At 49.1% G+C, this 72089-nt stretch overlaps 1 protein-coding gene across 1 annotated transcript; it reads right to left on the bottom strand.

Annotated features, from left to right (window-relative positions):
* Positions 1-26613: 26613 nt before the first annotated feature.
* DDX25 (DEAD-box helicase 25) lies at positions 26614-68115 on the bottom strand. The gene is made up of 8 exons (XM_065417031.1): positions 68054-68115; positions 64249-64351; positions 48033-48147; positions 47525-47702; positions 46324-46561; positions 43039-43201; positions 34193-34381; positions 26614-26675 (listed from the first exon to the last, which is right to left on the bottom strand). Exons 1-8 carry the CDS (start codon positions 68113-68115, stop codon positions 26614-26616), a joined length of 1110 nt encoding a protein of 369 aa, XP_065273103.1.
* Between the last annotated feature and the right edge of the window lie 3974 nt (positions 68116-72089).

Genomic DNA, 72089 nt, shown 5'->3' with positions numbered 1-72089 from the left:
ATTGCACTGATACTCACTGAATGCTTTGGAGCTGCAAGGACCATCCGATACAAGTGCCAAGTTTCATTGCTACTGAGCCAAACCCCGAGTTCCATCCTCAGGCAAAACGCGATTCAGCCCGGTTAAAACTTCTGTCCAGCTCTGGGTCATTTCTAGAGTGTCATTGACTCGGGGCACAAACGCAGTCGGGGAGCAGGAGCTGAGCCACGGCAGGCAGTGGCTAGGACATCTCTCTGCACGTTCACGAAGGTCCCTTCTGACCTTAAAGTTAATGAATGAGTCTCTCAGACCAGCCAAGCCTGCTCCATGGGCAAGTACCAGGCTTGTGTATTACTTTTCTCCTGCCTATTGTTTTAGCAGACTCCCAGACCGGCGAATTCGAGAGTCAAGAGGGAGATTGAAGCCCTTGATGGATTCAAGGCTGCTGTCTGGTTTTGTTGCAGAGGCTTTGTATTGCTTGGCAGGACTGCACCTTACAGCGGGGGGAAGGATGCCTTGCTTACAGTTCAGACGCAAGTCAGCCGTGGTTCCCTGTATCTTGCTGGACAGCAAGGCTGATCTATGTCCATGCTCCACTCTGATTGCCTTCCTTGATTACTGGTTGAGGAAACACAGGGATGGCCCGGAGCACTCCAGCCTGTATTTCCTGGAATATTTTCTCAGAGCCTTGCCTGTGACCTTGTCTTGCGGTATGTATTTGACTTGGCGCGATTGAAATAATAACGTTCTCCAGCCCTGAAACTCTCCATGTGTTACATTCCACACTAGGTATTTCTTCTGCCTTTCTTGCTTGTCTCCCTAATGTCCTATTTGCACTAGAGATGGGCCTGAGCTGTAACATTCGGCTCTGCTTTCAACCCCACCAGAGTTCAGGGTTGTTTGAGTCCAGGGATAGGAGCGTTTTTAGCTGGATACGCAGTGTCTGGATTCACTGTGATCCCCAGCTCCATGGTTCTCATTTATTTCTTGTCAGGATGTTAATCTCATGGGGCCACGGAATACACACCCCATTCTGGATCCTCTCCTGGCCCATTGCTGCCCTCCAGGCTGTCTGGATCATAGAATATCAGGGTGGAAGGGACCTCAGGAGGTCATCTAGTCCAACCCCCTGATCAAAGTAGGACCAATCCCCAGACAGATTTTTACCCCAGTTCCCTAAATGGTCCCCTCAAGGATTGAATTCACACCCCTGGTTTAGCAGGCCAATGCTCAAACCACTGAGCTATTCCTCCCCCCAGATATTCAGTTTGAATCGCCCTCTCCCTTACCTCAGAGTGAACTAGGGGCAGGCTCACTGCAGGTAATGGAGTGATGCTGGTGCGAAGCCTGGGCTGGTTAGAGGAGAATGAGGCCCATCGCTTTCCTGCATTGCCCACAGCGATGGATGTTCGTTAGTGCAGTGTCTGCTGGCGTGGTGGGCTCCCATGAAGCACATGGCATTCAAACTCATGGGGAGTCATCTCCAAAGCCTGTCTGATCTCCTCCACCCACTCTGCCAAGCCATTGTCCAGGCCCTGGTTGTACAACCCTCGGTTGCTGTAACCTCCTGTTCTCTGGCATTCGTGACTCATCTCACCCAACTCCAGTGTGCCCAGGACACATCTGCCTCACTGGGCCCTGAGATCCCACCTATCCCTGCTCCAAACCTTCCCACCAGAGCCCAAATCCTTGTTGCTGCCCAGCTCAACTCCCTTCTTCCTCTCCGAGCTGGTCTCTTCTCACTCCCCATCTTGCCCCATCCATCCCCTTCCCCCACTCTCCCTCTATCCTCTTCCCCAATGCTCCATGCCCAGCGAGCCTCACCCACCACCCTTCCAATCTCCCCACCTCCAACCTCTCCTGAAAACACACTTCTTCCAGGAGGTGACCACAGGCAACTCTCTAGAGGTGTATTGCTAACCAAAGCACCCACCTGCTTGTATTCTGTCACCTGTGCCCCCTTCCTCTCTTCCCCTGTGTGTCTTCCCACCCCTGCTCCTTACTGTCTGAACCCAGGCCCTTGGCATTTCAGGGAAAGACTGGAAACCACAGGCTCCCAGCTCAGGTTCACTAAGGTTCAAGGACATTCCTTCCTTATTCAGACGGGTTGTGACAAATTACCCGGGGTTATTGTAACTCTCCAGAGTGCTCGGGAAGAGTCACCAGTCGAGACGGGACAGTTTGTTGCAATTGGTCACAGGCCTCACATGGTATTCTTTCTGTCCTCTGATTGGCTAAGTACACTACTATTTATGATTATTACTTGTACTCCAGTAGCATCCAGTCCCCCACCGCAGCGATCGCGCTCCCATGGTGCTCGAAGGTGCTGTACAGACACAGCAGGAGACAGCCCCTGCCCTGGAGAGCTTGCAGTCCAAACAGACATCAAAAGGGCTAAAGGAAGGAAGCGTTATCATAGTCGTCTCCATTTCTACAGCGTCCCGGAGAGATAAAGTGACATGCCTGGGGTCATACAGTGGGTCTGGGGCAGAGCTGGGAATTGAATCCCAATCTCCTGAGTCCCCACGCAGTGTGATCATGCCTGTGTGAGCACAGCCAAAGGGGATCCTTGCAGCGAGTAGCATGGATGCTTGTGGGAAACGCTTGGTGGGATCCCACCAGTTCCTGGACCAAAAGATTATCACAGGCCCCTGAGCCATCAGAACATGTTGCCCCATCACATGGGACAGAGTGTTTTGAGCACATGTGAAGTCACTTGGTTAAAGCCAGCCAGGCCTCCCTGACATGCTAAGCACCAGAACAATGGGGCTGAAGCTATGGAAGAAAGTTCTTATCTAGCCCCGTTGATGAGTACGTGCATGCCTCACAAACACGAATCAGGTTAGCCTCAGAACACTTCTGGGCAGCACGGAAGTATTATCCCTATTTTACAGACAGACTGAGGGATCTCCCAGGGGCCACAGTAGGAGTCTGTGTCCGAGCTGGGAACTGAATGCAAAATAATTGAGCCCCAGCCTGTTTCATGGGGCTGGAAGATTTAGGCTACAAGCCCCAAGCCTTATACACATATCAATGTCTATCAGGGATGGTCTAGACAGTATTTGGTCCTGCCATGCGGGCAGGGGACTGGACTCGATGACCTCTCGAGGTCCCTTCCAGTCCTAGAATCTATGAATCTATGAATCATCCCCACTGATTGCAATGGGGGATTTACATGAGTGAGGGCTGCAGGAAGGGGCCCTAAACTGGAGCCCCAGAGGCGTGCTGGCTGGAAATCCAGCACCAGGAAGGCGTGCATGGAAGGTAGGTGTGGGGACTAGGAAATACGGACAATGTTACAACCCAGATGTTTTTTAATATACAGTGAATAAAAAATCTTAATTGGTACTAAACAAGCAGGCTCCAATTATAATCCTCCAGGGTTCTTTTCCATGTCTAGTGGCATTTTAACGAATGTCGTCATTTTTTCCTTTGGCTCTTTGGTGAGTCACTTTCAAGGTCCGCGTGCAGCCTTTGTGAGTTCTTTGGGGTGTAGGGTGCTTATCCCCTGTGCCACCATTCGGCCAGGGCTGAGGATCAGAGGCAGTCGATTACGTCCGTTTTCTGTTTCTGGTTGTTCTTTAGAAGCTGAATTTTTCCCCCTTGCAGGGAAGCGCTAACAGCCTCCAGCATTCGATTTCCTTTTATAACACGCTCCCCTCTCCTGAGCGCAATGTGCAATGGCAGCTTCATGGCAGCAGGGGAGGAATTCAGGTTAGAAACGGGCTTGAGGCGCAGCAAGATCTGGATCCAGGTTTGGGTTCCAAACACTCCAGCCTTTGGGGGTGCCTGGGTAATGATCATCATCCCGGGCGCTTCTATAGCGTTGTCCTCTGTGTACCTCAAAGGACTCACTCAGGTCAGTCTCCGAGCCCCATGTTACAGATGTGGAGCCTAAAGTCCTGTGAGGTTCAGGCCAACACTTTCCAGTGATTTAGGGTGCCTGACTTGAGCTACCTAATGAGTCTCCAGTGGGGCACCCAAAATTCGCTTTGCTTAAGGGATTTATCTAAGGTCCCAGAGAAGGCCCACAACCCATAGCTCTGCTACCACATTTGAGTCCCACTCACTGCCCCAGACATACTCCTAGGGCCTCTTTCTTTTGGCTGTCACTAGTTCTGGTGCATTAATTCATGCACACAAGAGGGAGCAACAAATAGCCCATGGAACACCTCCCCACCTGCGCCTATCTCGTAGGCAGGGGCCAGCAAGGCAGCTACAAAGAAGAGTCGTGGTTCTAGGCTTGCTAAAAGGGTGCTGGAAATGCCACTAGGGTGCATGCCCAGGTGCAACTCCCCTTGCAGCACAGCCACATGAATGCTTGACCCTTATTTCCTGTCTTTTTCACTGTCTCCAGCAACGCCCCTCCAGCCACAACCTCCCCAGGCCCAAGGGGAATTTCCAGAGGGTTTGTTCTTTTAAAAAAATTGTTGCATGGGGCTTTTTGCAGCCAGAGACATAGGTTTCTTTCCACCTCTTTAAGCTCCACCATGTCACACCCACTGGGTTTATAATGGGCATCATTCAACTACAGAGACAGTCAGCTAACACCCAGCCTTCACCGCCATGTGGGAATGTTCTGCAGTTGTTGCATTGAATGCAGAGGTGAAAGTAAGCCGGTACAGTACGGTACGGCGTACCGGCAAGAGCTTCTTCTGGACTGGCTTCTCCGAGGGCGCTTTAAAGGGCCCGGGGATCCCTGCAGCGGCCGGAGCCTCTGGCCCTTTAAATCGCTGCCGGAGCCCTGCTGCCGCTACCCCAGTGGCAGCTGGGCTCCGGCGGTGATTTAAAGGGTCCGGGGCTCCCCACAGCGGCTGGAGCCCTGGGCCCTTTAAATCGCCTCTGGAGCCCTGCCGCTGCTACCCCAGCCCTAGCCCGAGCCCTGCCGCCCTGAGGTAGCGGCGGCAGGGCTCCCGTAGTGATTTAAAGGGCCTGGAGTTCCACAGCGGCTGGAGCCCCGGGCCCTTTAATTTGCCCCTGAGCCCCAGGGCTCCCAGCCACCTCTGCAGCTGGTAGCTCTGGGGTGATTTAAAGGCCCTGGGGCTCCCAGCCACAGCCGGAGCCCCAGGGCCTTTAAATCTTGAAAGGCCCCGCCTCTTCTGATTGAGGCCATGCCCCGCTCAGGACTCCTGCATACCGGTAAATCCTTTAAGTTACTTTCACCCCCGATTCAATGGTACATTAAGGTCTCCTTTCTATGCAGGGAGCCAAATGCAGCCCTGGTGTGGGCAGGTGCAGCACCTTTGACTGCAACTTGCACCTGCTTACACCAGGGCTGGCTTTCGCTCCTATGTCCAGGTTCCAGATCCAGGCCCATATTCCCATAGGGGTAGCATTTGCATAGCTACCGCATGACCCCGCCCCCCCTCCAGTTGTATAGATTGGACCCAGATGTAGGGCCTTGTTCTCAGTTACACAAAGACCTTTGGCAGCAAATATGGGGCCTCAAAGTGAGCAGAAGCCATCCCCCATGAATTCCCCATGCTTAGGGGGTCCTCCCTGGCTAGTTCAGGGCTGGCAGGAGGGTCCTGTGCTGGCCCTGCTCCCAGCCCCTGGCACATGTCAGGGTTGTGGCTGGCGTGCACTACACTACAGTTATTCCTGCCTGCCACAGGGGGCGCCGGGAAGCAAAGTGTAAGTCAGAGCAGCCCCGGCTATGGGAGTGCAGCCCGCCCCAATGCAGGCCCACGGAGACACACTGGTGCACGTGATGAGACTCCCGTTGGCATGCGGCCAGGGTTTCAGAATGAGAGTGTAGCTATCATTGGACCCCAAGGGGGATGCTGGCCTCCTAGTGGACGGGGGGCTCAGCAGGCTGCCCCCGCCTCATGGCTCTGACTGCTCGGGACATGGGGATAGCAGTGGAAGACGTTCTTCTCATGGGAGGTAGATGCAGCGCTGCTGGGGAAGGCTGGGGAAATGGTTCCATGGCTGAAGACAGATCTCCCCCATACACAGCCAGGGGGTTGTGTCCGTGGGCTCGGCTGGGTTAGATGGTGAGCCCCAGAGTTGCTGTTGGAGGCCACCCATCCCCCTAAGGCTGATGGGAGCCTTGGCAGGTTTGCGTTTATGATGGGAGCAGCAGCTCAGAGGATGAAAATGGCCTGGAAAAGAGACTTTGAGCCAGATGGAGAACTCACATGAGCCAGGCCCACTCTGCGGACATCGGCATCACTTACACACGCAGCAGATTTGCCTCGAGATGTACAGAAATCCATGTCTAACACCTCACTCTCATATGGGATGGACTCCCAGCCATTCCAAGGGCCCCAGCCACGCCAAGGGCTTGTCTTGCCATGGCAGACAAAAGCTGGCAGGGCAGAACAGCCCCTTGATGCAACGTGCATGGGCCTGGATGGTGAGAATCAGGTCAGCCCCCTGGTCCAATATACAGAATATAGGCCTGGGCAGTGAGAACCAGGTCAGCCCCCAGTCCGATATACAATGTATTGGCCTGGACAGTGAGAATCAGGTCAGCCCTCTGGTCCAATATGGAGTGTATAGGCCTGGGCAGTGAGAACCAGGTCAGCCCCCTGGTCCAATATACAATGTATAGGCCTGGGCAGTGAGAATCAGGTCAGCCCTCTGGTCCAATATGGAGTGTATAGGCCTGGGCAGTGAGAACCAGGTCAGCCCCCAGTCCAATATACAATGTGTAGGCCTGGGCAGTGAGAACCAGGTCAGCCCCCAGTCCAATATACAATGTATAGGCCTGGGCAGTGAGAATCAGGTCAGCCCCCTGGCCCAGTATACAGTGTATCAGTGTGGACAGTAAAACCCGGACCAATGCATTAGTGCAATGTACAGTGTACAGGTCTGGACAGCTTGAGGCTTTCAAGAGATCACCGTTCTCCAGCAACCTGACGAACCCAGCTCTGTTGGCGACAGGTTATCGGCACACCAGGAGGCATACCCCATGAGCCCCATTCCCAGGGATTCCGTGTTCCTTCAGACACTGCATCATGATCCACGCATGCCGCATTCATCCCCCGGTGCCCACATCCCCACCATAAAGCGGCAAACAAAATGCCAAAGCGCGCTGGCCGGCACCTGCACGCCACCATGGCCGGCTCAGTGAGCTGCTTCACACTGGGGACCAGAGGTTGGCGCTTTCACGCACGACTCGGGTTTGAGGGTAGGTGAGTTCATCCCCGGGAAGGGCAGCGTGGTCATTTGCAGTCAGCGGAGAACCGCGGATTCCCTTGGCAGGGCGAGGGGGAAGTAGACAAGCTTTTACAAAGGGCCTTGTCTGAGCTTGTACTGGGAGACTTGGCAACTGGAAAGGCTCTGCAATAACCATGGCAACAAACGACTAAATAATGACAATCGGTTGGAATAGCACTGGGAGCCGGGCCAAGGCAAACAGCATAAAATTACCTGCAATTTCTCATCGCCAGCATCAGCTCTCTCCAAACAGCCCATTTTTTAATTAGAATTAATTGCTCATTACCAAAAAATTACACCATTAATACTAAACATGAGACTACCTGCGAGGAACCCCTTCCAGAGGGAGCCAGAGCCAAGCTAAACATCCCTCTCTCCTGTGTCTTCAGACTTGGCCCAATTTGCCTCACAACCTGCAGGCCCCGAGGGGCTTGCGTGTGCTGAGAGCTGCTGTCATCACTCCCTGGGGGCCTTGCAGCAGGTGGGAGTGTGGGGAGAGCTGCTTCCTGGCATGAAATGAAGCCCCCATGGTGCCGGGTTTGCTCAGCAGAGCGCTCTTAGCTCACAGGGTCTCCTGGGGGCAGAATGGTTGCAGACGGGGGGGATTGTAGGGGGGCAGACTGGGGGTGGGTGGGTGGGTGTCTGAGGCCAAAGAATGCTTGCTCCATGGTGGGGTGAAGAATTCCTCCGCCCTGTGCAAGATGGGTGCTGGCATGAGGACTGGCTGTTGTTTCACTGTAACGGGAGGACCTGTCTGGTCCCAGGTCCCCTCCTCTCCGCAGGGGGTGCTAGCAGCTGCGGATTTCCCAGGGGGATCCCAGGCCTTTTAACCAACATGTCATCCAGGCCAGCCCTGAGCAGAGTTAGATGATGCAGTGGGTACAGCACTGGTACCTTGTCTACACTAGGGCTCCCACCGCTGCCACCAGGGCTGGTGCAGGGATAGGCCAGTGGGAAATGGTCATGAGCAAAAGGCTAGGTTAGACACAGCCTGAAAGAAGAGTGAGGGAGTCACTTTCCCTTACCCCTCCCTCCGCAGAGGGGTGGAACTTCCCCCGTCCTTCTCCACTCAGCAAGATCAGAAGAGGAGGGTGTGATGATAGCTGAGCATGGCCGCAGTGCCAGGGGATTAGTGCAGCAGAACCCAACTGCACTAATTAGGGAAATTAACGTCCTTGTGGGATGAGCTCCTTACTTGTCCAGGCAGTTTCGGGCAGAGCTGACCCTGTTGGTCACAGTGTGTCCACAGGACAGGGTGCAATGTGGGCCGTGTTCTCCAGCAGCGATGGATTGTGATACCACTGAATGGAACCGGCTTGAGCCCCCACACAGTAACCTGGAGAGACTGAACCCAACTCAGGGCTCCTCTAAGAGTCAATGCTTCTCCTCTCACAAGCACGGAGTCTGTGTGCAACGGAATAAACCGCTTATTAAACAGGAGAGGGAAGCCAGCATTAATCTGGGAAACACAATCACGATTCACAAGCAAACCCCCAGTGCACTGGGCAGTGACCTTTGCCTCAGTTTCCCAGCTTGCGGTGTGAAAGTTCGACCGACAAATGTCCCTTTAACACACCACTGCCCTCTCCCCCCACTGCTCTTGGAGAGGCACCAGCAGAGGCATTGCCTGATACCCTCCTTCAGGGGTGGGAGGTGATCCCCTGTGAATGCTGGGTCTTTGCTGATGAAGGACAGCAGCTGTGAGGGGTGGTTGCCTATGGTCACATGAATCGTGGTTGCAGTGTTTCCCCAAATTAACACTGGGTTCCCACTCCCTTTCTAATTTCATAGAATATCAGGGTTGGAACAGACTTCAGGAGGTCATCTAGTCCAACACCCAACACCCTGCTCAAAGCAGGACCAATCCCCAGACAGTTTTTTACCCCAGTTCCCTAAATGCCCCCCTCAAGGATTGAACTCACAACCCTGGGTTTAGCAGGCTAATGCTCAAACCACTGAGCTATCCCTCTCCCTACAGTTCACTTTCATTATCCACAGATGTGGTGCTTGTGAGATGGGCAGGGTTGCCTCTTAGAGGTCCCCAAGGATGGTGGTTCTTTCCCCCAGGTTACTGGGTGGGGGCTCGAGCCAGTTCTGGGGCATATTGTTAAGAGGAACCCCTGGCTACTGAACCCGGCCCTGGTTGTTGTCAATTCCACCTGGCAGAAGGGCTATCCCCCGGCTGCACCCCACTCACAGCCAGTTGTCCTTTGTCAGCAAAGACCCAGAGTTCAGAGGTGTGTTCACATGGGTCCACCTCCCACCCCAGCTCTACAGGTAACAGTACTTTCCACGTACATGGAGCCTGTAGAGCACCAGCGAAATGCAGCCACATCTGGGGTGGAGAGCAACAGAAAACTGACACACAGAACAACAGTGGGGAAGGGCAAACGCTGGTGCTCATGAAGTGTTGCAGGTTTTTTAATCCCCAAACAGAGTAGGCAGCACCTTGGTTTATAAGGTCTCCCTTAAGACCAGCACCCAGCAAGCTGATCTGAACTGGATGTATCTACCTCCAAATGACAAAGGCCAGTTGAGTTACTGGTTTAAATGAGGGGAAACACTTGACTCGGGGCTGTAAATGGGATAATTCAGGGCTTCCTGCTATGTACACAGACAGAGGAAAGCCTAGAGCAGTGACATTAATTCCCTGCTTCCTTCGCTCTGCAGCAGACACATGCTTGGGGAAGATGAATAACTAGTCTATTGTGTGGAAAGATTTTGGCTTCTGGTGAGACAACTGGGGGGGAAAAAACACTTTAGCTGCTCCCCTCCCAATTCTGGGGTCCCTCAAAAGAGCAAGGGAGCACCAGCAGCAAGGTGCCAGCAGTCACTTGAAACCTGCAAGCAGGACAGCCCAGATCCTCAAATTGTTGTTTGCAGGGTTGTTGTAGCCGTGCTGGTCCCAGGATACGAGCCAGACAAGGTGGGAGAGGTAAGATCTTTTATTGGACCGGCTTCTGTTGGTGGAAGGAACAAGCTTTTGAGCTTTCGAGCAGACCTGAGGAAGAGCTCTGGGAAGCTTGTCCTGTTCACCAACAGAAGTTGGTCCAGTATAAGGTATGACCTCACCCACCTTGTCTCTCATGAGGCTTTGTCTTCACTACCCGCCGATCTGGCGGGTAGCAATCGGTCTATCGGGGATTGACTTACCGCGTCTAGTGAAGACGCGATAAAATCGATCCCTGATCGCTCTGCCGTCGACTCCGGAAATCCACCACGGCAAGAGGCGGCAGCGCGGCAGCGGTCGACTTTCCCCCGTCCTCACAGCCAGGTAAGCCGACCTAAAATACGCAACTTCAGCTACGGTATTCACGTAGCTGAAGTTGCGTATCTTAGGTCAGACCCCCGCTGTAGTGTAGACCTAGCCGCCTCACAGGTATTCAGGCGCCCCTTGATCTGGGCCTAAGTAACCAGTGGCAGGATGGTTCTTTGTATCCTTTCAGTGCATTTCTCTGAATTCAGCCTCAATAAACGCGGCGCACTTACAGACTGACTCACCTCGCCCCAACAGGTTGTGCGGCAGGGCTGTGTAGTACTGCGATTAGCGACGAAGGGCAATTTGCAGCTCAGGCTGGGCTGTAACTGGCTGAATCGGTACAGCGTGTGCCTTACCCACATTCAGACTTGGCTCCCCAAGCTGCAGGGTGCTGGGTTATTAATGTTGTTATTGTTACTATTCATTAAGCAATGAAAATAGGCACAAGCTTGTGCAAGATCTAGTGAAGCAAGCCGCTGACCCAAGAGCTAATAAAGCGCAAATATTCAACAGTGAGGGTGATTAAGCATTAGAACATCTTGCCAAGGGTTAGCGTGGAGTCTTCCTCGCTGGCAAGATCACGAGAGGATTTTTTTTCTAGACGCTCTGCTTTAGTTCAAACAGGAATTAATTCAGAGACGTTCTCTGACCTGTGTTATGCAAGTCAGACCAGAGGATCACAGCAGTTCCTTCTGGCCTTGGAATCTAGCTAGGAAGGATAAAATGGTTCTGGCCATTGTAAAGCGATGACATTCTGGATCCGAGGTTGTGGTTCTGACGCCGCTCTACCCCTTAAACTGAATAGCTCTGTCTATGGTACGGGGTTATACCATGCACAGAGAGGCCTAGTGGGACTAGCTGCTTTAGAAGAACTGGAAAGATCGTCCGTTGTATTTTTCTGTCTCCAGCCCCGACTCAGATTTGTCCAGACACAATCATGGTCTCGTTCGCATTTCGAAATTCAATCTGGGTAGATCAACACCCGTGGAATTAATTAAGCAGTACAGAAACAAGCCGTCTGTTTGCCCCGCTGAGGTGTGTCTGCTTCCCTCAAGGCGCCTCTGTCAGTGTTTGGAGACTGCTCTCTATTTTGTCTGCAATCAATATGGGAGTGAGATCGCACAGATAGGATCATGTCATAAAGGCCAGTGCCAAGGCAATTTGATAATTATGAAAATCCTTTCTGTCCTCACTGTGAGCTTTAGCAACACCTAGGAACTTGAAACGGAAAGCTTTCCGTCCCCTCACTCTTCTCTTTTCCTGTGCAAACTGGCTTGCTGTTCTTGGTCTGCTCACGAGGCTGGGCACTGGTTTGTTATTGTAGGGTCACTGACGAGTGCTGGACTGTGCCGGCTGCCTTGTTATGGTAGGGATGCTCACTAGGGCCTGGAGTACAAGTGTGCTCCCAGCCCCTGCTCTGAACATGAGACTATGCAGCTCCCACACCGTGTTCCAATGGAAAGCAGATTTATTTCCTGAGGCAGTCAAGCCAGCAAGTTAAGAGAATCCCCCCCCCCACGACAAACTTGGGGAGCACAGAAAACGTTACAAGCAGAGTTAACTGCTTGAATGGTGTCCCTAGCCTCTGTCTGTCAGAGGCTGGTGATGGACGGCAGGAGAGAGATCACTTGATCATTACCTGTTAGGTTCACTCCCTCTGGGGCATCTGGCATTGGCCACTGTTGGTAGACAGGATACTGGGCTGGATGGACCTTTGGTCTGACCCAGTACGGCTGTTCTTACGTTTCTCGCCCTCGCCTGCACTGGTACGGGGGTGGACACAACAATCATTTCTATCGTCTATGACTCTGAGGGAGGCAGTGTGGTTTGGTGCCCTGAGCAGCTGGCTGGCCTGAGTTCTAACCCTGGCTTTGCTGTGTCACTTCATTTCTCCCCGTTCTAATTGCTCCTTCTGCAGAGAAGGACTAGCACCACTTTATTATTTGTAGTCCTAGGAGTCCCAGTCGCGGGCCAGGAACCAGTGTTCCTTCTAATTTTCCCACCCATGTGCGCACTGAATTTTATGTGCACCAATATGGAGGTGATGTGTGACACACCACCTTCATATTGGTGCACATAACAAAATTCATGTGGTGGGGGTGGGGCTGAGGGGTTCGGAGTGTGGGAGGGAGCTCAGGGCTGAGACAGAGGGTTGAGGTGCAGGGGAGTGAGGGCTCCGGCTGGGGATGCGGGCTCTGGGGTGGGGCCAGGGATGATGGGCTCAGGGCTGTGACAGTGGGGGTAGATGCGGGGCGGGGGATGAAGGCTCCAGATGGGGGTGCAGGCTCTGGGGTAGGGGCAGGGATGAGGGGTTTAGGGTGCAGGCTGCCCCAGGGCTATGGCAGGGAGAGAGGACTCCCCCCAGCCCTCTCTTCCTGCAGCAGCACCTGGGCTGGGAGGGAGAAGCGCCTCTCCCCACGTCGGCAGCTCTGGGGCTAGGGCCACAGGATAGGTGCCTCTCCCCCGGCCACAGCAGGTCCAGGTAGGGGTTGGTCTGGGGAAGGGGGAGGGGCACCTCTTCCCTGGCCGCAGCAGGTCCAGGGCTGGGCTGGGTGGGGGCTGCGAGGGGGTGCCTCTCCCCCGGCTGCGGCAGGTCTGGGGCCAGCGAGGAGAGGCGCCTCTCCCCCGGCTGCGGCAGGTCTGGGGCCAGCGAGGAGAGGCGCCTCTCCCCCGGCTGCGGCAGGTCTGGGGCCAGCGAGGAGAGGCGCCTCTCCCCCGGCTGCGGCAGGTCTGGGGCCAGCGAGGAGAGGCGCCTCTCCCCGCTGTAGCAGGGCTGGGGCTGGGGGAGAGACCTCTCTCCCCGCCACAGCCCTAAGTGCCTGTGCGGTTCTTAATAGGCTACTGCACTGCCGCACGGCCACGCAGCTTAGAGGGAACTTAGACCAGGACCCCCTGTGCTAGGCACTGTACAAAGACAGAACAAAGAGATGGTCCCTGCCGCCTACAGTTTACAACCTAACTAGATGCTTACCTATTCCCCACTTGCAAAGGGCCGGATTCTCCTCTGACACACTGCAAATCCATTGACTTGAGTGGAGTTCGTCTCTTAGTATCCCGAGCTAAGAGACGAACCAAGCTTAGTGCCTGATGGTGATGCTGAGAAGCAGCAGTTGTGTCTGTGCTCTCCAAATTTTGCTTTTTTTTTAAATGATAGAATTGTAGAACACTAGGGCTGGATGGGACCTGAGTCATCATCAAGTCCAGCCCCCTGCACTGAGGCAGGACCAAAGTATCATTAGACCATCCCTGACAGGTGTTTGTGCAACCTGTTCTTAAAAGCCTCCAATGGTGGGGATTCCATAACCTCCCTTGGAAGCCTGCTCCAGATCTTTTCTACCCTTATAGGTGGAAAGTTTTTCCTAATATCTAACTGAAATCTCCCTTGCTGCAGACTGAGCCCGTTGCTTCTTGTCCTACCTTCAGTGGACATGGAGAACAATTGATAACTGTCCTCTTTAGAACAGCCTTAACCGATCTGAAGATTGTTATCCAGGTCCCCTTCGGTCTTCTTTTCTCAAGACTAAACATGCCCAGTTTTTTTAACCTTTCCTCTTAGGTCAGGTTTTTTAAACCTTTTATCAGGACTCTCTCCAATTTGTCCACATCTTTCCTAAAGTGCGGTGCCCAGAACTGTACACACTATTCCAGCTGAGGCCTCACCAGTGCTGAGTAAAGTGGGACAGTTACCTCCTGTGTTTTACATACAATACTCCTGTTAATACACCCCACAAAATTAGCCTTTTTCACAGCTGCATTGCATTGTTGACTCATATTTAGGGCCCTACCAAATTCACGGCCATGAAAAACACGTCACGGAGCGTGAAATCTGGTCTCCCTCCCCCCCCCCCCCGGAATCTGGTCTTTTGTGTGCTTTTACCCTAAATTATACAGATTTCACAGGGGAGACCAGCGTTTCTCAAATTGAGGGTTCAGACCCAAACAGGAGTTACGGGGGGCGGGGGGGAGGGTCACAAGGTTATTTTAGGGGGGTCATCGTATTGCCACCCTTACTTCTCCACTGTCTTCAGAGCTGGGGGGTGGCCAGAGAGCAGCCGCTGCTCTCCAGCTGCCCAGCTCTGAAGGCAGTGGTGCCACCACCAGCAGCACAGAAGTAAGGGTAGCAATACCACAACCCCTCCCCTACAATAACCTTGCATGCCTCCCACAACTCCTTTTTTTTTGGGTCAGGACCCCTACAATTACAACGCTGCGAAATTTCAGATTTAAATAGCCGAAATCATGAAATTTACTATTTTAAAAATCCTATGACCGTGAAATTGACCAAAATGCACCATGAATTTGGTAGGGCCCTACTCATAGTCATTCTGTGATCACTATAACCCTCCGATCCTTTCTGGCAGTATTACCACCTAGCCAGTCATTCCCCATTATGTACCTGTGCATTTGACTTTTCCATCCTAAGTGAAGTACTTTGCACTTCTCTTTATTGAATTTCATCCTATTCAATTCAGACCAATTCTCCAATTGGCCAAGGTCATTTTGAATTCTAATCCTGTCCTCCAAGTGCTTGTAACCCCTCCCAGCCTGGTGTCATCTGCAAATTTTACAAGCACACACTCCACTCCATTATCCAAGTCATTAGTGAAAATATTGAATAATACTGGACCCAGGACTGACCCCTGTGGGACCCCACTAGATCCACCCTCCCCGTTTGACAGCAAACCATTGATGACTACTCTTCGAGTACAGACTTTCACCCAGTTGTGCACCCACCTTAACGTAATTTTATCTGTGCATCAGTGTGTCTTACTAGATACAGGGCCTGATGCTGCTCTCGTTTATACTGGGTTAACTCTGGGGTGAGTAACTCATTTATGTCAATGGAACAAGAGACAAGGTAATCAGGGCCATGACATGTAACAGTTTATATGTGACACAGACACTACAAAATGTCCCTATGATCTCAAGGGAGCCGTGGGCTCATAAAGCACTTAGCCAGTGGTGCAGAGGACAGGGCTCAAGAGTCTTAGCATCAACCTTGGTTCTTTCCCAGTAAAGCCTCCTTTTACATGTTATTAACCTGCACGTTATTTTGTGCAGCCTCTGTCTATGGCCCGTGACTATTCGATACCTTAGTTATTAATCACTTTGAGCAGGCTCAGGTCTGTACAAGACACAGTCCCTGCCCTAACATGCCAACTCTAACTACACTGCGCTGGCTGCAGAGGGATACATGCTGTGACACCACGACTGCCTACCACTGTTTTCAAGAAGCCTCTGGAGCATTTGACAGCAGTGAGGCCCAGAGGTTTGTGCTAGCACTAGAGAGCAATGCCTGGGCTGCGACAGCCGAAGAAGAAAAGAATCCGCATCCTTCCCGTTTGGACCTGGCCAGGTTACTAGTGAGCTGCTGCTCTCTAACCTGGGCAAGGCAGCAAGGAAGCGGATGGGCCTACCTCCAACCAAAGTCTAGAACAGGCTTGGGGTGGTCACTGAGGTTGTAGAGATTGGAGGTGACCTGCCGTCACCACTCGCCTTGCTGGGGTAAGAACCACTGACATCAGAGAGGAACCACTGACATCTCTTGTCTAGACCATCACCGCCAAACGAGCCCAGATCGCTCCCTCCCATCCACGTCCTAGTGTTTTACCCAATCTAGCTTTAATTGTCTCAAGCAATGGAACTTCCAGCACTTCCTGGACGCAGATTATCCCATGGTTCTGCAGCTCTCACTGCCAGGAAATGGATCCATGTGGTCAGTTTAAATTAACCTTGCCCTCAGTTCATCCCATGGGCAGAGGACAGTTCCTGCCAGAGATGGACAACTCCCAAGGAAAGAGCAAGATACCTGTGCCAATCACACCGGTTTTACTTCCATCCGCAAGCGTGAGTGGAGCTGCACTGAGCCTCAGTCACTCTACGCAGACTCCTGTTGTGGTTCCAGAACTGATATGATCAAATAAACTGCCATGGACACCCCCTGCAGAGAGGCTTTCCAAGGTCCCTGCAGCTCAGAGGTGTCTCCTTGGTGTGTAACTAGCTATCCTGGGGCTGACAGCAATTCGTTAATACAATTGACCATAACTATATCAAGTGTATTTTTTATGGCGGTGGGTTTATTAAGCCAAGCCACTGAGGCGTCGACTTACTTAAGTGGCTTGTGGCTTAGTAGTTTTGACACCGCTACAGTACAAGGCTACTGTTCACTGGCTTGTTGGACGTGCCAATTCTACGTTATTTTAATAGAGTCGACCACAGTAGCTGGAGCAGTGCTCAAACAGCAGGTCATTAGCAGGGCTGTTATTGTTCAAGTGAATCAGTAAGGAGTCAATTATCTGTGGTGAGCAGCAGCTTTGCTACATTATCCCCAGGTTTGTTTTATAGACCCATGGCCAAATTCTCAGTGCAGCTCTACTGCTGGTGTTAATCTGGAGTGACTCCACCAGTCAGACATCCTCACTCTTTCCATAGGGAAGTCCCTCTTGAAGGCCCAGTTCTGCTGTGACGCCTGTTGGCTGTTTGAACACGTAAGAAATGCAGATCAGATTGTAGATGTTACATGGACCAAGGGGGCATATCCTCAGCTAGCATAAATTTGTAATGCTCCGTTGACTTCCATGGGCTCTACTGATTCACACCAGCTCTAGATGTTTAAGATCAGGGCCCACGCCAGCCACTAACTGGCTGGTGTTCAAGCTATTCCATAACTGCAGGTTTTCATGCATATGCGTCTTGAACAGCTGGCACTGGCCACTGTCAGAGACGAGGTTAGAGGGCCCTCAGTCTGCTGCCACCTTAAGGGACTGTTGTAACAAGTGCCAGAAAAATTGCTTAAAGGAGCCATCTCAAGCAGTACAGAACATGACCCCTGGAAAGGCATAAATGACATGAAGGCTTTGTGTGCACACACGCATATATACACCCACTCACCCCCAACTGATTAAACTAAAGGGCTGTTTTAAGACAGATTTAGGCCATGTCTACACTAGCACTTATGTCAACAAAACTTTTGTCGCTCAGGGTGTGTGAAAAAACACCTTCCTGAGTAACATACGCTCTCCCACCAACAGAGCTATCACCACTTGTTGAACTGGTTTTATTATGTCGACAGCAGAGCTCCCTCCCGACGGGATAACGCACCTACACAAGTGCTCTTACAGGGGCACGGCTGTATCGGTACAGCTTTGCCATTGTGAGCTTGTAAGTGTAGACATGGCCTTAGTTAAAATGCTGCAAGCCCAGTGTAGACGCTCTTCTTTGGGATTAAAAGCAGTTTACATTGTATTGGTTTCTTACTGGCTTAAGCTAAACTGAAGCAAACCATCCTTAAACCTGAATAACAGTGTCTATACAGGGCTTTGCACCAGTTTAACTAAATTGATTTTTAAACAGGTTTAATTTTCCCATGTAGACAAGCCCTAATAAGTCAATACAGAAACTGCAGGGAAAACCTTACAGAACTGGCTAGCCCAACTAACCCTTCTCATGCACCCAGCCCAGAGGAGATGATGAGGATACTCAAACAATCTGTTAACTCTCCACCACCACCAACCCCCCGCCCAAACTCTTGGTCCTTCTCCCCAGCCTAGCAAAGCTTCTCCTGCTTTCCCAGTCCTCCTGCAGAGCTCCAGCTGGACAGCCCCTCCCTCCAGGCCAGCTCCAGAACACTTCTTCCCATGATCTCATCCAGCCTGCAGCGGTTACAATTAGCAAGGGAAGGGGTCTATGGCAAATGCATGCGGGGAGCTCCTGCAGCCAGGTCTCATTCTACAGCTGAGTCGACTAGGAGCACATGAACTGTAGCATAGAGCAGGTACAGGGTTAGATGACACAGGGCTGGTGCTCAGCTTACTCCATAGTTCTCAAGTTACACTAGCCCTTACACATTCGTTGACCTTATACAGTATTTTGCAGGTCCCAGTGGAGCTGGGCAGGGGTAGAGTAATGGGAAAATTTCCAGAAGGCCACATTGCAGACAGGATGCCACTGAGGGCAGAGTTCCAGCTTTCACTGCAGCTTCTTTGTGCCTGGGGTTTAAGATTAAGTTATATTATGGAAATGGGGCATATGGATATGGGGAAGCAGAGCAGCAGATCCAGGGCCAGGCAAGCCAGGGGATGCTGGTTTTATTCCTGGTTCTGGCTCCCCGTTCTAGCCAGTTCCTGCCTCTGGGCCTCAATTTCCCCCGCTCAAAGGAGGGTAACGCAGACCCACCTCACATAGGGGCTGTGATGGCCAGTGAATAGTACACAAGGACTCAAAAGCAATGGGTTTAATTCAAGGCTCTGTGACCCTGGTCAAGTCACTTAATCTATCCTCCCTACCTCACAGGGATGTTGTGAGGATAAAATACATTAATAATCATGAGATCACACCTGATGGTGAGCAAGGCCACATAAATACCTAGGCCATCATTTGTACAGCAACATGAGAGGCTCTGGCTGAAAGGGTAAGTTTGTTACCATGGAATTAAATTATATTGATTGCTCACTTAGCTCACCAAGGGGTGGCAAACGGGACAGTTACTCTGACATGAAGGAGCCAGCCTGCCTCGAGTGGTTCGAGCCGTCAGTTCTTTAAATAGGTTTCACTCAGCACCGAGCCAGAGGCACCTCATTTTATTAGCTTTTCTTTTTCATTTAAGCACGGCATCTGGAGACGTTTAGTGCCAATTTTCAGTGGAATTCTTACCGAAACGTTCAATACAACTGTTCCTGGACAGATCAAGTAGTGGAACAATTTACCGCTGCAGCTTATCCATGAGGAACTCCAGGCCATTTGGATTATGCTGTCCAAAGCACTGGGCTCTGTCAAGAGGAGCTCAGAGATGCATCAGCTACCCCGGCCTTGCTCAGAAAACAGCTCTTGTGCTCACGGCGCGGCCCCACAGCTGTTTCCAATGTTCTGCACTAACTTTATTGAAATAAAACCCACAGTTTATCATCCCCGCCTCACCGCCCTCCTACGGATTAGCGACATATGACATGGGCTATCACCGCAACATAGGGAGAACGGGGTGAAGGCAGGGCTGTGCCTGGCAGAGAGCAGAACTGGGGTGCTACACTGTGCTGGCCCAGGGCAGTAGCTGGAGCAGAGGAGAGGATGTGACAGCAAGCAGCCCTTGCCCCTCATAGCAATCAAAGGCAAAATGCTGGGAGCTGGGTTTAGGGCCTGTACATGGGACACAGGCACAGCCTTTCCTAACCAAGGTTTATTAGCCATGAGCCAGTTCTCAGTTGTACTAAGGAAGCCAGTTGACACCATCTATTTACTTTTGGCTGTGACCTACTGGACCAAATGCATCACTGTTCTGGGCTTGCCAGAGGCTAACATTGCCTATGCTGTTTAGCCCTCCCAGCAGCGTTCACACCCTCAGGCCTGTCCACATCGGCTCTCAGAACCTCAGCCAAAAATCTCTTTTAAACACAGCACAGCACGGCTCACACCCTCACCACGCCCAGCCTTAATTCTGGTACAAAACTGGAGTTAGAGCCCCTCTACACTGTAACTCTGAACTGTGGCATAACCGATGGGTACAAGGATGGTTTCAGCAGGCCTCTGTACTGAATCCGACTGGCCTTTATCATCAGAAGAGCAGAGCTTTCTACATGTCTTCTGAAGAAACCACGACTTAGGCCCATCCACGCTACAGGAATAATCAGATCTGGAAATGAGAGCTGGTCCCCCATTTTCGAACCACCTTGGCTCTACCACTGTCCCCTACAGCATTTTAGTGTGTGGTCCACCATGGCTTTTCCATCCTGCAGCAGCGTGGAGACCTGCATGCCCAAACCACGCTGGGCTGCACAATTAGAGAATGTGCTTTGGTGCCTTCTACACTGAAGACAGACTGTGCTTTACCAGGGCCAGGGAACTACTGTGTTCCAGTAGTTGGGAACCAGGTCAGCTGACAGACACCCAGAGTATCTACAACCTCCCTTGGGAAAGTCTAGAGTATTGCTTGGGATGGAATGGACCTGGAGAGGTCACAGAGTTCAACCCCACCCACCCACAACTAGGGCAGAACCAACTAACCCCAGACCATCCAACGGGTGTTTGTCCAACCTGTTCTCAAAAACCTCCAGTGACGGGATTCCACAACCACCCTTGGAAGTCTGTTCCAGAACTTAACTACTCTTACACCTGGAGTCCAGGCTCTAGGACCCTGCAGGGTGGGAGGGTCCCAGAGCCCGGGCTCCAAACAGAGCCTGGAAATCTACACAACATTGAAACAGCCCTAGAGCCCGAGGTCCACAAGCCCAAGTCAGCTGGCATGGGCCAGCCCCGGGTTTTTGTGTGTGTGTAGACGTACCCTCAGGCACTGAACGTGTATGAAACTCTGTCCCACCGGACACAAGAAGTCTTGCCATGTTCAGAACCAAATGCAACACTCAGCTCTACCTCAGCGATTTATTCACATGAACAGTGAAACTGTTGACAGTGTCAGGAGTATGTAGCAGAGGTCACAGAAGGGAATGGGATCTCTCAGTAGCTAGGGTCAGAGCTGCATGGAGGGCTTTAACTATCAGGCCAGTGACCTTGAATTGGAGTCTGTACTCAATGGGAGAAACTGAGTGCAGAGCAGAGCATCAGATGCACACACCAGTTTGAGCAGCAAACAAGCAGTCTATAAACTAATCAAGCAATTCCTCCGACAGGCTGGGAAGGAAGGATTATTGCTATTTATTTTCAAATCAGCGAAGGCACTCATAATACTGTGATGAGCATCAAAGAAATTACTACAGTTACTATATTTGCCTTAAAAATGATCCATTTAAAGGTGCGAGACAGCAGGCACTATTTACCTTGGCTATTACAACTGTTTTACCTCCCTCCTCTGATATGAAATATACACAACAGGGAAGGACTGCGTGATATTTCTCTGCTTCCCCCCTTTTCACATTAGTATGTGCAAGCAGCAGTAACTTGCAAATAATAAGTTCTTGCTCCACCAAGTAATAAGACAAGGAGTTCTGGTGAGAACCTGAAATGAGCAATGGCACATTTGGGTTATGAGACACTCCATAAGCATAATTTTCAAATGAACATTTTATGCCAAGCTTGGGTAGCAAACACAAAAGCCTATTTGACATGGGTTAGAGACGTACTTGTTCTGCTGATTAGCTCCCTTTTTTACTTAAAACTCTGTCTCAGCTGAAAGAGAGAAAGTAAGTCGACCGCCTCAATGTAAGTGATGGAGACATGAAAATTGCAGCCTGTTCTTTGGGGATCTGAGCACAGTGGTGCAGCGCCGGTTTCATTTTGACAACAGAGTGAGATCATTTACACCGTGGTTGTAGTGAGCTCAGTCAGCGCAGAGCTTCCCTGGGCTTCGGAAACATGAACATAAATCTCCCCAGATTCATTCCATGTTGATACAGTGCCAGACACCTCCAGTCTAGTTGTCTGCCTGCACAGGTCAGATTTTGGGGGGGAAAAGCCAAAGTAGGGGGTGTTGGCAGATCCAGCGAATGACAACATTGTCAACACTTTGACCTAATAAAAATACCTCAGCCTGAAAGTAAAATAGTCAATTATACATTTTAAGGAACTATTTGGCAGCTGGGTAGCAGCAGCACAACTCCCTGGTAATTATTTTTAATTCTACTTTATTACAGCTTTTGTCTGAAGATAGTGGAAGGATGAAACACGTCAAATGGGCTGAAACCAAGGTTGGCATGCACTTCCTACAGTGGGCTGTAGAAAAGGGAGAGCCTGTCTGGTCATTTAAATAAAGGTAACATCTATACTTCTCCTCAGCAGGTGTTTGATACCTTCCATCGGAAATTTAGCTTCTAAGGGCTGGTCCACACTAACCCCCCACTTCGAACTAAGATGTGCAACTTCAGCTACGTTATTCACGTAGCTGAAGTCGAACTATCTTAGTTCGAACTTACCGCGGGTCCACACGTGGCAGGCAGGCTCCCCTGTCGACTCCGCGTACTCCTCTCGCCAAGCAGGAGTACCGGCGTTGACGGCGAGCACTTCCGGGATCGATCCTAGAAGATCGATTGCTTACCGTCGGACCCGGAGGTAAGTATAGACGTACCCAAAGTACCAGCAAATTCCTGAAAGTGGAAGACAGACATGCAAACACCAACATTTTCAGGCAACCCATAAACACCAACACTGATATATCAAACGATCCCAATAGCTATGAGATATGTATTCAACATCTCCTCCCTACACCCTCTATTTTTCCTCCCTAAACTTTTGCATAGAGGCTTTTCAAAGAAGCATTCACCAGAGATTTAAGAGGCTAGTTACAGGCTGCTCCCTGTAGACTTACTCTGCACCCCTGCAATCAGCACCTGTTCACCACCACTGCTGGCAGTCACCACGCACAGTCACTGGTCAACCTAATATTGGACAAGGCACCTGACCTTCGCTGCTGTCACTGAGACTTGGCTAGATGACTTCAACAGTACACCTGCAGGCTCCCTAATACAACGTAAGGGAAGAGGAAGTACATAAAGTATTTGCACTCCAACCTGTGAAGCCAAGACCTGCTTTGAAATCGATCAGCAGCGGATGCAAGAAGGCATAGACCAGAGACCGTAAAGAACCTTACTTGCTTAATTTCCCAAAATCGCAATCAGCCAGAGTACTCTACAAAAAAGTGAACCAGTCAATCCATACTGCCTTCACCTCTTCCCATCCCTGAGTACGCCAGCTGCAAAGAATCAACTTCCTACAGCACTGGAAAAATGACAAAAGGCGCCATGTTCCAACTATACCCAAAGTCAGAGTAATAAGAAAATACTCACAAGCTTTTGCACTTTAACTTTATGCACTGCTCAGAGATGCAGGCAATAAGCACTATTAAAAGCCTAAACTCAATCGCTGACACTAGGAGATCAAGGCAGAGCAGGCTGTTCCATCTCACTTGGCAGAATTTGGCCCAGTCTCACCAGCAAAGGCCATAAAAGTACTGAGAAACCTGGGCCACTTATGTGAGACAACCCCCTTTGCCTCCTGGCTGGTGAAAGCCAATGAAGAGCATGTGGACACAGGGCCGGCTGACCTGGAGCAACGCTTCCTCAGCTCTCGTCTACTCACACCCCTTCTCTGCCTATGCTACATTGATGACATCTTCATCATCTGGACCCATGGGAAGGAGACCCTGGAAGAATTCCACCATGATTTCAACAGCTTCCACCCCACCATCAACCTCAGCCTGGACCAATCTACACGGGAGGTCCACTTCCTAGACACCACAGTACAAATAAACGATGGCCACGTTAACACCACCCTATACCGAAAACCCACCGACCGTTACGCCTACCTTCATGCCTCCAGCTTCCACCCCGGACACACCACACGATCCATCGTCTACAGCCAAGCGCTGAGGTACAACCGCATCTGCTCCAACCCGTCAGACAGAGACCAACACCTACAAGATCTTCACCAAGCATTCTCAAAACTACGATACCCACACAAGGAAATAATGAAACAAATCAACAGAGCCAGACGTGTACCCAGAAGCCTCCTGCTACAAGATAGGCCCAAAAAAGAAACCAACAGAACTCCACTGGCCATCACCTACAGTCCTCAGCTTAAACCTCTCCAACGCATCATGAGTGATCTACAACCCATCCTGGACAATGATCCCTCACTTTCACAGACCTTGGGAGGCAGGCCAGTCCTCGCCCACAGACAACCCGCCAACCTTAAGCATATTCTCACCAGCAACCACGCACCGCACCATAACAACTCTAACTCAGGAACCAACCCATGCAACAAACCTCGATGCCAACTCTGCCCACATATCTACACCAGCAACACCATCACAGGACCTAACCAGATCAGCTACAACATCACCGGCTCATTCACCTGCACGTCCACCAATGTTATATATGCCATCATGTGCCAGCAATGCCCCTCTGCTATGTACATTGGCCAAACTGGACAGTCACTACGCAAGAGGATAAATGGACACAAGTCAGATATCAGGAATGGCAATATACAAAAACCTGTAGGAGAACACTTCAACCTCCCTGGCTACACAATAGCAGATGTAAAGGTAGCCATCTTACAGCAAAAAAACGTCAGGACCAGACTCCAAAGAGAAACTGCTGAGCTCCAGTTCATTTGCAAATTTGACACCATAAGATCAGGATTAAACAAAGACTGTGAATGGCTATCCAACTACAGAAGCAGTTTCTCCTCCCTTGGTGTTCACACCTCAACTGCTAGCAGAGCACCTCACCCTGCCTGATTGAACTAACCTCGTTATCTCCATACTGATTTATACCTGCCTCTGGAAATTTCCATTACTTGCGTCTGATGAAGTGGGCATTCACCCACGAAAGCTTATGCTCCAATACTTCTGTTAGTCTTAAAGGTGCCACAGGACCCTCTGTTGCTTTTTACAGATTCAGACTAACACGGCTACCCCTCTGATACCAGAGCTCTGTGCTCACTCTACAGCTCCCTATTTGATTCCAAATTCAATGCAAGGTTCTGATCGTTTACAAGCAGTCTTTCCCATGCCAGCTATGCTGTACCGGGTTGCTATGGATGACAAACACAGAAGTTCTGCGGTCAGGGACAGGCCATTTTCAGCAGAGGGTCTGCGACTGTGGAACTCATTCAGATAAACCTGACATCCTTTTAGGCATTGCACTTTTCCCACAATCACCTCTCTCTGTGATGCAGCAGAGAAGAATGGGCAGGTGACCTCTCACGGAAATAACTGCCACTAACAGACTCAACAGCAGCCAGACCACAGAAGAGCAGAGCTTGCATCTTTGTAGACAATTTAGGCCACATGTCACGGAGATGGGCATATTAGAAACACACACAAAGAGGTGCTGCAGGTCAAGCTTCAGGTGCATTGAATAGAGCTGTGCAAGCTCTCGACACACAGCAACTGCTTGCATTATGTCTGGCTCTAGAGTAACTAGTTCCTCAACTCTCTCTCTGGGTGTAATTCTCTCCGGTACTTCTATAGAGCCCATTACTGTATTATCTGAGTACATCACACCACCACAAAGTACAGAAGCACTATTACTGTCACTTTAAAATGGAGAATCTGAGGCACGGAGCGGCTACGTGGTTTGCCCAAGGTCACACAAATGTCTGTGGTGGAGCAGGGAATTGAACCCACATCTTGAGTCCCAAGCTATTTCCCAACCACTGGATCATCCCTTGCACTGAGTTCTCTCCAGTACTACTGATGTGAGAAGAAATAAACTCAAAGTAAGAAACTGACTTTGAGGAACAAATGAGCCATTTAATACACCTACTTTCCATTGTCGGTGTATCTAACAAGGAGCAGAACAGGTAAAGCAGTGGATAAATATTTCAGTAACACAGTTGATAGAGAGAATAGTTCTAAAAACCTCCTGTATTCTTGAAATATCTTTGAAAGATACTGTTTAAGTGAAATATTCAAAAAATTCTAAAGAGGACTTGATTCCCTGTCCAGAGTCTTTAAGAGGTAGGTCAGAGTTGAGAGATTTTAGTGGCTCAGGAAAGTTTGACTTCTCTCTGTCCTGAGGTAATCTTGGATCAGCTAAAAAGATTTTAACTTCAGGCTCAAAACAATATTTCTGAAATAAAAGAAAACTTAGTTCCCCAAGTTAAATGCAAAGCCTGTGATGCTCAGAGCTACAGGGCAGGTTATGTTTATGAAATAATGCTGCCATCTAGTGGAAAGGAAGTTAACAAGCACATGTATTATTTTAATTCTTGATATAACATAGGAGAGGAGAGCAGAGGCGAGGCCTGATGATTAAAATGGGAAGTGTGGTTTCTTTATTATTCCTCTGCAGGAAAGTCAGTGTTGCCTCATCCATGACTGTGAAAGCAACCATTGCCATCCAGTGGCTAGTTATATTAATGATTGGTGTCAATTATCATATAGATGTCAGTTTTGTGTTGGCAGTTTAATTCATCTGAACAACTTGCTTCACTACTTTTGATGGAGATGTGGGAAAGGGAAACTTGGTCAGGTGAGAGAATATCCTCCTGTGCTTTTTATTAAACCTGCCAATATCTTGGTAACGAAACATACTAGACAAAAACACAGGAGTCCATGAGAAGGGGAAAATAGGAACCATTCGGAAGTCATGAGAATAAGTTTCTTTTTCTTTTCCTAAATTCTTTATGATGGAGGATACTGTATCATCATTTCCAAACATGGCAATACGTTTCACTTAAACTATTTCAATTTTTTAAACAGAAAAAATATTGAGGTCTAAGGTTAAAGAAAAATCTCCCTTTGACTCCAAATACCCCTGGTTTATTTAAGATTCAATCTTCTCTATCTCATCCATGTCATCTGGGTCCAACTGCTTAATCTTGGTCTCTAAGAAAAAAAAAAAAGAGACCAAGTAAAGAGTTACATTCTGGTCTGCAAACAGCACTCAACTAGCACACCCTCTGCTTCAGCAGCAGAGCACACATTTAGTAGGGCCACTCACAGCAGGGACATAGAAGTCGGTTAGATTTTTAAGCTGTCTTTGGGAGAGTGGTAGATTTAGAAAGATCTTTAGAACCTGAAGGATATTTCACAAAAAGGTGAGACAAATATGGCACAACATAGTTGGTAGTGTCTGTCAAATGTTCTACATTAGTTAATATTACAATTTAGATGTTGACGTTCGCTATTTGTAATAATTCCTGTAGAATCCACTTAATAGTGCCCCTGAAACAATAGTTCTGCTTAGTTAGAACAACTGCCATTGAACAGGCTCTATGAAATGACTGACTAATGGACGGTGGCCCAGAGTCCAGGGAAGTGTCATGGCTGTGCCAGCTACAGCAGACTCAGTGGTTCGTAGCTGTGAATCTGGTGTTTGCTGTGCAGCAACTTGGTCACTTTAGGTGCTTCCTGGTTCCTATGGCGACTAAAAAAGTCAGAAACCTTCATGTGTGTTTGGTTTTTGCTCTGCTTATTTGAACTCAACTCATGTAATTAAATGGAGACCCTCAATATATTTCGCTGAGGCACTGACAACTGAGGCTACAACTTGATTAGCATATTTCTAATCACATCAGGGGCTGTACCAACTATACATTCTTCTGTATTTGATTTATGAATGTGTATGTAAGTAACCAAGTCAATAACATTGATGCAAACACCAACATAACTATTGGAACTGCTGGCAGTCTAGGCAGAACTTCCTGTGAAGATCATTCCTCTAGGTTGGGGCATGGCACAGTGGCAGAAGTGCATGAGGGAGCTGTGCTGTTGCTGTCCATGCTACAATTGTCTTGCGGACAGAAGATCTCAGTCTTTAGGGATGTCAGTCGCCACCATCTACCGAACTGAGGTATTGCTACAATAATTGGAATGGGTAATGGTGTTTGTATTCTCAAAAGGGGTACGGACCAATTCTGGTTAGGAGCCATTCTGCAAAACATTACAGTATATTTTGTTGCACACACGTAACCCTATTTTTGGACGGAAATATCCGACTAAGTGTTCAGTATCGTATTTCCAGTCAAAGTGCTTCAATTGATAGTCAAATAAACTTTGAGAAGCACAATGTAAACGGGATTAAGGCAGCTGCCAACATGAGGCTACTATACAAGCATGATGCACATTGGGAGCTTCTCATAAGTTAAAAACAGCAGAGGCGGTTAGATTGATAGATCCAATCACATCCCTTGTTACCTTACTTCACCAACCCTACCTACTCTGATGGGATGTTGTGGAGATTAGGGAATGTTTGGAAACACTTAGGCCTAGTCTACAGTGTGTGTGTGTGGGGGGGGGGGGGATCGACCTAAGATACACAACTTCAGCTACCAGAATAGCGTAGCTGAAGTCGACGTATCTTAGGTCAACTTACCTCGCATCCTCACGGCGCGGGGTTGACTGCCGCCGCTCCCCCGTCGACTCCGCTTCCACAGCTCGTCACAGTGGAGTACAGGAGTCGACGGCAGAGCGATCGGGGATCCATTTATCACATCTACACTAGATGTGAGAAATCGATCCCCGATAGCTCAATCACTACCTGCCAATCTGGCGGGTAGTGTAGAAAATGAAGAGTTCCACATACAAAGCATTATTCTTGTTAAATAATTGACTGTTTTCTCAATCTCAAAGTTACGCTCAGGTTTACAGCATTAAAGCGGCTAAAAAGAAGAAAAGTCAGATTATCCTACATTAATTCCACTCCGCTTTTAATACCATAGGAATCAACAGCAAGGCTCATTTTGCTAACTCCACACATGACTAGACTTGGACATACAAGCACTTCCTGAAAACTCAATGCCTTTTTACAAGGCAGGGATAATTTGGACCATTTTCTTGCTTCCTGTCTCAGAAAAATATACATTTGGACTGAAACCATCCAAAACCAGTATGAAAATGTCAAACAGGTTAAATGAGCATTTGATGAAATTGCCATTTGCCATGTCACGAGTTCTAACCACAGTAACAGCTTCTAATCGTTCACATCGAGAAGCTGTGCTAAGCAAGCAGGCGAGCAACAAAGCACAGTGTGAGAACATTCCTAGTTGGCAGTACACAGACAGAAGACAATTTCCCCTCTTACATCAAGCAGTTTTTCCCTTTAACGTGGATAAGATTTGTGTGTCAAAGCTGGAAGTGGCCCTTGTAGATTGTGGCAGAGATGCTGGATGACCCATTCTTGGGCTGCTTCTGCATAAGCATCTCAAGCATTCAGTCCAATTTTCTTTGTGAACACAGTGGAAGCATCTCAAGTTGCCCAAGTAGAGGATTCCCCCAACCAGCTGATTCTTTGGATATATTCTTCATAGGCAGATTGGATTTCCTGAGACTTTTGTTCTGATTCTTGCCTCATTGGAGCCCCTGAAATAACTTCCCCCTGTCCCTTTAGAATAAGAACTCCATTATCTTCTCCCCTCTTCCAAACTGACCACAACTGGCTCCCTTAGGCATTCACAAGAACCCTCTAATGCTGCAGTTTGTTGCCCATCCCTGAATTTTCTGCAGTTTATCAAACCCTTCTAGTCTGAGGAGTCCAAAAAACTGAACACAGAACTTTAGCTGAAGTGTTACAAAGCAGCATACTGAATAGCAGATGGCATGGGATGGTGGAGCCCTGACCCCTCCATCTCTTCAATGGAGTCTCTTACCATTACCACTCCCATCCGCTTTGCATCTCCAGTTCATCCTGCACCTGCTGCCTCTCCCGGCTGTACTCGACTAGTACTGAAGCAATAGCTCATGCTGATAACGTTCCATGTGGGTTCTGCTCTTTCTCCCATCACTTCCTGAGGCATCCTTACTTTGGCTTGGCATTTCTAGACCCACTCTAGCGCCCCCCTTCCTTACTATAATTTCCCCAAAGACATCTTCAGTGAAGAGCCTCTCTTTCATCTGGGAAAGGCTACACACAGTTGTATGTTTCCTCCCCCTTTCCATCCTCAGCAACACAGGATTCCCTCTGAGGTCCCTTATAATTCATGACACTTCCCGCCCTACCTCCTCAGCACTTGGCTTGCTTTCTACATCAGGTGAGGGAGCCAGGGCCTGCCCTAGTGACTGAGATGTGTAAACCTAATTTGGGAAAGTGCCCCCTAGAGGGGGGAAGTGAGGTGTGTTTAGTCCCTGTTTTTGTTCTAAACAATAAGTGTTCTCATTTACTATGGTATTGCTCACACACGCCTCGTACATTCTAAACAGTATGTAGTAACAGAATTATAACAGGGGCTAGCAGTAACACCTATTAAGGTTGCACAACACTTCCCATTATAAGACCCTGTTTTCAGTTGCTTGTAACTTCAGCAGCCTAGCCACTTGGGATGAAGTTTTCCATGGCTGATGTCTGCCTCGGGCTGACTTTTTACTGTTATTGTTTTTGAAATGTCAGCCAAAGAAGTTCAGCTGCTTCCAGGAAAAGGTTAGGGAAAATACTTGTTGCTCATGTTAAAAAATTCTAGTGCCCTTATCTTTGAACTACTTTAACACCCCCATGCTTTGGACCAGGGACTTGAATTCTGAAAGGGGATGACCTTTGTGTTAGGGAATGTGCCTTTTGCCATCCCCATGAAAATCTGCCCAAATCTGGCCAAGTTTTACATCTCTGAAAAATCACTTTGCAGAAGTCTACTGAGCATGTGCAATTTTAACAACAAAATTCACCAAAGAATCTGTCCATGCTGGGCATGCTCCAGTCAGACTTTCCCTTCAATTGCAGCTCTGAGCTGGGCACCTAGTAGGACCTAGTAGGACGACGCCCTCCTAAAATCTCAATGACCCCCCCCCCCCCCCCCCGCTGGGCCCAGGCAGCACAGAAGAGGAAGCTGCTGGATTCCAATGCAGAGGGGACAAGAGCCAGATCTGGGGGGCAAATAGATAGGGATAAGGGCAAGAAGAATGGCAACCAATGGGGAGGACACAAATCTGAAGAGAAGACCAGCGTGCAAAAGCAGCACTGAGCCTGGCTGGGCAAAGAGACTTAGGGAGTCTGGGGTTGGGGGAGACAGATTGGACAAGGAGTTTGGGGAGTGTGATCAGGACTGGGAACAAGCAAGAGTAGGGAATGGGGGAGCACTACTGGAAGTCAGGGTGGGGGAGAAAGATCACATGACGATCTGGGAGGGAGGGAATTGGGACAGGCTGAGCAAGAGGATTGGGAATTGGGAGGGGTGAGACTAGGATTGCTATGCAAGGGACTGGTACTGAGATGAGAAACCCAAGGAATGAGACTAGGAGAAGAGACAGGACTTGGAAGGGAAAGGTTTGAAAGGATGGGGCAGATGGGGTCAAGCTTGGAGGAATAGGCAGACGAGACTGTGCCCACTGGAGCACACACCAGAGCCTGGAATGGACCCAAGATTCCGCATGATGGAATTTGTTTTTCAGTTTCCGTTTTCAAAAACCCAGGAAATTACACAAAAACCTACGTTAAAAAAGATGTTAAGGCAGCAAAATCAAACACTCAAAAGTTAGGAAATGCCAGAATTAAGGTTGCCTATGCAACCTTAATTCAGCCCACTTGCGCAAATGCACTATGATACAGTCTTTAATTACATGATCACATACTCTTTTTCCCTGAGACCCCTGCCTCGTTCAGTGCACAGGAGGGACCTGCTCGGGGGATGGATGAGGGTTGTGTACTGAAGCGGACTTATCTGTGGGACCCCTGCTTCATTTGCTGAAAGTATGTAATATCTGAGGCAGTTGGACTGCAGGAAGATAAAGGATGGTCTCATGCAGATGAATGTTGCCCAAGAGCAATGGTTTTCAAACGGTGGGTCGCGACCCAGTACTGGGTTGCGGAATGTAAGACACTGGGTTGCAGCGGCCCTGGTCAGCACCACCAACTGCGCCATTACAAGTCCCATCGGCGGTGCTGCCCAGCTAAGACAGGCTAGTTCCTACCTGTTCTGACATCCCGCTGCACCCCAGAAGCAGCCAGCAGCAGATCCGGCTCCTAGGTGGGGCCACAGGTTCTCGGCCAATGGGAGCTCGGGGGGCGGTGCCTGCAGGCGAGAGCCGCACAGAGCCGCTTGCGTGCCTCCACCTAGGAGCTGGATCTGCTGCTGGCCGCTTCTGGGGGGCAGTGGGGTCCGCGGTTCCAGGATAGGCAGGAAGCCTGCCTTAGCACCCCCGCTGCGCCGCTGACCGGGAGCCCCACAAGGTAAGTCCATGCTCCAACTCCGTGCCCCAATCCCCTGCCCCAGCCTTGAGCCCCCCCCAAACCCAGAGCCCCTTCCTGCACCCCAAGCCCCTCATCCCTAGCTCCACCCCAGAGCCTGCATCCCCAGCCCAGAGCCTCTCCTGCACCCCAACCGCCCGCCCCAGCCCCCTCCAAACCCGGAGCCCCCTCTTGCACCACAAACCCTTCATCCCCAACCCCAGCCCAGAGCCTGCACCCCCAGCCCAGAGCCCTGACCCTCTCCCGCACCCCAACCTCCTGCCCCAGCCCAGAGCCCCCTCCCACACCCTGAACTCCTCATTCCCAGCCCCACCCCGCAGCCCTCACCCCCACACCCCAACCCTCTGCCCCAGCCCTGAGCCCCTCCCACACCCCAAACCCCTCATCCCTAGCTCCGTTGGGTCGTGGGCATCAACTATTTTCTTCAACTGGGTTGCCAGAAAAAAAAGTTTTAAAACCACTGCCCTAGAGAACTGGATTCTACCCCTGCCTCAGTTCCTGTGCAACACTGGGGAAGTCACTTAAATCAAACTTTTCACAGGTGATCACTAACTATGGGTACATCTCCAGAGCAAAAAACCCTCCGAGTCTGGATCAACTGATTCGGGCTCATGGGGTTCGTGTTGCAAGGCTAAAAATTGCAATGTAGACATTCGGCCTCGGGCTGGAGCTTGGGCTCGGAGACCCTCCCCCCCTCACTGGGTTTCCGAGCCTGGGCTCCACCCTGAGCCTGAACATCTATGCTGCTATTTCTAGCCCTGCACCATGACCCACGTCTGTTGACCCAGGCTCCGAGGCTCACTTTGGCAGGGGCGAGAGAGAGTGTGTGTGTGTGTGTGTGTGTGTGTGTACATACCCTGTGTGTTCCTCACTTTCTGGGTGCCTGATCTGAGCCTCTGGGGCAGTGATACTCAGACCTCAGTGGTTCAGGAGCCAAATTAGCAATCAACATTATCCAAAAGAGCCACAGTAGTTGGAGTCCATTGTATCATTTACTACAGTGTTACTGCTATTTAAACAGTATGAAATACAGAGGAAATAGTTATATATATTATTCTCACAGCAAATAAGTTAATAATTTAGTGCAAGCTGATAACATAACTGGCTAATAACCTAGTAAAAGCATCCTGACTGGTTAATAATTAAATCACAGTGTTTTAATGTTCTGCGTTGCAAAGAGCTACGTGCAGCTCCTGAGCCGTAGTCTGAGTTTCACTGCTCTGGAGTCTGATTTACAGAAGGGTTAAACACTCACAGATGCAACTGAAGTCAATGGGAGCTGGGCTTCGAACATATGAAGTGCTACATAATGTAAAGGGAAAAACTCTGAAAAAAATCAGGTCCTAAGCATCTCACCCCAAATTAATAGATACTTTGACCTTAATCTCTCTACGCCTCAGTTCCCTACCTGTAAAATGGGGATAATACTCCATTCATCTCCCGGGGCAGTCGTGAAATAAATAAATGTTTGTGCAGCACACAGGTGCTATAGTGAGGAGCACCACTGAAAAGCCTGTGAGGAAATTAATAATTCCATCTTCAGAGCAAGCGTACAGTAAAGCCTGGGACCACATACTGATCGCTGAGAAAACACCGAACAGCTGCTCATTAAACGAGTACCATCTAACCCAGGGGTAGGCAACCTATGGCACGCGTGCCGAAGGCGGCACGCGAGCTGATTTTCAGTGGCACTCACACTGCCGGGTCCTGGCCACCGGTCCGAGGGGCTCTGCGTTTTAATTTAATTTTAAATGAAGCTTCTTAAACATTTTAAAAAACCTTATGTACTTTACATGCAACAATAGTTTAGTTATATATTATAGACTTATAGAAAGAGACCTTCTAAAAACGTTAAAATGTATTACTGGCACGCCAAACCTTAACGACTCGGCACACCACTTCTGAAAGGTTGCCAACCCCTGATCTAACCCGTGCACTGAATGAGGAAGGGTCCTGTGGTAAAAATGTATGTAATCCTGTAATTACAAACTATCATAATGCATATGCACAAGAAGACCAAGGTTGCACAGGCAACCCTAATTTTGGCATTTCTTCATTTTTGAGTGCTTGACTTTGCAACCTTCACTAATGTGCTTTTAACATAGTTGTGCGTGTGTAATACAATACACAGTTCACTGTGGCATCAGTGATTTGCACATTGCTACTACGGCCAACTTCCGCATGCTTTATACGTGCAGTGCAGGTTTGATGGGTATACTGTACTTACTGAAGTGCTCTTCGATGCTGTGTAGCAATGGTAAGTTGTGTCTTTCCACCATGTTGAAGGCTAGGCCCTTTTTCCCAAAACGACCTGTTCGCCCTATGCGGTGTAGGTAGGTCTCAAAGTCTGGACACTGCAACTGGTTTGTCGGGAGCTTGAAATTCACAACAATTGTGACCTGTTTCACATCAATACCTAAGAAAGGATGAGAGAGAAAGAGAGAACTCACTGATGAACTCCTAAGGCACCTGCTATTGCACCTGAAATAGGCCATGGCCATTAAAACCCATTAACAATAGGACCAGTGTGTCCAGTTTCATTTCTGCCTATTGTAGTTATCTCACTACTTCCTGCCCAATGGAGAACCGAGAATAACTATTACTGTTGGCTTGGGACACTCAGCTGGGAGGGGGCTACCCAATTCATATGCTCACTTCAAACGTGTTCTGAAAATCCTAAGCAAGTTACCTTGAAAAATGTGGTGAAGAGAAGTGGTAATGCCCAGAGTGTGAGCAGAACCTTTTGTATCTGAGAAGACACAGGTCCTCAGGTTACATCTACATTAACCCTTACCTAAAATTTCCCACTGTTGCTACCACTGGTTCAGCTTAGCGGTTGATAGTCGACTGCTTCCAATGACTACCAGTGTTTGTTAACCTCGCTCTGGGCAGGTCTAAACAAGATAGTGGCTGGCCAAGATTATCTTGCTCATACTAGAGTTTCCACCATTACTATTCACCGGGGAACTGAACCAGAAGTAGCTACAGTGAGAAATTTGGGGCAGGAGGGGGAGGAGGGAGAAGGGTAGAGTAGACAAAGATTTGGAAAAAATATTGGCCAATACTCATGTATGTTTGGGGACCAGAAAAATTTAACAAACTGGTATTCAAGAAGGAAATGTGATTTTCTTATTAATAAGTGGATATCACACAATGAAAGTAACCAGCTTGGTCTGGACTGGAAGGCGATGCAACGCAAAGCACCAATTGAGGCTTTCCCACTTTACCCACCAGAGCCAATATAGACAGCACAGACAGCGATACCCTTATGGAAAGAATGACTCTGCACATGTGACTGGGATACGCTGAGCCGGTGGAGCGATCTTCCTGCTTGCTGTGGGGCCAGGTAATATTTCCATACTCTACCCTTAGTGCCAGTCTAGTGATGCTTTCTTTTCTGACTCCATAGTTAAAGTTTCAGAGAGGTAGCCATGTGAGTCTGTATCCACAAAAACAAGGAGTACAGTGGCACCTTAAAGGCTAACAGATTTATTTGGGCATAAGCTTTCGTGGGTAAAAAACTGCACATCTGAAGAAGTGGGGTTTTTTACCCAAGAAAGCTTATGCTCAAATAAATCTGTTAGTCTTTAAGGTGCCACCGGACTCCTCGTTGTTTTTATAGTTAAAGTTGTAGGACAGTTCCCATTATAAGCCCCATATTGCACCTCTCCACTCTGTAATTTTTATTAAAACTGTCTGCATGCCCCAGATTTTTTTAAAGTTTGAGTTAATCTGACATTTTGGGGATATGAAACAAACAAGTGAGCTTTTCATTCTTCAAGCAATCTAACTTTAAAGATGTATATTTCACAAATCACTTGGTCTAAAAACAGCAAGTTTGGGGTTTTTTCCTTAGGATTTGTCCTCAATGTTCAAACAAGTTTTTCCTTCCCCTAATGAGGAGAATAATTTGAGTTGTATCTGAAAATTAACACCCCTGGGAGCTGTGCAAAATCTGAGCAGAACTACAAAACTTAGCTTGCTTCATGGATCTTAGAAACCTGGCTTATGAATTTGGCAAATTTTGTAAGTCCCAGGAGGAAGGAAGCTGTTCAGGCATAGGAAAATCCATACAATTTTTAATGCAACAAATTATGCAGTGAAGTTCATAGGTTTAGAGAGTCTTCAGAGAAACAGTTATGCACCAGAAAAACTAGAGGAATATTTGAACTTCATAAAAACAAGCATCAACATGATATTTTAGATATATTGCAATTGTGCTACTCATCAAAATTGAGAATCACCAAGGAAATCCCAAACAAAAATTCAGATAGCTAAGGTTGAAAACATCTTCCTTAAACAAAGAAAACCTCAGCTGAACACTGTAGTTTTAAAGTCTAGGTGGTCAGGATATACAGAGCTTGGGTTCCACTAGCAATTAGTTCCATCCACCACTCGTACCCAACCTCTCTCTGTGCCTCTGATTTCCTTACCCCGCATATTTCATTTCTACCAGGGCCGGCTCCAGGCACCAGCCCACCAAGCTTGTGCTTGGGGCGGCACCTGGAGGGGGCGGCGTGGTGCTCCGGCTCCGGCCGCCGGGAAGAGCAGAGCCGCAGCGGGCTCGCCGCCATCCCCCGGTGCTCCGGCCGCCGGGGAGAGCGGGGCCGCGACTGGGCTCGCCGCCCTCCCCGCGGCGCTCCAGCCGCCGGGGAGAGCGGAGCCCCGGCCGGGCTCTCCGCCCTCCTCCCGGCGCTCTGGCCGGTCAGGGAGAGCGGCCCGCGGCCGGGCTCGGCGCCCTCCCCTGCCGCACTGGGGGGGGGGGGGGCGGCGGGAGGCTTTTTTGCCTGGGGCGGCAAAAAAGCCAGAGCCAGCCCTGATTTCTACATTCCTAAAAATGAACCACGTACTCCCATTATATCACCCTATACTCTAAATACTAATGGGCATACAACTCTCTACATAGGGTCATCTACACAACCAGAGCAGCTAGATCTTGCTCTCTTGCCTTCCACATCTGGGTTTGTCCATCCCAGAATTTAATCTTCCTTAGTTAAAACCGTATCTATCGTACATCTTTACAATTCTTTGGTCACGATGATGAGCATCCCTTCATACATACTCCATAGGTGCCGACTCTGTGGGTGCTCCAGGACTGGAGCACCCATGGAAAAAAATTAGTGGGTACTTGGCACCCACTGGCAGCAAAGCTCCTTCCTCCCCCCAGCATCTCCTGCCTGTCGGCAGTCCTGCTGATCAACTCCCCCTGCCCCTCCCTCCCAGTGCATCCTGCACACTGTGATCAGCTGTTCCACGGCGGCATGCAGGTGGTGCTGGGAGGGGAGGAGCGGGGATGGGGTGTGCTCGGGGGAGGATGTAGAGCAGGAGTGGGAAGAGACAGAGCCGAGGTGGGGCCTTGGGGAAAGGGGTGGAGTGAAGGTGGGGGCATGGGGGTCGAGCACTCCCAGGCAGAGAGGAAGTCAGAGCCTATGCACTCTTCACAGTTTACATGCCTACTCTGATAATTTGTTTACAAAAGGTCCAGGTAACTTTTCCTTCAGCAAACATCAGGCACTGTACTACCTGGAGGATTTGATACAGCACCATCATACTGTTACTAGTACTCTTAATGGCCAGAACCTCCTCCCTAGTATAATCTGTTGCGCCTTCTGACCTGGGAGTCTCACCATACAGCACCACACATTGATTGACACTTTGCCTTTGTTCTGCCAGGAAAGTTCAGAGGGTGGTTTCCTGCTGCCTTCCCTCTGGTTTGTGGCTGCCATTGGTTAACTCCCTGATTTAACTCTTTCACCTTTTGATGGCATTTCCTCCATCAGGTTCCCAATGTAAGATAGATATATGTGGAGTCTCGGAGCTGTAAGGGAATTAAAATGCTAGGGGCCATTTCATGACGATGGATGAATTCACAGTGTACTTACTATTCAGGATCTGAGAAAATAAGATAAATGTGACCCCACTTTTTTTCAATCTAAGGAGACATCAAAGTGTGTATTTGGAGATAACCCAATCAGTGACAGAGTTATTACAATTCTTCTTTGAACCAACCCATTCAACATGTTGATCACACAGGTTTACACTCCTACAAAAGCAGCTGATGACAATGTGATCAGTGAGTTCTATGAACAGCTTGAAGAGACATTGAAATACCAAGCAAAGATATCTCCCTTATAATGGGGGACCTGAATGCAAAAGTTGGAATTATAAGCTCTCAAAAAAGAAGTAGTGGGAAACAATGGTCTGGGTTTACAAAATTAGAGAGGAAGGTATTTAATTGAATTCTGCTGCTCTAATCACCTGGTCATTACAAACACTATCTACATCCAATACGACAGATGCATATACAGATGGAGGTCATCTGACAGTATGACAAAGAACAAATCGACTACGTAACGATACAGCAATGCTGGAGATCAAGTGTCCAATGGATAAAGACTTCCAATCAATCCTGAAATGGAATGGGTGAATATATAATGAAAATGAAGCCAGGGAAAGCACCCAGGGCACATAACATACCAGCAAGTCTGATCAGTGACTGCAGGATTGATCGCACGTGGAAAATTTGCAGCAATGTATGGATGACTAGAAATTGGCAGAATGACTAGACGAAGGGAGTCTTTCTGCCCTTACCAAAGAAAGGAGGCATAACAGAGTGTAGTAACAGTTATATCATCTCTTGGATGTTGCACGAGAGCAAAATTCTGCTCTACATAATCCGGATTGCGTTAAGTGAATGATAGAAGCAGAACTACCACCACAAGCTGGATTCAGAGAGGAACAAGGCACATGTGATCAAATTGTGAACATAGATCACATCATCGAAAAAACATAGGGAGTACATTCACTCATTGATCATGTGTTTCACTGACTACTCAAAAGTACCCAATACTGGCCAACAGGACTGTCTTTGGAAGATACCACAGAGTAATATTGTAGTCTTGTCAGTCCCAGAATATTAGAGAGACAAGGTTGGTGAAATAATATCTTTTATTGGACCAACTTCTATTGGTGAGAGACAAGCTTTTGAGCTACACAGAGCTCTTCTTCAGGTCTGGGAAAGTACTAAGAGGATACTGACAGATACAGGGATTCCAAAGCATCTTACTTAACTCGTCACAACTCTCTGTCAACAACAGACCTCAGCATAAACAGTAACAGGTGACAGCGAGTGGTTTTCCACTGGGCAGGGTGAGAGACAAGGTATATTCTGTCCCTAAGTCTTTTCAACACATAGCAGAATTTATTATGAGACAAACCCTGGAAGGTTTTGATAAAGCAGAAGGAGCTGGGATTTCCTCCTAACTAACCTGATACACGCTGGTGATATGATAGTGACACTGAGCCAGTGAGGGTTAAACAACCAGCAGGGTAAGCGACCTAAAGATCCATCTTTAAGAACATAATAAGGAAGCACTGAAATGGTAAACTGGGCCTTTTCTTATAGATAGTTATCAAAGCCATGTTAAAGTAAACTCAATTCTTTGAAATGCAAACCTGTATTATCAGAGAATTAGAAGTAAATACTAATTGTATTTGCCTGTGTTTAACTATATCTTGTTAAATGCTAAAGTCATCTAATCTGCTTGTAAGTGCTAAACGCCCTTTCCTGTCTGTTACTATATTCTACCGATTCAGAGATCAAAAAGTATTAACAACATTCAGGCCTTGTCTACACTACAGGGGAAATTCAAATCTAAGCTACGCAATTTGAGTTACGTGAATAGCATAACTCAAATTGAAATAGCTTAGATATACGCGACGTAGTGTATGATCCGGTGGAGTACAGGAGTTGACGGGAGAGCGATCTGTTGTTTATTTAGTGGGTCTTCACTAGACCCAGTAAATCGACCGCCAATGCATCGATCGCTGCTGTCGATCCCCCAGTAAGTGTAGACAAGCCCTTAGATGTAACTTGGGCATAATATCATGGTCTTTATTTCTCTTAGGCTATGTCTACACTACAGCGGTTAGTCGACCTATGCTACACAACTCCAGCTACGCGAGTAACGTAGCTGGAGTCAACGTACCTTAGGTTGAGTTACCACGGGATCTACACCGCGGAGGGTCGAAGACTTACCTTACTCTTCTCGTCGGGGGTAGAGTACAGGGGTTGACTGGAGAGCAATCTGCTGTCGATTTGGTGGGTCTTCACTAGATCCGCTAAATCGACCTCCGGTGGATTGATCTCAGAGCTTCGATCCCGGCTGAAAGTGTAGACCTGCCCTTTGAAGTTTGTAGTAAGATATCTGAGAACCTTTGAATGGTTAATTGCCTGTGCTAATCAATCCAACTAATTACCTGTGTGTACATAAGAAATAGGAACTGACTTCAAAGCAACAATGTAAATTATTCTTCATCTATTCTTCATCCAAGGAATGCCTGTTGTGACAAGAGGTTTATCAGCTGAGCTTCAGCTATAAAAGAACTCTGGGACCTGATCCTGTTCATCTCAGATCTGCTTGGACTTTGTCAGGAGAGAGTTAAGTCGCAAGACTGAGGTCTCCAGCTCCATTCTGGATTATTCTGCAATTTCTCATGGAAAAATGTAAACAGACTGCACATGGACTGCCCATTGGACTATAGCCTATGGAACTGATTCTGGAAAAACTTTTTACAACTCTGCAGCTTACCATCTCTGCTATGAAACTGACCTAAGACCTTCATTCATATCTGTATGTATAATGATTTTCTAACCACAACAAGTCATTTTTGTTTTAATAAATCAGAATTGGCTGTAAGCATGTATTTGGGTAAAATGTGAAATATTCATTGACCTTGTGGGTATTGTGTCCAATCTCTTGAGATTGGTAAAACTTTATATATGATTAATAAGATTCTAAGTAATCCTCACCATATTTGACTTGGGATCCCAAGGCTGGATTGCTTTAGGGGAGCTGTGTTTCTGGCTTCTGGGTAACGAGTAAGGTGTTGTAGAAGCTGTTTTGTTGCTGGCTTGGTGAATGTAATTATTAGAATAAACCACCATTTGGGGGATAGTCTGGCCCATTCTTTGCAGTTTGTCCTGATTGAACAATCTCAGTGAGGCCCCTCCAGAAACCACAGTCACAATGACGCTCTTTAGTCCAACTACTGATAGAACGCAATGAATGTTGGCGTCTGCAAAGGACAGTTAGTGAGGAATAGGGACTATCCCTGAATACGCGAAACACACGATTAACAAAACCAGGATGCAAGCGGACACCACAATTGTCAATCAAATTGTAGAGGCAGTAGATTAATTCAATTATCTGGGATCAAACATATCCAACCAGAGAAAGAATTCCAAAGAAATCAGAAGCTTAGGAATGACTCGCTCAGCCAAGCCTCCCACATGAACGTGTGCAAAAACCGTGGCATCCTGTACAAAGGTTCAATTGGTGAAAAGCTTAATTTTCTCAGTAGCAAACTATGGAGGTGAATCATTGGAAATTAATGCTGCTGACAAGAAAACTGAAGCCTTAGAAATGTAGTGCTGCTTGCAAAGACTCTTGAGTATCTCCTGGACAGAAAATTAGAGGAGTGCTTATGTTAGAAGCATTATTGGGGAAAATAGGACCATGTTGTAAGAAGTCAACAGGCACAAACTTATGTACTTTGGTCACTTCAGGCACAGAGATGGAAATAACCTTGAGAAAATTGTCATGGCAAGAATGGTGACAGGTCATTGTAGTAGAGGATGACAAGCGAGGAGATGGAAAGATGGAATGCGGTAGATCACTGGAAAGTCAGCTGCTGAGTGCTGAAAGATAGCAATGGATCAAGAAGGTTTCTGAAAATTATCCTATGAGGTCATTGATATTCAGACAAGAATAAATGAGTTTTACTTACTTAAAACCATGACCGTTTTCACATTTTACTTCTCGCTTGAATTCACAAGCGCCCTCCACCGCTAGTCATCATTCCATTACAGGCCAGAAAGGGCAATTTAACTTGGCCACTTCTCTATACAGACAAGAACCTCTATAATCAAGCATCTTTTTTATGCATGTTTGCCATTATGGCACTCACATAAAAGCTAAAGCTAAATACCTACCCTGACCCCATCGATTCCATAAACACTGTTTGCAGACCCGATTGACCCTTGCCATTCCAGAGAGGACAAGGGCAGCTGACATACATACATGTTGCATTACTTTTTTCATTGGTCATTTTAAAATGTTAAACTACTTTAAAACAAAACCAGGAAAACTTCTCTGTATTGCTATGAAGATTATACACATTGTGATGGAGTATGAGAACAGAGTTAAGTTGTTTATGGAATTTCAACTTTGAACTCCCTGACTTTCAAATATTTATTTTTTCTAACAACATTCTAATAAGGTATTTTAGTTTAATGAGTGCATATTGTATAATTTTTATACACAACACTATCTCAATGAGTTTTTGTGGATGAAAATCTCTACCCAGAGGATCAATTTACTGAAGAAAATCTGCCTTTACCTCGGAATACTATATTTGTTGTGACTGACTTTTCAGACAGGGCAATTGTAAAACATGCAAATTTTGACTGCCTACATTAGCAATTTCACAACTGTAATTCGCCATTTGTGGAAGCTGTAGTGTAAACAGGACTCAGGTATTTATACCATTGTGTGGTACCAGCTGTGAATTATGGCTATAAAGTGTTTGCTAGCGTAGATAAGGCTTCAAAGTCACTACAAGCAACACCATCCTGAGAAGCAGGCACTGAGCTGTATACAAAGGGGTTATAAACAGAATTACAATTTTTAACTTGATCTGACTGGAATAAGAAATCAGTCTGGTGTTATTTCTGCAAGCTATAGGAATCAGCATTTGCTCTGCCAAACACTCGTTGAATTTATATCTAGAAATCCACAAAACCCCACCAATTGACCACTGGACTCCAACACTGGGTGTGACAACAGTGTAGCAGAAAAGCTTATGATGAGGTCTCTATATGCGAGAGATTACACGATTCCAAGCAGCTGTCATCATCTTCTGCACTCCACAGTGGGTTTTCGGTGTGCATGGTGGATTACGTAATGCAGAACAATAATAATCTTGCATGCCCTGTGTGTACCCCATCTCGAAAAACAAAGCTCTCAGTACTGTAATACTTTGAGAAACAAATGGATTAGCTAAAGACAATACCTCTAGCACAGACATTAGTTGTGACAAGGACCTTCTCTTTTCCATCACGAAACCTTTGGATTACAGCTGCCCGTTGCTCAACTGTCAGCTCCCCACTCAGGACAGACACTTTGTGCCCATCCTGACTCAGTTCCTGCGATAACCATTTGGCATTCCTACGAGTCTAAAAACAAATGCAGGAAGAAAGTACATGAGATAAAATCCCCTTGGGAGGAAACATATTCCCTCCCCTTTAAATCACTTGCAACCATCATACTTATGTATTCCCTAAAATACTTTATTCCTTTTTTCATGGCATTTCAGAGGAGTGTCTGTCTGGCACTTCACAGGCAGAACCTGTGGGCTCACAGTCCAAGTCCTACTAGCACACCATCAATTTTTCTGGGAGCCCACTCAGGCCCCACTATTTGAGAAATACTGGATATAGGGAGATGTCCATGGACTTTGCTCTAAGGCTATTTCTGTTTCTAAAAAGAGCAAAAGTGATCATGCTGAAACCAGCTGGAAAACAAAAAATTAGTTAAAGCTATGGACCACGTCTATAGACCAAACGGAGACAAATTAAATTAGGATGGCTTCAGGAAAGATTTAGCTGAATACAAGGGAATGGTAATGGCCTACTGTTTAGCGAAGACAGAACTAGCATGAATTCCACTTAAATAGGATGTATTCAGCTGGTGCTAAGTGGTTACTACTGTGAAATTCTGAACCCTCGCCTTTAAATACAGTAGATAGAGAACTCAAGTTCCAATAAAGAAATTGTGTCTTGGATTCTTGTGTGCATGCACATGTGTGTCACTGCCTTACATTTAAACAACCTGAAGTGTTTGATTATCAAAATTGCTCTACACAGGGGTTGGGTTTTCTTTTCTTTTTTTAATACTACAACATTAAGTAGTTGAATTTAGAAAATACAAAGATTAAAAGCCTCAGTTCTGTTTGATTCCTTTAATTCTTTTATGCAGGTTTCCAGCTGGTTTTCTAGTCTCTTCCCCTTTCACCAAAACCAGGGAGGGAAAGATTTTCTCTGGGATCTGCTGTGAGAGTTGGGCGCAGCCAGTCTCACACAGGAGCCTGGAGGAAGAAACTGGTTAGGAGCTGATGATATGTTTCCTGACAACACAATATAGGTCAGGACTCCAAAAGGACAACAAATTGGGCCAACAACAGCAGGTGAAATAGACAAAGAGCAGTTGGTGTAATGGAATCCTGCCGGGGGCTTTGACTTATCTGTAACCTCTCAGTATACCCAATATAATAATGTGTGTGCTGGCAGAGAGCCAGAGTGGGAAAAGTCAATTGGCACCAAACGTAATAAGGGGCAGGAAATTAGAGAGGCTAATGACACTTCATCTAGCCCCTTCAGAACACAGGTTGGGACAGTGTAGTCTGACAGAGCGAGTGACTCAGCATTCCCAATGTTCATGAACACAAAGGGTGAAGTTCAGTTGATTGCTCTAAACCAGAGAACTTTTAAGAGTAAGTGCACATGGCCTGTTGGATCCTAAAGCAAAGAACCTGAATAGGGCCCTACCAAATTCACGGCCCATTTTGGGCAATTTCATGCTCATAGGATTTAAAAAGTCAAAAATGTCATGATTTCAGCTATTTAAATCTGAAATTTCATGGTGTTGTAATTGTAGGGGCCCTGACCCCAAAAAGGAGTGGGGGGAGGGAGGGGTTGCAAGGTTATTGCAGGGGGGGTGCGGTATTGCTACCCTTACTTCTGCACTGCTGCTGGTGGCGGCACTGCCTTCAGAGCTGGGCAGCTAGAGAGCAGCGGCTGCTGGCCGGGAGCCTAGCTCTGAAGGCAGAGCTGCCGCCAGTAGCAGCAGCAGCATGGAAGTAAGGATGGCATGGTATGGTATTGCCAACCTTACTTCTGCACTGCAGAGCTGGGCCCTCAGTCTGCAGCTGCCACTCTCCAGCTGCCCAGCTCTGAAGGCAGCAGTGCAGAAATAAGGGGGGCATGATATGGTATTGCCACCCTTACTTCTGCGCTGCTGCTGGCGGGGCGCTGCTTTCAGAGCTGGGCACTGGTGGTGGCACCGGGAACCCCTTAAATAACCTTGTGATTCCCCCGCAACTCCCTTTTGGCTCAGGACTCCCAATTTGAGAAACGCTGGTCTCCCCCGTGAAATCTGTATAGTTTAGGGTAAAAGCACACAAAAGGCCAGATTTCACACTCCGTGACGCTTTTTTCATGACCATGAATTTGGTAGGGCCCTAAACATGAAGTATAGTGAGAAACCATATTTAGGATATGTATAATCAGAATAAATAGCAGGGTACCAATAAAAAACAGCTATATAGTGTGGCTTATTGTAAGTGTCTTTGTGGAATCCAGGGTAATATGCTTCATCTACTGCTGGGAGAGATGGAAAATAATACTATTTTTGAAAAATTACTACAGTCAGGAGTGAAACTGAATAAACATTCTATAAAGGTCTGACCCAAGTCAGCCACCAAGCAAGCCTGAAGAGCCTGTGGTGGGTCTGGGCTCTGTAGCCTACCACCGCTTCCCTCTCTTCAAATATAAGCTTAGGAGCCCGGCTGCCTCTGTGGTGAGCCCATGCACGGCACCTCTCAATTGAATTGTTTCATGTTCTAGCATGCAATGGGATCTTGGGCATTGCAAATCCCAAATACTCAAGAGTGAGATATGTGGTGCCAAAGAGTCCACTGCGTAGCGAAGCATGCAGCAAACTGATGTAGAAGTCACACAAGAACCCAGCAAAGTATGCAACTGGGGCGCCTGATAACCTTTTAAGTACAGAACACAGAAAAGCATCAGGGTACATCTACAGTGCAGCCGGGCGATAGAAATCTCTGCTCGGGTAGACAGATCTGTGCAAGCTTTGATTCAACTAGTGTGCTAAAAACAGCAGTGTGGCCACAGCAGCACCGATGGCAGCATGGGATAGCTACCTGAGCATGTACCCAAGATCTCAGATGGGATTGTACCTGGGCAGTGCATTCTGTCTACCTCCAGCTGGAGGAGTACTTCCCAGCTTGGTGTAGACATCTCTTAAAGGTAAGAGGAGTCATGGTGGGCAGAGTTGTAGGAGTCTGGAGGAAGGGTGTGTGTAGTGTAGAGGAACAATTGTTGAGCAGTATTCCTCAAATTACACCCCACTGATAAAAGCCCTCTTGCACTGTCCATAAGAAAACTCCTTACTCTGTTGATATCAGCATTGAAAGATGGGTCATTTTTTACTGTAATTTCTATGAAAACAGTAATGTGGCTCTTTTACTGCATGAGTAACAGCGACAGGAGAGCTTTACCTGACAGAAGATGATAGCCTGGCCAACGGTGATGCTCCCATAGATATTACACAGGGCCTTGTATTTATCTTGTTTATTCTCACACAAAAAGTAGTACTGCCTGATATTGGTCAAGGTCATCTCCTCTCGGCGGAGTTTAATTATGTTGGGGTCAGGGATGATCTGCTCAGCAAACCGCAACACGGCATCCTCAAAGGTTGCTGAGAAGAGGAGCATCTGACAATGCTGTGGTAATGTTCTAGAAGAGAAAGGCTAGTAAATTGTGTGGTGTTTTTATCGGATAACAGCCTCAAGCCACAATACCTTCACATTCCTGTGCCAACACTCCTTTCCTTATGATTACGAATTTTTTCCATCCGTTACAGGGATCGTCTAAGGTGACAAGTGGTTTATCACAGTGTGATATCTCCATGCAATCAAGTTACATGGAAGTAGTTGAGATCCATCAACAGAACAGATCATAACAGCCCTGCTGTAATGTTAAACAAGCTCTTAGGGTATGTCTACACTGCATCTGGCAGCAAGCCTCCCAGCCTGGGTCCACTGACTTGTGTTAGCAGGGCTCATGTTAGCACACTAAAAGTAACGGTGTGGACGTTGCTTTGAAACTGTGGCATGGGTTGTTGCTCACGCTCTCAAGCGTGAGGGAGATGGGGGGGCCTGATAATGCACATAAAGCCATGTTAATTTTAGATCGAGTTTATAAGATCAGCAGATAAAACAGTAGTGCTCATGTAGGCTTCCAAGTCAAAGGTTCATGAAATGGGAAATTTCCAGCACTCTTTCCTTTAACATTCAAAGGAATTCTTCATCTCAACTGTAAGAGAATTTGGAGGGTTCCAGGCTGATTTTAAACACAACTTTAAACAAGGGTGCTTGAGAAGCCAATTTTTTTTCCGATTTCCTTTTGACCAAATGCTCTGAAAGTACCAAATCTGAAGCCACATCCATAGGAAGTGCGTATAAATAAGGAAGGTAGACTCAACCACTTTTTTAGTCATGCTTTAAGGAGGTTTCTCTCTAGCTTCCCCTTCAAGTACATCTGACAAGGACAGTATTATGTAGTGTTTTTTCAGCAGTGGTTTAGCTAAAACTATTACTCAGAGATATAAATTGATTTGCAAGTTAAAACAGAGAATTTTGAAAACTAAACCACTATTTACTCTGCCTTCAGCATTCAGATGGCTAACTAAAGTATTACCTCTGAATGCGGACACTCTGGTCTAAGAAGCCCTGTGTGTCAATCATAACATCCGCTTCATCCAGCACAAACACAGAGATCTTCTTCACATCCAGCAGCTTCAATTTGAAACACCAATCTAGGACAGTCCCTGGCGTTCCAATTATTATCTGTTCTTCAATCTTGGTACCTCTTGGAACTGAGAGATGGAGAAGTTACATTAGCCTTTATCTTGCGGGAGAAGGGGGGAAGAGGAGGTTCTGCAGGGTGATCTCCCATCTACATGCAGTCAGTGGCCTGTGCTGCCCACTGCTATGCTGGAACCTCCACATTTATTTATTGACAAATTACATTTGCAGAATTTTAAAATATTGTGTGCAGAATTTTTATTTTTTTGGCACAGAATTCCCTCAGGAGTAAAAATGGGGTCCTCTGTCTTGACTGGGGCCTCTAGAATATAAATGTTACATAATACTAACACTAACATTGATTATTCCTAAATCTACTGAGAAAACTGAATCAAACATACTTCTATTCCCTCGGACAGCATACGCAACTCTGATGTTGACACACAGTTTTCCCATCTTTTCAACCACTTGTCCAGTCTGCACAGCCAGCTCGTAGGTCGGAGCTAAACAGAGACACTTTCAGATAGAGAAGTGAGAAAGACATTATACAACAGCAGATATGGAAGCAGTCTATAAGCTGCATTGTTTAAAATCAAATTAAGCGAATGAAATGGAAGGTGTTGTGCAACTGATGCAGCACTTAGTAAAAATCAGTGCAATAAAATAAATACATTAAACTACCATCCCATCCTATGGGAGTCTCACAGGTCGCACAAGCATCAACCATTTTGGACTCAGCTCCCCTGAAGCTGCAGTGATGGTAGCAGCAGTGAGAAATTTTAGGGGGAAAGGAGACTAGAAACTAGAGAAAGAAATAATGAACATAATAAAAACTCTAGAAATCGCATCAGGAAGAAACAAACCAATGCAGCTCTCCTTGTGCAGAAAAAGATTACCAACTGCACTGAAGCTAAACGTCAGGCCCTCCCCTCCCCACCACACACATACTAATATCTGGCGTACTAACGGATCCATTTGAGGTAGACAGAAGAACTGGAAGAAGAACACATAAATGGTGTTTTCTAATGTCAAGGACAATGAACAGATGTTAAAAGGTTCAAGAGACTGAACAAAAGAGAAGTCTGATCTATATGACATAGGATTGTTCCAGCCTTAAGGCAAAGCAAAACCTTATGGGACATGGTCAAGAAAGTAGTTACATGACAAAGTATCTTGCAAAGCTGTGCTCGCTTCCAGGCTAAGATGTACTGTGTTTTGTAGGAAGATGGCAGCATCTCAACTACTTGCCATGATTCAAAAGCAAAAAAAGTGCAGAGGATGGGGAAGGAATGCTGAACATACTTAAAACAACTAACGTATGTCACAGTTCAGGGCAACTGCTCCAGTATACCCCCTCCGTTGTCCAGCAAGGGCACCCACTCCAAGCTCCGTAGCGGTCACCTCTCTTGGGTGGAGACCTGTGTCTCTGTCCCTCCTGACTGGGGTTTTTCCCCTTTGTAGCCCATTGTTTTTCCCCATTGTTTCCTGGCTACACAGAGAGTTCTCCAGCAAGTCAGACTGCCTAAGCAGGCCTACTCGGCATTCTCCTCAGAGGCTATACACAGCATAACTGCCCACAAGTACACATTACCACATAGCCCTTTCTAGACACACACCTTTATCTTTAAGGTGAAAGCATTACAGAGAAAATATTAAAAACAATAAAAACCTACATGCATGCTGACAGCTTACCAGAGATCACCCCCAACTCCAACAAGGGCTCTGGCAGACGCTCAGTCCTACAAACCTATCCAAGGGTTTTTTCCTGTGGTCACAAGTTCATAACAGCTTCTGCTCTGAACAAGTACACCCATGAATCTGAGAGTCACTCCTTTATACAGCCTATGTCTTTGATCTGCAGAGACCATGAACACATAATCGACCAGACAATGGTTCTCTTCTCTGGGTGTAGCTTCAAAAGGGTGAGTCCAGACATGGGAATTTGCATTCTCCTCTCCCACAGGTATTTCCTAGGAAACCCACCTAACTTCGTTCATCCCAAAAGTGCAGTCTTATTTGGTACATTGTTTAAAATAGTCCTTTGAAACTCAAACACTGCCAGGGGTTTACACTGGCCATGTCTCACCCTAGAGAAGTTGCATGCAATCCCCCAATAACGCAACAACTTTGCCTTTATAATCAATGGACTCCAAAGCTATTTAAACTTAATTTTAAAATATCTTCCAAAGATATTGCAGGAAATTGCCATATCTGTCACATGATTTATGAAAAAGGTATTTAACAATATTACATACATGCTGACCAGCTAGTTAGCTTCTTCATGCAAGTAAATCCATGACACATTCATTACATTATTAGAAAAAACATATGGGAACTGAAACTCAGGTTAAAATGCATGTGAAACCTCTGATTTAGTTGCAAGGGGAGAAGACATTAGAATTACATATATATATTTATTTATTCCCTATCATTCAGAATTTTCCTGGAAGTGTAGTGCAACTTGTTCTATATTTGGGATTTAATTTAACTAATAAGTTTAGCTAGGGTTACCATACGTCCGGGTTTCCCAGGACATGTCCGGGTTTTGGGACTTTAAATAGCCGTCCGGGGGGAATTTGTAAAAAGCTAAAAATGTCCGGGATTTCCACCCGGACGGCTATTTAAAGACCAAAAAGCGGCTGACAGGGCAGCCGCGCCGGATTGAGCTGCTCACTTGGGGCCTCTCCGGCAGCAAAAGCCCCTCCCCCGCAGCTTCATCACGCTGGCAGCGCTGCGCGGGGCATCGGCAGCGCTGCGCGGGGCATAGGCGCCGACTTTAGCTGGCGCCGGTGGGTGCTCGCGCACCCCCCCCCGCTCCCGGCTCCGCCCCCTCCCCGCCCCGCCCCCATTCCAACCCCTTCCCCAAATCCCAGGCCCCACCTCCTCTCCCGGACGCGCCGCTTTTCCCCTCCACCCCGCTCCCTCCCAGACTTTTGCACGGCAAGCCTGGGAGGGAGGGGGGAGAAGCGGAGCACTCAGGGGAGGTGGCAGAGCGGAGGTGAGCTGGGGCAGGGGGGCGCGGGGAGGGCTGCCCGCAGCAGGTAACCCGGGGAGGGGGCGCAGGGGAACCGCTCCCCGCCCCAGCTCACTTCTGCTCCGCCTCTGCCTGCTGCCTTGAGCGCGCCGCTCCACTTCTCACCCCCTTCCTCCCAGGCTTGCCGCCGAACAGATGATTCGAGGCAAGCGGGGGGGTGGGTGGGATGGAGAAGCGGGGCGGCTGCGCGCTCAGGGGACCAGGCAGAGCCGAAGCGGAGGTGAGCTGGGGTGGGGCGGGGCAGGGAGCAGGGGGGTTGGATGGGGCGGGAGTTCCGGGGGGGCCTGTCAGGGGGCGGGGGTGTGGAGAGGGGTTGGAGCAGTCAAGGGACAGGGAGCAGGGGGAGGGTGGTTGGATGGGTTGGGGGTTCGGGGGGGCCTGTCAGGGGGCGGGGGTGTGAGAGGGATGGGGCAGTCAGGGGACAGGGAGGGTTAGATGGGTTGAGGGTTCGGGGGGGGCAGTCAGGGGACAGGCAGCGGTTGGATAGGCGTGGGGGTCCCGGGGATCTGGCGAGGGCGGGGGTGTGGATAGGAGTCAGAACAGTCAGGAGACAGGTAGGGAGTGGGATTCTAGGGGGGCAGTTAGGGTGCAGGGGGTCTCAGGAGGGGGAAGTCGGGGACAAGGATAAGGGAGGCTTAGATAGGGGGTGGGGTCCCGGGGGTGGTTAGGGGCACGGAGCAGGGGGGCGTTGGATGGGTTGGGGGTTCTGTGGGGGGCAGTCAGGGGGCGGGAAGTGTGAGGGAGTGGCTAGGGGGCGGGGCTACACCCCCCCCCGGAGTGTCCTCTTTTTTGAAAGTTCAAATATGGTAACCCTAGTTTAGCCAGCATGGATGAGAACAGTGACTTCACTAAGTGATAGCTCTTTATGATCTGTAACATTACTCTTCCAAGTCTGAGGGAACTGGGATTATTTAGTCTGCAGAAGAGAAGAATGAGGGGGGATTTGATAGCTGCTTTCAACTACGTGAAAGGGGATTCCAAAGAAGATGGATCTAGAGTGTTCTCAGTGGTACCAGATGACAGAACAAGGAATAATGGTCTCAAGTTGCAGTGGGAGAGGTTTAGGTTGGATATTAGGAAAAACTTTTTCACTAGGAGTGTGGTAAAGCACTGGAATGGGTTACCTAGGGAGATGGTGGAATCTCCTTCCTTAGAGGTTTTTAAGGTCAGGCTTGACAAAGCCCTGGCTGGGATGATTTAGTTGGGGATTGGTCCTGCTTTGAGCAGGGAGTTGGACTAGATGACCTCCTGAGGTCCCTTCCAACCCTGATATTCTATGATTCTATGAATGTCCGGCGTGGCAGACATGGTGCAGGAAGGGCTAGACCTCTCGACTTGAGCTGAGGCCCAACTCCCTAACAGAGGTGTTGAGCTGCCCAACACAGGTCTTGGCTCTCCTCCAGCCCTCCCCTTTCCCTTACGGGAAGAGGAGGTTACTCACCCTGTGCAGTAACTGACGTTCTTCGAGATTAGTGTCCCTGTGGGTGCTCCACTTCAGGTCAAGGTGCGTCCCAGCACCTTCGATCGGAGATTTCTACACCAGTACTCCTATGGGCCGTGCACGCGCTGTGTCTGCCTCTCAAGCTGTCAGTGTTTGAATAACACGTGCACGGCCTGGGCTTCTCAGTTCCTCCTCTACAATGGAGTGTGTTCCGAATTCCGAAGTAGAGGGGAGGAGGGCAGGTAGTGGAGCACCCACAGGGACACTCATCTCCAAGAACATCAGTTACTGCACAGGGTGAGTAACCTCCTCTTCTTCGAGAGAGATGTCCCTGTGGGTGCTCCACTTCAGGTGACTTAGGATGATTGGGACTTCGGATCCGGCAAGAAGGCTGTTGACAAGACAGCTCTACCCATTCTGGTGTCGGATGCTGTAGTGTGGATGAGAGCGTAGTGACTGGCGAAGGGAAGGTTCAATGCCCAGGTAGCTGCCTTACATATGTCAGACAGCAGAACATTATGGAGAAAGGCCGTGGAGGTGGAGACAGCTCTAGTAGAGTGTGTCCTAATTGATGTAGGAGAGTGTATTTGCCTCAGTTGGTAACAAAGGCGTATGCAGTCAGCAATCCATTTGGAAAGTCTCTGTGTAGAGATAGCGTTTCCCTGTGAGCACTGAGTAGTGGAGACAAAAAATCAGGGGGGTTTTCTAAACGGTTTTGTTCTATCCAGATAAAAGGACAATGCTCTGCGAAGAGTGTGCACTGCTGTTTCAAAGGCATTAGCGTGAGGTTTTGTGGAAAATGTTGGTAGGTGTATAGGTTCATTGAGGTGAAAGGAAGAGTGTATCTTAGGTAGGAACTTTGGATGCGTGTGGAGTGCGACCTTATCACGGAAGAACGTGGTATATGGAGGGTCTGCCATAAGCACTCCCATTTCTCCTACTCGTCTGGCAGACATGATTGCTATGAGGAAGGCGGTCTTCATGGATAGGTGGAGAAGGGAGCAGGTAGCCATTAGTTCAGAGGGTTTTATCCATCAGAGCTTTGAGGACTAGGTGTAGGTCCCAGGGTGTAGCAGGCAGTTTCACGTCTGGGTATAACGTCTGGGTACCCTACAGGAACCTTTTGGTGATTGGATGGGCAAAGACTGTAGCACTGTCAATCTTATGGTGAAAAGCGGTGATTGCCACGAGGTGGACCTTGAGTGAGCTCATGGAGAGGCCAGATGTTTTAAGGTGTAGCAGGTAATCTAGTATCATTGGGAGTGAGGCAGAAACTGGAGAGGTCTGTTTGTCAGCACACCAAGATGTGAACCGTTTCTATTTATGCAGGTAGGTAGTGTGCGTGTTGTGTGTTCTGCTGTGTAGCAAGACAGTGCGCACTTGGTCCAAACAGGTTAACTCCTCATTAGAGATCCACTGATTAGCCAGGAGACATTGTACGTTGGGGTGAAATAGCTGTCCATGGCGTTGTGATAGGAGGTTGCTGAGCAGGGGAAGGGGGATGGGTGGTTTGACCGACATGCACATGAGAAAGGGATACCACGGTTGTCTGGGCCATGCTGGGACTATGAGAATGATGTTGGCTGTGTCTGTTCTTATTGTGATGGGTTGGATCACAGAACCCCCCTTGGGAGCTGCCACCTGATGTGTTAAGACTACCTTTGCCCCTGCCTTTTTGCCCTGTCAGCTTAGGACTTTAGTGCCCTGCCTGGTTTGAGCCAGACCCGCTAGCCTGCTGCAAACCCAGACCCAGGGTCTGAACCACATCCCCTAACAGCTGTAGGCTTAACTGAAAGCAGCTTACAGAAGTGTTTTTGTCTTTAACACTTAGACGCCCAACTCCCAATGGGGTCTAAACCCAAATAAATCCGTTTTACCTTGTATAAAGCTTATACAGGGTAAACTTATAAATTGTTTGCTCTCTATAACACTGATAGAGAGATATGCACAGCTGTTTGTCCACCCAGGTATTAACACATACTCTGAGTTAATTAATAAGTAAAAAGTAATTTTATTAAATACAGAAAGTAGGAATTAAGTGGTTTTAAGTAGTAACAGACAGAACAAAGTAATTTACCAAGCAAAATAAAATAAAACACGCCAATCTATGTCTAATCAAACTAAATACAGATAATCTCATCCTTAGAGATGCTTTAGTAAGTTTTTTCCTCAGACTGGACACCTTTCAGGCCTGGGCACAATCAGTGGCGTAGCCAGGTTTTAAGAGCAGGGGGAGCAAACATAAAAAAGGCGCCCCCCCCTTGGCTCCTCCTCTAGCCACACACCCCCTTGGCTACGCCTCCGGCTGCTCCACGCCCCCCCCCCTTGGCTGGTTCCTCCGGCCGCGCTGCACCCCCACCCATCGCTCCTCCGGCCACACCACCTCCCCCTTGGACCCATCCCCCGGAGCAGCGCTCGGCAGCGTCCCGGGCCCCCCACCCTCCCAAGGGGCTGTCCTCACACCTCACTTTCGGAGGCATCTTCCTTGAAACCTGGGGAGCTGCTATGCCCACGCCACCCAGGCACCTACCTAACCTACCCCCGCCGCTCCTCCACGGGGCAGCGCGGGGAGGGTGCCGGACCCAGGTGCTCGCCAGCCCCCCTCCCCCCCCCCCACGCCTTGCCCCGAGGGAGAGAGGGACAGCCCGAGGGGCAGGTGCTGGGCCGGTACTCCCGTGTAGTGCTGTGGCCCTGCGGGAAGCCGTAGCTGTGGGCAGTGGGGGCGGCCAGCAGCAGGAGTGGGCCAAGGGGAGCTACGCAGCGGGGCTGCGCCAGCATCGCTATGTTGCTGCCATGAAAGGTGCAGCGGGGAAGGGCGAGCGGCGGTGAGCAACCTCTGCCCCCCCTCCTCCTCCCAGGGCGGCCAAGCGCCCTCTCTCCTCCTCCGCCCCCTCCCCCACCACGGGTGCGCTGAGCCAGGCCGTTCTCAGCGGGGCGGCCGGCAGCACTGAGTCCAGCCAAACGGAGCCTTTCCCTCCAGGCTGCTGCCAAGGCACCCAGCCTCCTCCGCCCTCGCCGCTTCTCCCCCCGGCCGCCGGCCCACCTATTGCAGGGCGGCACGCGCCCAGCCCAGCCCCGCCGCCGCGCATGCTTCCCCTCCCCCCGGCCCGGCCCGAGTGCTCCGGACCTGAACGGGCCCAGCAGCGCAGCCCGTCCCCGCTCTCTACCTGGCCGCCTGGCATGCTCCTCCGGACGCGCCCGCTGCCCCCCCCCCCCATGGCTCCTCCGGCCGTGCTGCCCTTCAGAGAGGAGCGGGCCCCACCCGCTGGCGCCATATAAGGTAACCCCTAAGGCGCCGCTTTTGAAAAATGTGCTGAGGGGAAGCGGCTGCTTCCCCTGCACCCCACTAGCTACGCTACTGGGCACAATTCTTTCCCCTGGTACAGCTCTTGTTCCAGCTCAAGTGGTAGCTAGGGAATTCTTCATGAAGGCTCCCCCTTTGTTCTGTTCCACCCATTTATATATCTTTTGCATAAGGCGGGAATCCTTTGTCCCTCTCTGGGTTCCCACCCCCTCCTTCTCAATGGAAAGACACCAGGTTAAAGATGGATTCCAGTTCAGGTGACATAATCACATGTCACTGTAAGACTTCAAGCCTTCATTCCTCCCAGCCTGACTTACAGGAAGGCTTGCCTGCAAAAAGAGCCATCCACAGTCAATTGTCCTGGTTGATAGGAGCCATCAAGATTCCAAACCACCATTAATGGCCCAAACTTTGCATAATTACAATAGGCCCTCAGAGTTATATTTCATATTTCTAGTTTTAGATACAAAAGTGATACATTTATACAAATAGAATAACCACACTCAGTAAATTATAAGCTTTGTAATAATACCTTACAAAAGACCTTTTGCATAAAGCATATTCCAGTTACATTATATTCACTCATTAGCATATATTTATAAAATCATATAAAGTGCAACGTCACACTTATCTTCTGAATTACTCTGTTCAATAGAGGCATTGGCGGGAATGCATACATGAGAGTTTGGGTCCATGGGAGCATCAAGGCGTCTCCCCGTGAGTGTTTCCCCAGGCCTGCTCTGGAGCAGAATGTCAGGCATTTTTTGTTTGTTGCTGTGGCAAATAGATCCAGTTGGGGATAACCCCAGGTCTGGAAAATGTTGGAAAGAATGGTGTCGTTGAGTTCCCACTCATGCTGTATGGGGAACGATTGGCTGAGCTCCTCTGCGGTGGTGTTCTGAGAACCTGGCAGGTATGAGGCGGAGAGATGGATATTGTGTTGAAGGCACCAGTTCCCAGGGCCGGCTCTAGGCACCAGCAAAGCAAGCAGTTGCTTGGGGCGGCAGATTTGCAAGGGGCGCAAGAATCCAGCATGGGAGCTGAGAACCAACAGGGGGCCCTGGGAGCTGTAGTTCCTTGGTTAGCTCCCTGCCTATACAGCCAGCCCTGGAGCAGGGAAAGAACTACATTTCCCAGCATTCCCTTGGCCACTAGCAACAGGAAAGGGTGGGGGAAGGAATATGGTACTGAAATCTGCAGCTTGCTGTGAATGGTAGGAACAGAGCCAGCTCTAGGTTTTTTGCCGCCCCCCCCCTGCACCCCTGTATTGCCCCAGCCCTAGACTCTCCCCCGCCCACACCCCCTGCTGCCCCAGCTCTGGCCCCCACCTGCACTCCCCTGTTGCCCCAGCCTTGGGCTCTTCCCTCCCCCTGCACCTCCTGCCGCCCCAGCTCTGGGCTCTCCCCCAAAGAAGGAATTGGGGGGACTAAATGGACGGTGCACCTCTCTATCTGAAGCCTAGCAAGGGAGGTATGTGGATCTCACTAGAATTTAAAATGAAAAGTAAGGGAGGGGAGGCTCTGGACCTGGGCAGCTTTAGATACAGTACCAGGCACTTAGGAGGATTTCCACTTCTGAGCCATGGAAGCAGAAATTGACTTTTCCTTTCCAGATATAGCTAATATTCAGAAAGGGAATCTAGCACCTGCCTTCCAGATTTGAACACCCTCAAAATTCAGGAGTGCTCAAGCTCAATTTGGGCAGCTGTTACTTCATTTCCCCCAAATCAAATATACTGATCCACTGTAACTTGCTGTAGAAAAAGTAGAATAAATTGAGCAAGAAATGCTTCCCAGTGGTTATTAGGACTGGAATTGCTATTTTCAACAGCCATTGCTTGGTTGTTGTTTTTTTTAAGTTTTAGTTTTATTTGTTTAAAAGGAAGACCATGATAGTGCATTCCCCATAGAAACAAAGAATGGAACAAAAGAATAATAAAGGCACCTCAACTTTTCCTCATTTATGTAGGACAGTCTTATAATATGCATCCAGATATCCTCCAGTCACACAAGCTGAAAATTGTTCCACTTTACTGCAGTTCTGTAACCATATGGGAACCAATCCTATCTGTGTTCTGTGCACATCCAAAATTCCTGCTGAATGACCCGCCCTGGGAGCGAGTTACCAGTGACCCAGGGCTGGGGCGGCAGGAGGGTGCAGTTGGGGGAAAGCCCAGGGCTGGGGTGGGGGGCAGCCCAAAATTGTTTTGTTTGGGGCAGCAAAAAACCTAGAGCCGGCCCTGCCAGTTCCAAAGTTTTACTGCCTCTGTGCAGAGGGAGTGGGACTGGGCTCCCCCTGTCTGTTGTCATACATGCATGATTCGAATTCGGCAGTTTTGGATGATGGGAAGGAAATGGAGGCAGGCATTGCGTATGGCCCTGAGCGCTAGCAAATTTATGTGAAGCTTGGTTTCCGAAGCAGACCAGAGGCCCTGAGTGGTGAGGTGGCCCATGTGTGCTCCCCATCCTGTGAGGGAGGCATCTGTAGTGATGGTAATTGAAGGGGGATCTTGTTGGAAGGGAATCCTGGTACAGAGATTGATGGGAGAGGTCCACCACAGAAATGAGTCCTTGACTTTCTGGGGCATAGTTAGTAACTTGTTTAGCCTGTGCGTGTTTGGTTTGTATACCATGGCTAGCCAACCCTGAAGGCATCACATGTACAGGCGAGCATTTGCGACCACAAATGTACAAGCGGCCATGTGTCCTAAGAGCTGAAGGGAGTCTCGGACTGTAGTCTGTGAGCTGGCATGTATCTGGGTAATAAGAGTGCCCATTGTGTGGAACCTGTCCTGGGGAAGAGATGCAAGACCAGTGGTGGAATCAAGGTGGGCACCGATGAAGTCAATTTGTTGGGTAGGTTGTAAGGTAGATTTGTTTTTGTTTATTTGCAGACCTAAGGTGCGGAAGCAGTGAAGGGTTGTAAAAGTTAAATGGTTCGTTTCTAATTGAGTGGGGAACTTGAGGAGACAATCGTCCAGGTAAGGAAAAATGAGAATCCCTTTTTCCCCTGAGATGTGCTATTACAACTGCTAGCACCTTCGAGAAGACATGTGGTGCGGTGGAGAGGCCAAATGGGAGGACTCTGTATTGGTAGTGTTGCACTCCCACGGCAAATCTGAGGAAAGGTTGATGGGCAGGGTGGATAGAGACATGGAAATATGCATCTTGGAGGTTGAGGGTTGAAAACCAATCTCCATGCTCCAGCGTCCAAATTATCACTGGGAGAGTAACGATCCTGAATTTCTGTTTCTTGATTAACTTGTTCAAACGTCGAAGATCGAGGCTAGGGCGCCATCTGCCGTTTTTCTATTCCGTCAAGAAGTAGTGGGAGTAAAACCCTTTCCCTCTGTGTTGAGGGGGTACCTCCTCTATTGCTCCAAGATGCATGAGGTGTTGTACCTCCTGACGGAGCAATTGTTTGTGAGAGGGGTCCCTGAAGAGGGATGTGGTGGGAGGGGGGGCGGGAGGTAAAGAGAGGAAGGGGATGGCATAACCTGATCTGATAATTTCCGGGACCCATCTGTCAGTAGTGATGGTTTCCCAGTTGGCAAGGAACGGACGCAAACAGTGTCCAAAGAAATGGGTGGTTCGAGTTGGTGCTGGAGAAGGTGCGACGTTTTCTATACCCTCGACCAAGACTTCAAATTTGTTTATTTGGGTTAGGAGGGTGGGGTGCTGTTGTTTGCGGAGGGCGAGGTCGTAGGTTCATGGGTCTATGTTGTTGTTGCATATCATATTGCCTTAAAGGTGGATGTTGCACAAAGGTATGGTAACGCGGTCCTTGGTATGGCTGATATCTATATTGTCTCTTCTTTGTGACAGGTGTTTGGATGCCTAAGGATCGGAGTGTGGCACGTGAGTCCTTCATGGAGTGAAGGACCTCATTGGTCGTAGAGGCGAAGAACTTGTCCTCATCAAAGGGAAGATCTTTGACAGTGTTCTGTATCTCCTTGGGAAAGGAGGAAGAAGCAAACCATGAGGCACGCCGCATGACAATGACCATGGCTGTGGATCTCGCCGCTGCATCTGCAGCATCGAGGGCGGCTTGAAGACCTGTCCGAGAGATCAATTGGCCCTCGGACACCACTGCTTTAAATTGTTGTCATTTATCTTCCGACACATCATCAATAAATTGCATTACTTTAGCATAATTTTTGTGGTCATATTTTGCTTAGAGTGCCGCATAGTTCGCTACTCTAAATTGCAAAGTGGAAGAGGAATACACTTTGCGCCCAGAGTCCAGTCTCTTTTTATCTTTGTCAGATGGGGTGGATCTGAAGTGTTGGTATTTATTTTTCTGGTTGGCCGCATCAACCACTAGAGAATTAGGTGAGGGGTGTGTAAATAGAAATTCAGAACCCTTAGACGGGACAAAATATTTGCAGTCCAATCTCTTGCTGGGGGGGGGGGGGGGTTATCGTGGCCGGGGTCTGCCAGATAGTTTTAGCAGGTTCCATAATGGCCCCATTAATTGGTAGGGCTATTTTGGAGGAGGTCGTAGCTTGCAAGATGTTGGTAAGCTCGTGGTGTGTTTCAGGTACCTCCTCCAGGGTAATCTTGTGCTCCTCTGCTACTCTGTGAAACAATTCTTGAAAGTGAGCGAGCTCATCAGTAGCGGGAGGTGGTGGGGGTACCATGGCATCTTGTGGTGGTATCGCTGTAGAAGAGGGTGCAGGGCAGTATCCTCTGCAGGCGGGACGGCCACTTCAGGTCTTATCTGGGTTTCAGTGTAAGCTGGCAGTGGGGAGGGTCTGACAACTTTCCTCCGGGCAGCCCGGGGAACACCTGAGTGTGTTGTGGTGTAGTTCCATGAACCCCCGTGTGGCCATTGCCCCGGGAGGGGCATAGATGGTCCCATCCAGGGATTGCCATACCAGCGTGGGTAGCCGGTAGGATATGGAGACTGCGTTGTAATGTGTCTCCCAGTTGCAGGGGAAATATTGAGAGGAAAACATCTGTTCATCATATTCCTCTTCCTCCTCCTCATCTGAGAGGATTGAAGCAGTAGGGGACTACTGAAGGTAGGGTGCTGAAGGTCTCAGTGATAGATTAGTGCCGAGAAGAGGAGACTCAGGGGCATGGGACACCCTTAATTCCCCTGGATGTAAAAATTGAGGTGGAGCTGACTGACAAGGGGCTGGTGTAGATGGTGGAGGCAGAGTCTGCTGGGGCATCTGCTGATGCACCGAAGGGTGTCCCGGGGGTGCAAGCTGCCTCAGAGGAGTAGGTGCCCCTGAGGTAGGCACTGTTAGGGAGGCTGGAGACATCAGGAGGCTCGTTGCCGGGAGCATTGGCTGCAAAAGCGGCGCCACATGATCAAAGGATGGTGCCGCAGCTGCCGCTTGTATTCTTGGCACCGTACTGACTGAGGTGGCCGAGGAAGAGCTGAAAGAGGCGGGCAACTGAAAGCCCTGAGCCTTGGCACCGGGTAGTGGGGCAGCCGACTCACAGTCGGTGCCTGAGGTGCCTGCCGAGTCAAAGGTACTAAGCCGCGGAGCGGCGGTTGCCGGAGACAGGAGAGCCGGTTTAGACTTCTACCCTGAGGAGCGGCCCGAGGGGGGAGGAAGTTGGCCATTTTTTTGCTTTGCCTTTGTCTCTGGAGGGTGTCACAGAGGTTTGCTGGCCAGGATCAGATGCAAGTCTGAGGGAGTTTTCCAACAGGAGAATTTTAAGTCTGAACTCCGTCCTTGCAGGTCTGCGCTTTCAGCTTGGTACAGTGGATGCATTTTGGGGGTACATGAGACTCCCCCAAACAGCATACACACTGCGAATGACCATCCGAGATGGGGATGGCATCCTTACAGGAGGCACATCTCTTGAAGCCTGGGGAGCCAGGCATGTCCGTAACCGCCGAGGTTTTTTTTTTAATTTTTATAAATAAATAAATAAATAAATAAATAAATAAATAAATAAATAAAACACACACACACACACACACACACAGCTAATGTATCTTACCTAAATATTAACTGTAATGACTAAAACTGTCTAAATAAACTAACAAACTAACTAGCTAAATCACAAAGAGCACGGCTGAACTCCATCTCTAGCCGGGGACGGTAGAGAAGGAACTGAGGAGCCCGGGCTGTGCACGCGCTATTCAAACACTGACAGCTAGAGAGGCAGGCACAGCGCGTGCGCAGCCCATGGGGTACTGCTGTTGAAATCTCCGATCGAAGGCACTGGGACGCACCTTGACCTGAAGTGGAGCACCCACAGGGACATCTCTTCCCCTCACAGTCCTCTTCGGTTTCTTGGCCGGAGCTGGGGAGGGGGAATCAGTGCCAGCTTGTAGATGGCACCAGTGGGGCGCTCCGCACGGACACTGCAGTGTTCGGGGCCAAGTCAGACCTCTACTACAGTGCCGGGGTCAGCACCGACTCCATCAGGAGCGCCCTGAGACATTTGTGTCTCTCCTTTTTTGTTCGGGGTTTAAATGATTTACAGATGCGACACTTGTCGCTGACGTGTCCTTCACCTAGAACAGGGGTTCTCACAACAAATTTTTTGGTGGCCTCAGAATGCGGCCACCAACTCTTGCTGGTGGCGGCCACCAACTCTTGCTGGTGGCGGCCACCAACTCTTGCTGGTGGCGGCCACCAACTCTTGCTGGTGGCGGCCACCAACTCTTGCTGGTGGCGGCCACCAACTCTTGCTGGTGGCGGCCACCAACTCTTGCTGGTGGCGGCCACCAACTCTTGCTGGTGGCGGCCACCAACTCTTGCTGGTGGCGGCCACCAACTCTTGCTGGTGGCGGCCACCAACTCTTGCTGGTGGCGGCCACCAACTCTTGCTGGTGGCGGCCACCAACTCTTGCTGGTGGCGGCCACCAACTCTTGCTGGTGGCGGCCACCAACTCTTGCTGGTGGCGGCCACCCTAACAATTTTTCCTAAAATACTTAATTAACTTTAGGAAAAACAAATAAATATGCACATATACATGTCCAAATCATTGTAATTTATCCATGTAGGGTTTTTTTTTTTGCAGACTCAATAAAAACAATGTACAGTTGCCTATTCTTTACTGGACCTAAACAGAATAGCAACACAAATAAGGTGCTCTGAATGTTCTTGTCTTTTTTCTTGTTTCTTTTGCCCCCCCCCCTTTTTTTTTTAAGACTTGCTAGCTGACAAGTGATATTTGTATGTTTGTTAATATCACTTTTCACAGCAGACTTACTCAGCCCCGGCAAGCCCGGGGACAAATTAAGCCCTGGATGGGGAGGTGGCTACAGAGGCAGTGGGGGCCAGGGGCAATGGGACATCCAGGGGATAGGGCCCGAAATCCCGTGGCTGGAGCCCGCCGTCTGCCACCCCAGGGCTGAAGCCCAACTACACCACCCGCGGGAACGTGGAGAACTCACTAACTGCCTGCTCCTCCAGCTTGTATTTCTCCAGAGAGGGGCAGGGCCCAACCACTGCTGGTGGCCCCTGGGGAGGGGCTGCTGCTTTGCCCACCCCTCTCTCCCAAATTACTGCCCAGGAGGCTGTGGCTGCAAGAAAAGCCCCTGGTGGCCACATCTGAGAAACGCTGCCTTGACACCTTAAACAACTAACCTGCGGGTCACTGATGGGCATAGGCTGCTTACAACGATCACATGGCTTAAAGCCTGGGGACCCGGGCATGCCCCGTCCCTAGGTTAAGTCCCGTCCAGGACCAACTAACCAGAACTAACACTAAGAGAACTATTAACTATATACAACTATTTTACAGGAAAACATTCATGAAAAACACTGAACAAAGCAAAATGCTAGCCGAAGCAGCAGAAGTTCCAGCACCGACACTGGCAGCAAGAAGGAACTGAGGGTGGGGGGAGCCGGCGGCGCCCCTTATACCGCGCCATTTGCGTGCCTCTCCAGGGGGCGCCAGAGCCGGTCCCCTACGGATACCACTGAGGGGAAAATGTCCAGCACTGGTGCATGTGGCGAGCACACACACCTAATATGGAATGGAAACGAGCAAGCACTCAAAGAAGAACTCAATAGTGACACTTGAGCCGATAAGAATATTCATGTGAACAAGAATTTTAATTATAAAATAAACTACAGAAAAGAGCTATCATAAACTCACAGTAATTGCTCTTCAAACATCTCTGTTTTCTCAAAACTTAAATGCAAAGTATTTCAAACCTGTTCTAAAGCCACAATTAGTAAATATGCATGCTATATTTGTAAGTTATACTTTTAGATGGAGCTTTCAAAATTAATCTGAAACCATTCAACAGTGTTCTGCTCTATAATGCAAACAACTTAAGATGTAAACCCATTTTTGTTACAAAGCGCATCCAGACCAACAGCCTATATATCAAGTTCCAAAGTGACTGAACAACCAAGATATTTTACATAAAGGACAGAGGTTAGACTGGAAGTGCTGGCATATCACAAATATAGCAGCATCACAAAACCCAAAAAGAAAATAAAAACACTCAACATGAAACCTAATTCATTTTTTTAAAATGGAGTTAAAAGTAATTTCAAGTACCTATGTCTCCCTCTACAATCATATCTTCCTATTTTAAAATAAAAGTTTGTCCCCTGTAATTGCATGACAGGTCCAAACAAACAGGGGAAACCGACTACACGGATGAAGCAGTGAAAAATAATATATATATATATATATATATATATATATATATATATATATATATATATATATAGTGCTGTCACACAAAGAAAATGGAAAAGAAAAGTCATTTAACTTTCCCACTACAGTGACCATAGATGGTACAAGTAACAGTAGCAATACATTCAAACTGTGACTTTAAGCGGTTTCCCTTTAAGAAAGACAATATATTGCTATTCCTCCCAGATCACCTTAACTTTTTACCAGTATTACCTGGGGGAATTTTTCAGCACCATTAACTCTGCTCAGCATGGCCAAGACAAAAGCTGCAGTTTTTCCTGTCCCTGACTGGCTCTGTGCTAGAAGATTTTGGGGTCTGCAAAACAATAAAAATTTACTCAGTTATGCATAGGTTTTATAATTGCAAAAACATTTGTAGTGTTGTTAAATGTACATGGTGTTCTCCAAACAGAGGGTGTGTGCACATGGGGGGGATTATATACAAAAAGGGATTGCCTCGAGAGGTAGATTATAAAAACAGAAAGAAGATGACAGGACATGTGTCCCAGGTACATGCAGCACAACACAAGGCACAAAACAGAATGTGAGAGACAGAGGAGTAAGGGAAGAGACTTGGGATAAGTACAGGAGGAAGTCAGAACAGAGATTCAGGTGGGTGGGAGATTACTCAGGACCTGAAAGAAAGGATGAGTATCTCAAACTGGATATTATGAGAGACAGGAAGCCAGTGGAGGGTTGATGACTACTCCTGGTGGAATTCTGTGCCACTGCATGTGTGCCGAATTCATGTCCCCCACAGATTTCTTTGCTTCCCCACAGAAAAATGACTGACAGGGAAGTCACAAGAGTCCCCTGCAGCACGAGTGCATTGTTTCAGGCACCCGGAGAAGCCAGCAGAGAGGTAAATCACTGGGAGGGAGGGGCTGGGGATGCCGCGGCCAGTGGCTTCTACCCTGTGCCAGGCTCAGCTACTAGTCTTGACTGGGCTGGGGAGGACGGGACTTCCTCTTCCCCTACAAGGAGCGGCTAGGGCTGGGTCAGACCCACCCCCAGAAACCTCTCCAGCTGCAGGAAACGCCGCACCTCCCCCCACCCGCTTCTTGCCCCCATTGCTCCTCAGCCATGGGGGGGTGGGGAAGGGTCACTGTATGGGGAGCTGCTCTCCCATCCAGCCAACTCCCATGCATCCAGACCCACCTCATACCCAGATTGCACTGCCAAGCCTCATCCCCTGCACCAAGAACCTCCCCACTGACTCCCCTGAACCTGAACCAACACCCGACAAGCCTCACCCTCTGCATCCGGAGCCCCCCTGCACCCAGACTCCCCCCCCGCGCCGAGCCCCACCTCCCTGCATTTGGACCCCACCCCTGCACCCAGACCGCCCTCCACAGTCAAATCCTCACCCCACCCCACCTGCACCACCCTGACTAGCCTCCCACACCCAGACTCCCACCCTACTGAACCGCACCCTACCAAGCCAGCATCTGGACCCCCTACCCCCCCCACACCCCCCGCTGAGCTCCAACCACCTTTACCTGGACTGACCTGGACACATAGAGCACCTGTGGATACAGATTAACATGGCTACCCCTCTGATACTTGACCTGGACACCCCTGCAGAGTCCCACTGTGATTGCACCCAGAAACACCCCCCCCAAAAAGCCCGTTCATCCAGATCTCCCTTGCACCCGGACCCCCCACCAAGCCACCCGCACCCAGATCGCCCCACACAGAACCCTATTACCCCACACCTCGATCTCCCTACACTAAGCGCTCCCCCCATACTTGGATCCTGCTAGGCTGAGCCTGTCTGCCTACATCTAGTGTGCTTGGCATGGAGGGGAAGAGCCCAGGGGTGTTTTTTTGGACAGTCCCAGTCCTTGCGTTGTATCAGGTCGGGTGCAACTTTACCACCGAGTCCATGTCCGTGGGAGGGCAGGCACAGGGTGATCTACCTCTGTGCAGTCAGTGGCTGTGCTCCCCACTGCATGCTGGAGCCTCCACATTTATTTATTGACAAATTTGTTGACATAATTTTGTATAATTTTAAAATAGTGTGCAGAATTTTAATTTTTTTGGCCCAGAATACCCTCAGGAGTAGATGACACAGTCAAAGCAGGATGAGAGGAAGATTATGTTGTCAGCAGCATTTTGGACAGGCTAGAGGATGGGAAAAGGTGATAGGCAGAACGGTCAAATAGGAGAGGGTTATAGTGGTCAAAGTGAGAAATGGGCAGATTTTGGAGATATCAAGAAGATAATGACAAGTGTTTAGACTCCTGATGTGGAGAGAAGGAAAGAGTTAATGTCTAACTGAGATCGTGGGTCTGGGAGGGTCAGCTGACTCAGGCTTGTAGGGCTCAGGTTCTGGCTCTGGGGCTGAAAAACTGCTGTGTAAACATTCCGGCCCAGGCTGGAGCCCGAGCTGTGGGACCCCTGCATGGGTGGAGAGTCCCAGAGCTCAGGCTCCAACCCGAGGCTGAACATCCACACAGTGATATTTATCTCCATAGCCTGAGCCCCACAAGCCCAAATCAGATGACCTGGGCCAGCCACGGCCTTGCTGCAGGGCTTTTATTTCCATGTAGACATACCTGGGACAGCCAGCAGCTGGAGACTATGCAGGCAGGCAGGGGGACCTGAACAACTCTGTGAGGCTCTGGCCAGCTCCACACGGCAAGGCCCCAGGACAGAGCAGCACCTCCATCCCCTGACTCACCTCAGCAGGCCACCCACCTCTCTGGGTTGGCGGTGGAGAGGGACATGCAACCAAAAATTGTAACTAAAAGGAGGGCCTCAGCTCAAAAAGTTTGAAAACCCCTTAAGGTGTAGGGAGGGGGGAGCTAGAGGCTGTGTGCTGCTGGCAGGGGTGTAGCTCCAGGTACAGGCAGCGGGTAGGTAGGGGCTATGTGCCAGGAGGACTGTAGCTCAGGCTGCAGGGAGGGGCTGTGTCCGAGGGGATATTGCTGCTGCGAGGCCAGGCTGTGCAGGCAGCCTGCATGGGGAAACTGACCTGGCCACGTAGAGCACCTGGTGTCACTGCTCCCCCATCACCGCCCAAACATTCCTCCGCGCTCCCCTAGGGGGGCTTGGGCCTGTCCTGCGCAGCAGGGCTTGCTTGGGGAGGGAGCAGGGCCAAATGGAAGGCAGAAATCTGTCCCCCCTCCCCCCGTGTGTCACCCAAAGCTTGCAATTTGTGGGAGGGCAATGCCCCTCCCCCCCCCCACTCCTCTCCAAACTACTCCATGGGAAAAACTGAATGGAATCTAGTGTGACACCAAGACATAAGGAGTCAGGGAAGGAGATTAAGCATTGCAGGTATGATCAGCCAGGGAGAAGGAGAACCAGAAGCATTGGAAGAGTCTGGGGGAGACATGGGGGGGCTTGCCCTCCCAAACTGCAATGCCATAAGCAGAGGGGGGCAGCTCCACACACACCCCTCCGATACCCCACTCCAGGTCAGAGGCGGGAAGCTGGAGCCAGGCAGTGCAGGGTGGCTGCTGCTCTGGCTGGTGCCACGGAGGCTCCCCCCTCCTCCTCCTCCTGCTGGTGCTCCTCAGCTCTCAGCCCCCTTTGACTGCTCATACAGCTGGTAAGAGCTGCCTGGGCAGGGGAACTCAGCTGCAGGACTGGAAGAGCCCTCTGGGAACAGCGACCACAGGGGGGGCCCTCCCAGCACGGGGCCCTCCCAGCACAAAGCCCTAAGCTATCCTCTGCCTGCACCCTGAGCTACCCCCGGTTATCCGCTCCCTGCACCCTGAGTGGTTTTCAAACTTTTTGAGTTGCCCCCCCAACACACACACTGAGTTATAATTTTTTATTGCACCCTACTCCTCCCTCAAACCCAGACAGGCTGGGTGGACTGCTGAGGTGAGTTGGGGTGGAGGTGGCGCTCCCTCTTCGGGCCCCTCCATGTGGAGCTGGCCCTGCTATGCCAGGCCCTGCCCCCCCAAATATAGAAGTCAAACCATGCCTATGACCAGAATGGCAGAAATATGAAAATAATGAACAAATGCAAATAGCATGTTTTACACCTTGTTTTGCAAGTACTCACGGGTCAGCCAGCATCATAGGAAGCGCTGTCTCCTGTATCTTGGATGGTCTGTTGAAACCCATTTCATAAATCCCCTGTAATAACTCTTTCTTCCTGTCAAACCAGGAAAAAATCAAACTATTTACAAGCAAGTGATGAGATGCCCTAGGACAGTGCTTTCAAAATGTTTTAGGCTGCATACTCCTTTCCAAAGAATGTAGTCTACCGTGTACCCTCATCTGAGATATGGTCATAACATACCTATGATTAGATTTCCAAATCCTACTAAATAAAATGTGTTACGGGATTTTTCTCATGTCTTTTTCTCCAGTCCAGGAACTTGAGTAGGACATTCAGGCATGTGAAATTACTGATAAAAGAGTATTTGTAACAAAAACAAGGTTTATTAAAAGCCAAGAGAAAATGGAGTTAAAACAAAAGCAATGGTTAGCTTAACCTATCTAGCTGAACTGGATAGGACATTCTCAGTTGAGTCAGAGGAAAAAAGATCTTAATGTCTAAAAAGCAAGACCTGTTCTGTCTGACAGTCTCTTCTCAGAGTCAGCCCCTGCTGTCAAGTCCAGAGAGATAGATAGGGTACCCCAACCACAATCCAGGGTTGCCACCCTACCTTCCAAACCAGTTTTATCCAATTACTCACACACTCAGGGTATGTCTACACTACGACATTAGATCGAATTAATAGAAGCCGGTTTTATAGAAATCGGTTGTATACAGCCGATTGTGTGTGTCCCCACATAAAATGCTCTAAGTGCATTACGTCGGCGGACCGCGTCCACAGTACCGAGGCTAGCGTCGACTTCCGGCGCATTGCACTATGGGTAGCTATCCCACAGTTCCCGCAGTCTCCAGCGCCCATTGGAATTATGGGTTGAGATCCCAACGCCCGAATGATGCAAAACAGTGCCGCGGGGGGTTCTGGGTACATGTCGTCAGGCCCCTCCCCCTCCGTCACAGCAACGGCAGACAATAGATTCGCGCCTTTTTACCTGGGTTACCTGTGCAGACAACATACCACAGCAAGCATAGAGCCCGCTCAGCTCAGCGTCACCATATGTCATCCGGGTGCCGGCAGACGTGGGACTGCATTGCTACACAGCAGCAGCAGCTAACTGCCTTTTGGCGGTAGACTGTGCAGCATGACTGGTAGCCTTCATCAGCGATCTGGGTGCTGGTAGCTGTGGGGCTGGCAGCCGTAGGGCTGCATTGCACCAGCCCCTTACCTTTTGCCTTTTGGCAGTAGATGGTTTATTACGACTGGTAACCGTCCTCGTCGTACAGCAGTGGCTGTCAATCATGGGCACCTGGGCAGACATGCTCTGTCCTATCGAACTGTCTTGACAATGATGGCTATCAGTCGTAATATGCTATTTTCTGCCAAGCACCCAGTATTTTCTGCTAAGCACCCAGAAGAGGCCGAGGGCGATCTGGGTGCTGGCAGACATGGGGCTGGCAGACGTGGGGCTACATTGCTACACAGCAGCAACCCCTTGCCTTTTGGCAGTAGATAGTATATTGTGACTGGTATCCGTCATCATCATACTGCAGTGGGTATCAGATCGTGCAATAGGCCTGAAGGCTAACTGCCAAGCGCCCAGTATTTGCTGCCAAGCACCCAGAAAATGCCGAGGGCTATCAGTCATGCTGCACCGTCGTCTTAAGATGTAAAAAATAGATTTGTTCTGTATTCATTTCCTTCCCCCCTCCCTCCGTCAAATCAACGGCCTGCTAAACCCAGGCTTAGGAGTTCAATCTCTGGGGGGGGGGGGGGGCATTCTGTGTGACAGTTGTTTGTGTTTCTCCCTGATGCACAGCCACCTTTCTTGATCTTAATTCCCTGTACCTGTAAGCCATGTCGTCACTCGCCCCTCCCTCCTTCCCCTGGTCCTTCAGATACTAGTTTCGCGCCTTTTTTCAGACCAGACGCCATAGCTAGCACTGGGATCATGGAGCCCGCTCAGATCACCGCGGCAATTATGAGCACTATGAACACCACGCGCATTGTCCTGGAGTATATGCAGAGCCAGGACATGCCAAAGCAAAACCAGGACCAGCCGAGGAGGAGGCGATTGCAGCGCGGCGACGAGAGTGATGAGGAAATGGACATGGACCTAGACCAAGTCACAGGCCCCAGCAATGTGGAAATCATGGTGTTCCTGGGGCAGGTTGATGCCATGGAACGCCGATTCTGGGCCCGGGAAACAAGCACAGACTGGTGGGACCGCATCGTGCTGCTGGTGTGGGACGATTCCCAGTGGCTGCGAAACTTTCGCATGCGTAACGGCACTTTCATGGAACTTTGTGACTTGCTTTCCCCTGCCCTGAAGCGCCAGAATACCAGGATGAGAGCAGCCCTCACAGTTGAGAAGCGCGTGGCGATAGCCCTGTGGAAGCTTGCAACGCCAGACAGCTACCGGTCAGTCGGGAATCAATTTGGAGTGGGCAAATCTACTGTGGGGGCTGCTGTGATCCAAGTTGCCAGGGCAATGAGAGACCTGGTGATATCAAGGGTAGTGACTCTGGGAAACGTGCAGGCCATAGTGGATGGCTTTGCTGCAATGGGATTCCCAAACTGTGGTGGGGCGATAGATGGAACCCATATCCCTATCTTGGCACCGGAGCACCAAGCCACCGAGTACATAAACCGCAAGGGGTACTTTTCAATGCTGCTGCAAGCCCTGGTGGATCACAAGGGACATTTCACCGACATCAACGTGGGCTGGCCGGGAAGGGTACATGATGCTCGCGTCTTCAGGCACTCTGTTCTGTTTCGAAAGCTGGAGGAAGGGACTTTCTTCCCGGACCAGAAAATAACCGTTGGGGATGTTGAAATGCCTATCGTGATCCTTGGGGACCCAGCCTACCCCTTAATGCCATGGCTCATGAAGCCGTACACAGGCAGCCTGGACAGGAGTCAGGACCTGTTCAACTACAGGCTGAGCAAGTGCCGAATGGTGGTGGAATGTGCATTTGGGCGTTTAAAAGCGCGCTGGCGCAGCTTACTGACTCGCTCAGACCTTAGCGAAAAGAATATCCCCATTGTTATTGCTGCTTGCTGTGCGCTCCACAATATCTGTGAGAGTAAGGGGGAGACATTTATGGCGGGGTCGGAGGTAGAGGCAAATCGCCTGGCCGCTGATTACGCGCAGCCAGACACCAGGGCGGTTAGAGGAGCACAGCAGGGCGCGGTGCGCATCAGAGAAGCTTTGAAAACTAGTTTTGTGACTGGCCAGGCTATGGTGTGAAACTTCTGTTTGTTTCTCCTTGATTAAATCTCCGCCCCCCCACCCACCCGGTTAACTCTACTTCCCTGTAAACCAACCACCCCACCCTCCCCTACCCTCCCCCCTTCAAGCACCACTTGCAGAGGCAATAAAGTCATTGTTACTTCACATTCATGCATTCTTTATTAATTCATCACACAACTAGGGGGATAATTGCAAAGGTAGCCCGGGATGGGTGGGGGAGGAGGGAAGGAAAAGGACACACTGCAGTTTAAAACTTTAAAACTTTAACACTTATTGCTCGGGAAATCATCTAGGGTGGAGTGACTGGGTGGCCGGAGGCCCCCCCCACCGTGTTCTTGGGTGAGGAGGCAATGGGACTTGTGGAGGAGGGCTGTTGGTTACACAGGGGCTGTAGCGGCGGTCTCTGCTCCTGCTGCCTTTCCTGCAGCTCAACCATACGCTGGAGCATATCAGTTTGATGCTCCAGCAGCCGGAGCATCGACTCTTGCCTTCTGTGTGCAAGCTGACGCCACCTCTCATCTTCAGCCCGCGATTCAGCACGCCACCTCTGCTCTTCAGCCCGCGATTCAGCCCGCCACCTCTCCTCTTGCTCATATTGGGCTTTTCTATAATCAGTAATTGACTGCCTCCACGCATTCTGCTGTGCTCTGTCAGCGTGGGAGGCAGTCTGTAGTTCTGTAAACATTTCATCACGCGTCCTTCGCTTCCGCTTTCGAATATTCACTAGCCTCTGTGAAGGAGAAAGATTTGCACCTGGTGGAGGAGAAGGGAGAGGTGGTTAAAAAAGC

This window comes from Emys orbicularis, chromosome 15 (assembly GCF_028017835.1).
Source record: "Emys orbicularis isolate rEmyOrb1 chromosome 15, rEmyOrb1.hap1, whole genome shotgun sequence".
Taxonomy (NCBI): domain Eukaryota; kingdom Metazoa; phylum Chordata; order Testudines; family Emydidae; genus Emys; species Emys orbicularis.
The sequence above is the reverse complement of the archived record's forward strand: the minus strand, read 5'-3'. Positions and strand labels throughout refer to the sequence as shown.

Excerpts from the sequence above, each read along its gene's own strand:
- DDX25 (XM_065417031.1), bottom strand. The coding sequence starts at position 68,115 with ATGGGTTTCAACAGACCATCCAAGATACAGGAGACAGCGCTTCCTATG. Across the intron at positions 47,703-48,032 it reads TGCTGTCCGAGGGAATAGAA|TTCCAAGAGGTACCAAGATT; the intron begins GTATGTTTGATT and ends TCCATCTCTCAG. Across the intron at positions 26,676-34,192 it reads CAGCATCGAAGAGCACTTCA|AGACCAAGATTAAGCAGTTG; the intron begins GTAAGTACAGTA and ends TTTTTTTCTTAG.